Source organism: Castor canadensis, chromosome X (assembly GCF_047511655.1).
Source record: "Castor canadensis chromosome X, mCasCan1.hap1v2, whole genome shotgun sequence".
Taxonomy (NCBI): Eukaryota; Metazoa; Chordata; class Mammalia; order Rodentia; family Castoridae; genus Castor; species Castor canadensis.
Window position 1 is genome coordinate 75,360,905 of NC_133405.1, and position 66,214 is coordinate 75,427,118.

Sequence of the window (66,214 nt, forward strand, 5' to 3'; positions counted from 1 at the left end):
CTGAACACAATGCAATAAAACTAGAACTCAACAACAAAAGTAAAGATAAAAAACATGCAAACAGCTGGAAACTGAATAACTCATTGCTTAAGGAACAATGGGTCATTGATGAAATAAAAGAAGAAATTAAAAATTTCCTGGAAGACACTGAAAATTAAAACACAACCTACCAGAACCTATGGGACAGAACAAAAGCAGTCCTGAGAGGAAAGTTTATAGCCATGAGTGCATATATTAAAAAGACTGAAAGATTCCAAATCAATGACCTAATGATACATCTCAAACTCCTAGAAAAACAAGAACAAGAAAATCCAAAAACAAATAGAAGGAGAGAAATAATAAAAATAAGAGCTGAAATCAATGAAATAGAAACCAAAAAAACCATACAAAGAATTAATGAAACAAAAAGTTGGTTCATTGAAAAAATAAACAAGATCAACAGACCCCTGGCAAACCTGACTAAAATGAGGAGAGAAAAACACCCAAATTAGTAGAATCAGGAATGCAAAAGGGGAATTAACAACAAACACCATGGAAGGCCAGGAAATCATCAGAAACTACTTCAAGAACCTGTATTCAAAAAAATTTGAAAATCTTAAAGAAATGGACAGATTTCTAGATACATATGATCATCCAAAACTGAACCAAGAGGACAATAATCACCTGAATAGATCTGTAACACAAAATGAAATTGAAGCAGCAATCAAGAGTCTCCCCAAAAAGAAAAGTCCAGGACTTGATGGATTCTCTGCTAAATTCTATCAGAACTTTAAGAACTAATACCAACCCTCCTTAAATTGTTCCATGAAGTGGAAAGGGAAGGAAAACTGCCTAACACATTTTATGAAGCCAGTACTACCCTTATTCCAAAACCAGGCAAAGACACCTCCAAAAAGGAGGCTACATCACAGGAATGCAAGGGTGGTTCAACATATGAAAATCAATAAATGTAATAAACCACATTAACAGAAGCAAAGACAAAAACCACCTGATCATCTCAATAGATGCAGCAAAAGCCTTCGATAAGATCCAACACCATTTCATGATAAAAGCTCTAATAAAACTAGGACTAGAAGGAAAGTACCTCAACATTATAAAAGCTATATATAACAAACCTACAGCCAGCATTATACTTAATGGAGAAAAACTGAAACCATTCCCTCTAAAATTAGGAACCAGACAAGGATGCCCACTATCGCCACTCTATTCAACATAGTCCTGGAATTCCTAGCCAAAGCAATTAGGCAAGAAGAAGGAATAAAAGGAATACAAATAGGTAAAGAAACTGTCAAAATATCCCTATTTGCAGATGACATGATCCTATAACTTAAAGACCCAAAAAATTCTACTCAGAAGCTCTTAGACACCATCAATAGCTACAGCAAGGTACCAGGTTAAAAAATCAACATAGAAAAATCATTAGCATTTCTATACACTAATAATGAACAAACTGAAAAAGAATGTATGAAAACAATTCCATTTACAATAGCCTCAAAAAAAATCAAATACCTAGGTGTAACCCTAACAAAAGATGTGAAAGACCTCTACAAGGAAAACTATAAACTTCTGAAGAAAGAGATTGAGGAAGACTATAGAAAGTGGAGAGATCTCCCATGCTCATGGATTGATAGAAACAAAAGAGTAAAAATGTCTATACTCCCAAAAGTAATCTACATGTTTAATGCAATTCCCATCAAAATTCCAATTACATTCATTAAAGAGCTTGAAAAATCTACTGTTAAATTTATATGGAAACACAAGAGGCCACAAATAGCCAAGGCAATACTCAGTGAAAAGAACAATGCTGGAGGCATCACGATACCTGACTTCAAACTATATTACAAAGCAATAACAATAAAAACAGCATGGTATTGGCACAAAAACAGACATGAAGACCAGTGGAACAGAATAGAGGACCCACATATGAAGCCACTCAACTACAACCAACTTGTCTTTGAGAAAGGCACTAAAAATATACAATGGAGAAAAAGCAGCCTCTTCAACAAAAACTGCTGGGAAAACTGGTTAGCAGTCTGCAAAAAACTGAAATCAGATCCATGTATATCACCCTATACCAAGATTAACTCAAAATGGATCAAGGATCTTAATATCAGACACCAAACTCTAAAGTTGATACAGGAAAGAGTAGGAAATACTCTGGAGTTAGTAGGTATAGGTAAGAACTTTCTCAATGAAACCCCAGCAGCACAGCAACTAAGAGATAGCATAGATAAATGGGACCTCATAAAACTAAAAAGCTTCTGTTCATCAAAAGAAATGGTCTCTAAACTGAAGAGAACACCCTCAGATTGGGAGAAAATATTAGCCAGCTACACATCAGACAAAGGACTGATAACCAGAATATATAGGGAACTTAAAAAACTAAATTCTCCCAAAACTAATGAACCAATAAAGAAATAGGCAAGTGAACCAAACAGGACTTTCAAAAGAGGAAATTCAAATGGCCAAAAAACACATGAAAGAATGCTCACTATCTCTAGCAAAAAAGGAAATGCAAATTAAAACCACACTAAGATTCTACCTCACCCCTGTTCGAATAGCCATCATTAGCAACACCATCAACAACAGGTGTTGGCGAGGATGCGGGGGAAAAAGGAACCCTCTTACACTGTTGGTGGGAATGTAAACTAGTACAACCACTCTGGGAAAAAATTTGGAGGCTACTTAAAAAGCTAAACATTGATCTACCATTTGATCCAGCAATACCACTCTTGGGGATATACCCAAAAGACTGTGACACAGGTTACTCTAGAGGCACCTGCACACCCATGTTTATTGCAGCACTATTCACAACAGCCAAGTTATGGAAACAGCCAAGATGCCCCACTACTGATGAATGGATCAAGAAAATGTGGTATTTCTACACAATGGAATTTTATGCAGCCACGAAGAAGTACGAAATGTTATCATTTGCTGGTAAATGGATAGAATTGGAGAACATCATTCTGAGTGAGGTTAGCCTGGCCCAAAAGACCAAAAATTGTTGTTCTCCCTCATATGTGGACATTAGATCAAGGGCAAACACAACAAGGGGATTGAACTTTGATCACAAGATAAAAGCGAGAGCCCACAAGAGAGATATGAGGATGGGTAAGACACCTAAAAAATTAGCTAGCCTTTGTTGCCCTCAACGCAGAGAAACTAAAGCAGACAATTTAAAATCAACTGAGGCCAATAGAAGAAGGGGACCAGGAACTAGAGAAAAGGTTAGATCCAAAAGAATTAACCTAGAAGGTAACACACATGCATAGAAAATTAATGTGAGTCAACTTCCTGTATAGCTATCCTTATCTCAACTAGCAAAAACCTGTGTTCCCTCCTATTATTGCTTATACTCTCTCTACAACAAAATTAGAGATAAAGGCAAAATAGTTTCTGCCTGGTAGCAAGGGGGTGGGGGGAGAGGGAGGGGGTGGGGTGGGTTGTAAGGGAGGGGGTGGGGGCAGGGGGGAGAAATGACCCAAGCATTGTATACACGTATGAATAATAAATAAATAAATAAATAGAAACAGGACATGTTTACTAACTGAACCAAATATAAATCATATAATTAAAATAAAAACAAAATGCTGAAGTATACAAACTTTAAACCTATGCTTAATAATTGATGTTTTAGTATTTTAACCAATTTAGAAATGGCCTAGATATTTAATGAATATTATTTAACTTAGCAAAACTCTAAGGATTAGAGAGGGGTCCTTACAGTGAGCATATTATAAAATATTGTTTTCTAAAAATACATAAAATTCTTTATCTCATTCTTTATACCTACTCTATTTACTTTTTTTAGGTCAAACTTACATCTCCTTGATCTTAAACATCTAATGGAGATAAAAGTTGTATGTCTATATTGTTGCTGGAGGACTCAGACAGAGACTGAGATGGTACCCAAAACTTTCGGGAAGCAAGTTTATTAAGCAAGCCAGCAGTGACTCAGTGGACTTGAGTTCAAAGACTGAGCCCCAAGAACAAAGGGGACTTTCCTTATATACTATTTAGAGCAGGTTACAGAAATAGGAGGGCAAAGCTTTTCCCATACATATCACATGTCATTTCACTGGCCACTCCAACCTCTGAGGCGAGGTGACCCTTCTCTGGTCTCCAGGTAACATTCCCCAACTCTGGGTTTTTGTTTTGTTTCATTTTACTGTAGCACTCATTAATCTCCCTTTCCCCTCCCTGCCTTCCTGCCACAACATTGTATTTAATGCTGATAGACATATCTGTTTGAATTTCACCAATGTTTTTATTTACCAAAGATTACTAAAATCATGAGAACTTGAAAAATATACAGGTTAATTTTGTTTTTCTAAGAAGATTATTATATTGCTTAATTTGTTTATTATTTTTAGTTAAAATAAAGTTCTTATAAATCCATAGTAGAAAAAAATCACACACTTATAATCACACACATATAAATGCTCACAAGTACCTGAACAGAAGCAGATTTTATAGTTCTGCTTTGAAAATTGTGGCCACCTCTCAGGTCCTATAAGTCAAAATTAATGAGGGCTAAAATTTAAAAGATTTCTCCCTTTCAGGAAAATGAGACAGATTTCTGATAGGCTTTAAAAAAATCTATTCCCAAGCCAGGCACCAATGGCTCACACTTGTAATCCTAGCTACTTGGGAAACTGAGATCAGAAGTATTACAGTTCAAGTCCAGCCAGGGCAAAAAGTTCCCAAGACCTGATCTCAACCTGTAGCTGGGCACAGTAGCATGCACCTGTTATCCTAGCTAGGGTGGGAAGTAGAAAGTAGGAGGACTGTGGTCAGGGCAACCTGGGCAAAAAACGAGACCCTATCTCCAAAATAAGCAGACCAAAAAAGGGTTGGAGGCAAGGCTCAAGCGATAGAGTGCCTGCCTAGCAAGTACAAAGCCCTGCGTTCAAACCCCGCTACTTCCCCCAAAGACTCTTGTTTGAGAGTCTTGATACAGTAGGGTTAAGCATCAATAAAGTGACTCCTATGTCAATTAGGGCCTTGATAGCCTCATTCCTGATTATTAAACCTATCTCCCCTTAGAGAGTTTGTTATAAGTCTCAGGAAAACCACTGTATCCGGAGGAGTGGCTCCAGTGATAAAGCACCTGCCTAGCAAGCATGAGGCCCTGAGTTCAAACCCCAGTGCCATGAAAAACAAAACACTTAGAAAAATCACTGTAATTTCTTGTAGTGACCTGAGGGTCAGTATCAAGAGATGAAAAATGAGACTGTTAAAGCACTACTTTTACCATTGATGTATGTATGTGCTGTAACTTTATATAGTCCTTTTTTTAATGTCCAAATTGTTTGCAATAATAATAAATGCCTTGGGGAAAAGCTAAAGGAGTTTGAAATTTTTGGCTTAAGCGATAATTGTTTCATCTGAAAGCTCATGATCTAAGCAACCTGGATTTGAAAGTCCATAACTTTAGCAGATTTTTGTTGTTATTTTTTGCTTATTTGCTTTTTGTTTCTTTTCTTATTTCTTAATTCTGTTTCTTTTTTTTATTTTTATTTTTATTTTTGTTTTATCTTTTTGCTGTTTTGGGGTTTTTTTTCTTTTTTAACTTTTTGTTTTCTTTTGTTTTTCGTAGCTTTCTTTTAGATTTGTTTGACAGTACTGAAGTTTGAATTCAGAGCCTCATGCTTTCTAGGCAGGCATTCTACCATTTGAGCCATGCTCTCACCTCTTTTTTAGACACTTGAGCAAGAATAAATATTAAACGCATCCAGAAAAAATATCACCTTCAAAGGAGAAACAATGGGAACCAAAGACAATAGAATTGTATGTTTAATGTACTAAAACAGTTGATTAAGTAGGGAGTACTCAATATATAGTTTTGAGGTCTGTAATCTATTGAGAACGTGTTTTGATGTATGAAATTGAGAAGAAGAGGGCTGGTGGAGTGGCTCAAGTGGTAGAGTGCCTACCTAGCAAGAGTGAGGCCCTGAGTTCAAACCCCAGTACCATTAAAAAAAAATCAAGGTCTGAGAAGAAAATATGGTATATCTTTATGATTTGAGGACAAATAGATAGATTAATTAATATAAACCTAAAAGTCAGGCTGATAGGTTTTGGTGGTACTGGGGTTTGAAGTCAGAGCCTTGTGCTTGCCAGGTAGGGGATCTACCACTTGAGCCATGCCCTCAGCCATGAAATTGTCATAGATTTTGGTTAAAGAGATCAAATTGTCACTGGGCATGGTGGTGCACACCTGCAATCCCAGCACTTGGGAGGCTGAGGCAGGAAGATTAAAACTCAATTTGAAAAATATCTGCAAGGCCCTGCATTTGATCCCCAACACTGAACAGAAAGGAATATATCAGAACTATATACAGATGTCATGACTAAGGAATGGATTATAGTAACTAACTGAAAAGATTCTCTAAAAAATGATAAACTTGATACAAAAAGAATAAATGTTAAAGAAAAACATAAAGTCAACTACACTAAATTTTTAAATTCTGTTCAGGAGACACCAAAACATTGAAAAGATAGTTACAGATTTTGGGGGTGGGACAGGAGTTTGAACTCAGGGCTTCACACTTACAAATCAGGTGCTCTACCAATTGTGCCAAGCATCCAGTCCTAGTTATAGATTTAAAGAAAATAATTGTAATATATCTGTATGAAACCAGTAATGAATAGGTGTACACAAAAGTGAATAATTGAAAATCATCTTAAATTAAAATCAAGTAGAAAAATGGTAAATGATATGATGAACAGTTTATTAGTTTCTGATAGCTAGTGAAACCAAATCACCACAAAACTTGGCTTAAAATAAGTTAAATGGCCTGAAGCATGAATCCCTAAGTTCAAACTCCAGTACCACCAAAAAATGAAAAGAAAAACAAAAATTTTATCTGCTAATAATATGTATTGTCAAGGATTTAAGCAAGAACTATCATAGTGCTTAGAGTACTATACATTGATACATCCAGCTTAGAGAATAACAAAATATTTGGGAAAAGTGAGAATGTGTAAACTTTTTGCCCAGCAATTCTACACACACACACACACACACACACACACACACACATATTAGAGGTGTGCCAAATACATATTTCAACCATGAAACAGCTGAGTATTAAAAGTCAATATTTAGCCAAAATGAATGAACATTCCCATCATAAAATAAAATTTTGAGATCCTTATAAGATTTATGATTTCCAAATATTTTCTACTATTATGTGAATTGCCTTTTTACCTTCTTGATAATGTTATTTGCAACACAAAAGTTTTTAATTTTGATGCCGTCTAATTTATCTACTTTTCCTTTTGTGGTTTATACTTTTGGTATCACATCTCCAATAAACCATTGCCTAATCTAAGGTCTTTAAGATTTGTGCCTATTTCATTCTAGAGTTCTATTGTTTTGCTCTTATATTTATGTATTTGACCCATTAGGGTTTATTTTTTGTGTATATGTATATCTGTTCTTATGACATTACTACACTGACTTGAATATTTTTACTAAGTTTTGAAATAAAATATAAATCATTGCTGGACATAGTGGCTATTAGTTCTAGTAATAAATTTCAAAGCAAGGAGCCTAGGTTAAGAAATCCAGACAACTAAATCATGAACCATAATCCAGCTGGGTCTCTCTTAGCGAGTCAACTTTTTTCCTTTCTGGCTATTCACAAATTGTTCTGTTTGTCCTAGTGTTTATGTAGGTATAACAAGAAGTATGCACATAGCAAATACATTTTTTGTTTGGCTACCCAAGAGGAACTCGAGGGCTATCATGACTGTTCCATGACAACTCTACTTAACAAATTAGTTTTTATCAGTATAATAATAATAATTATTATTATTATAGGTCATGGATTTAAACTACCTTGTAGGGTTTCCAGAGCAAAAGTAGTGTCATGTATGACTTCTGCTAGAGTCAGAGACAAATTGGGAACCAATTTTACTGTATTATTCTCACTGAGGGAACTGCAGTTCACAAAGTTCACATGAAGAGGGACAGTTTTCCTTTCTGGAAGTTTTCCAAAATAACTTGTACTTGCCTCATTTAAAGGGGCTTCTGGATACCATTATCAAGAAAAACGTGATCTATTAGATGAAGGACAGTCATAAATTTCTGCAAGTCTCCAAATACTTAACATAAGTTAGTGTGCAGTAGACAGGTAGAAGCCTAATGTCCTGTATAAGTAGTATCCTAATAAAGCACAGATTGAATTGGGAGTAGAAGTACCATTTAGTGCAAAAGGAGTGAATGCTTTTAATTCTATGTTGCCTCAACATCCATTTGAAACGTAAGTTTAGCTTTCTCATGCCAGAGGCAAGGTTCATCACACTTGACACAGTTTCCAGCACTACACCACACCTAAATGACTCAAGCAAGGAGCAGCGATAATAACTTAGAAGCATCTCTCCCACCTAGAAGATGAGGCTTCAAAATTACCCACCTGTTACCCATGGACTTAAAGTGACTCACACCCTGTTCCCCAATACATACTGCTAGTTGCTTAGCTCTATTCTCTCTCACTGCCTGTGCTCCCTGACCACTGCAATGTCACTCTATAGGGACCCATGCAGGTGGATCCCCTGTCCTGATGCATTTTTAGTCCAGGCCTCTGGTGGCTGCTGAGAATAACAGCTACCAGCCAAGCTGATAAAGAAACTCTAAGAGTCTCCTTCAAAATATTCCCTCAAGAGGGGTCTCTTTGCAATGAAAATGTTCTAAAATTGATCTCATATCTTAAGGCACAAAGCAAGTCTCAACAAATATAAGAAAACTGAAATAACCTCCTGCATACAATCTGATCACAATGCAATAAAACTAGAACTCAACAACAAAAGCAGCAGCAGAAAATATGCAAACAATTGGAAGTTGAACAACACATTGCACAACTATCAGAGGGTCATAGAAGAAATAAGGAAGGTAATCAAAAACTTCCTGGAATTTAATGAAAATGAAAACACAACCTATCGAAACCTATGGGACACAGCAAAGGCAGTCCTAAAAGGAACATTTATAGCCATGAGTGCATATATTAAAAACAGAGAAAGATCTCAAATGACCTAATGCTGCATCTCAAAGTCATAAAAAAACAAGAACAAGCTAAACCCAACACAAGCAAAAGGAGATAAATAATAAAAATAAGGGCTAAAATCAATGAAATAGAGACCAAAACCATGCAAACAATCAATGAAACCAAAAGCTGGTTCTTTGAAAACATAAACAAGATTGACAAACCCCTGGCAAATCTGACTAAATGGAGCAGGAAAAAGACCCAAATTAATAAAGTCAGAAAAGAAAATGGGGAAACAACAATAAAAACCAAGGAAATCCAGGGAATCATCAGGGACTACACTAAAACCAATATTCAAATAAATTGGAAAATCTAGAAGAAATGAACAAATTTCTAGATACATATGTCATCCAAAATTGAACCAAGAGGATATTAATCACCTAAACAGATCTATAACACACAATGAAATTGAAGCAGCAATAATCTCCCAAAAAAATAAGAATCCATGACCTGATTGATTCTCCACTGAATTCTACCAGATCTTTAAAGAAGAACTAATACCAACTCTCCTTAAACTTTTCCAAGAAATAGAAAGGGGAGGAATGCTGCCTAACTCATTCTATGAAGCCAGTATTACACTCATCCTAAAACCCGGCAAGGACAAACAAAAAAAGGAGAACTACAGACCAATCTCCTAAATGAACATAGATGCAAAAATCCTCAATAAAATAATGGCAAACCAAATTCAGCAACACATCAGGAAGATCATACACCATGACCAAGTCGGCTTCATCCCAGGGATGCTGGGTTCAATACATGCAATCATTAAATGTAATACAGTATATTAACAGAAGCAAAGACAAAAAACATTGATGATCTCAATAGATGCAGAAAAGGCCTGTGATAAAATTGAACACCATTTTGTGATAAAATCTCTGATGAAATTAAGAATAGAAAGAATGTACCTCAACATAATAAAGGTTGTATATGACAAACATATAGCCAACATCAGACTTAATGGGAAAAAACTGAAAACAGTTCCTGTAAAGTCAGGAATGAGATAAAGGTGCATGCTCTCTCCACATAGACTACTGTTCAACATAGCCTTCAAATTCCTACCCAGAGCAATAAAACAGAAAGAAGAAATAAAAGGAATATGAATAGGTAAAGAAGTCAAACTATCCTTATTCACAGATGACATGATCTTATACCTAAAAGATCAACAAAAACTCCTAGACAACATAAACACCTTCAGCAAAGTAGCAGGATACAAAATCAACTTACAAAAATCAGTTTCCTTTCTATACAACAACAATGAACAGATTGAGAAAGAATATAGGAAAACAATTCCATTTACAATAGCCTCAAAAAAAGTCAAATACCTAGGAATAAACTTAAAAGATGTGAATGACCTCTACAAGGAAAACTACAAACCACTGAAGAAAGAAATCAAAGAAGATGACAAAAGATGGAAAGATCCCTCACGTTCATGGATTGGTAGAATCAAGATAGTAAAAATGGCTACACTCTCAAAAGCAATCTACATGTTCAACAATTCCTATCAAAATCCCAATGACATTCATCATGGAGATTGAAAAATCTACCCTAAAGTTCATTTGGAAACACAAAAGACCACGAATAGCCAAGGCAATACTGAACAAAAACAGCAATGCTGGAGGTATCACAATACTCAACTTCAAACTCTAATACAGAGCCACAGCAATAAAAACAGCATGGTACTGACACAAAAAACAGATAGGAAGACCACTGTAACAGAATAGAAAACCCAGATATAAATCCACATGACTACGCCTACCTAATTTTTGACAAAGTCACCAAAAACATGTGATGGAGAAAAGACAACCTCTTCAACAATTGTTACTGCGAAAAGTGGGTATCTGCCTGCAGAAAACTGAAACTAGATCCATGTTTACCACCCTGTAAAACTATTAACTCAAAGTGGATTGAAGACCTTAATATAATACCTGAAACCTTGAAGCTAGTACAGGAAATAGCAGGGAATACACTGGAAGCAATGGGCATAGGCAAGGACTTCTTCAGTAGAACTCAAGAGGCTCACAGCTAAGAGAAAGGATGGACAAATGGAACTATATGAAATTAAAAAGTTTCTGCACAACAAAATAAATGGTCTCTAAATTGAAGAGGCCATCCACAGAATGGGAGAAAATCTTTGCCAGCTATACATCAGACAAGGGAATGATAACCAAAATATACAGGGAGCTCAAAAACCTAAACTCCCCAAAAATCAATGACCCAATGAAGAAATGGGCAACTGAACTAAACAGAGCCTTTTCAAAGGAAGAAGTCCAAATGGCTAAAAACACATGAAAAAATGCTCACCATCCCTAGCCATAAAGGAAATGCAAATCAAATCCACACTAAGATCCCACCTCACTCCTTGTAGAACAGCTACCATCAAGAACGCAAATGACAATAAATGTTGGTGAGGATGCAGGGAAAAAGGAACCCCCATACACTGGTGGGAATGTGAGCTAGTACAACCACTATGGAAAATAGTATGGAGGCTCCTTAAAAAAACTAAGAATAGCTCTGCCATATGATCAAGCAATACCACTCCTAGGAATATACCCAAAGGAATGTGAATCAGCTTACAACAAAAGCACCTGCACACCCATGTTTATTGCAGCACTATTCACAATAGCAAAGCTATGGAAGCAGCCAAGATGCCCACTACTGAAGAACTGATTTACTCTGCCATGAAGAAGAATGAAATCTTATCATTTGCAGGTAAATGGATGGAACTAGAGGACATCATTCTGAGTGAGGTCAGCCAAGCTCAGAAGACCAAAAATCGTATGTTCTCCCTCATATGCGGACTTTAGATCTAGGGCAAATACAGCAATGTGCTTGGACTTGGATCACATGACAAGGGGAGAGCACATTTGGGTGATATAGAAATAGGCAGAAAACCCATAACATGAAAGCGTTTGATGTCCCCACTCCAGAGGAGCTAATATAGAAACCTTAAAGCAACAGAGGTTATCATGAGAAGGGGATCAGTAACCAGGGTAAAGATCAGTTAGAGATGAATCAACATGGGTCATAACACATGTACACGAAAGCAATGCTAGGAATATTTCTGTATAGCTATCCTCAACTCAACTAGCAAAATGCTTTGTCTTCCTTATTAGGCTTGTCTCTTTTCTTCAAAAAAACTAGTGATAAAGGCAGAACAGGACCTGCCTGAAACTGAGGGGGGCAGGGGAGAGAAATGACCCAAACAATGTATGTACATGTGAATAAAAGAATAAAAATAAATTAATTAAAAAAAGAAAATGTGGTATTTATAAACAATGGAATTTTATTCAGTCACAAAGAATGAAATTTTGTCATTCCCAGGTAAATGGTTGGAACTGGAGAACATCATCTTAAGTGAAGTTAGCCAGACTCAGAGGGCCAAAACCCAAAAGTTCTCTCTTATATGTGGAATATAGACCCAACACAAATGCAGCAATATTATGAAACACTGGTCACACTAAGGGGAGGTCATGCATGGGAAGGGTAGGGAAATTAAGAACTTCATTCTCTATATAAGAATGAATATAGAAATCTTAAACAGACTGAAAGTACCATAAAAAAGGGCCTAAGGTAGAATGAAGAAAATTAGAGATAAACCAAATGGGGTTATAATATATACATGGAAATACCACAAGGAAACTCCCTTTGTAGCTACCTTTACCTCAAACAAGCTAAAGTGTCATGGTTTTCATTTTATCTTTTCTCCTTTTTTCTTCAACAAAATCAGAGAACAGGAGAGTGGAACAAGTCCTACCCAGGGGTGAGAACTGGCACTAGTGGGAGGTGGGAGGGGGGAGGTTTTTGGGAAAGGGGGTAGGACAGTGAATACAGTGCAAAAATGTGTACACATACATGTAAATGCAAAACTGATACCAGTTAAAACTGCTCCAGGAATCAGTGGGGGGGGAGATAAAGGAGAACTGTAGAGGAGGTAAATTCATGTATGATATATTTGATGCATTATAAGAACCCATGTAAATGCCACAATGTACCCCCACCCAGCACAACAATAAAGAAAAAAAATAAAACATGCACAGAAAAATAGTAAAAATAAATGAATAAACAAGTAAATAAATAAATAAAATTGATGGTCTAATGGCTACACAATTCTGTGACCAGATTAAAAATCAGGTAAAATTACTAAAATTTCTATATCTAGCCTAATAACCAATACCCCTCCTAATTCCCACTGTTTATAGATATTATCACCAAGGGGTTTTCTATATATTATGTATACACTTGGTCTGGCATTGAACCTTTGAATTTGTTATTGCTAAGTTACACCTCCAGGCCAGGGACAGAAATAGCACATCAACCTAGCTAACAACCAAGTCAGTCACAACACAAAAATTAATCAATGGAAAGTAAACAGGCAATTAAAACCACCAACTAGCCTATCAAGAACATAGTTATACAGCATCAAGTGGAGCAATGGGAAGAAGAAGAAGGGATGGAAATCACTCTCCTCAAAAAAATAATTCAATAGAGGATTCAGAGAGAAATGAAGAAAATGGATACCCAATTCCTGACCCCAACAAAACAATGATAAATATCACTAAGAAACCCAGTGACAGCCACCAAAAAAAAAAAACCCTCAAAGAGGAAATCTTCAAAGAAATAACTGAGAAATTCATGGAGAAGATACTAGACATGGTTAACCAGAATGTACAAGATGCACTCAAGAAATTTCATGACTCCAAGAATAAAGAACATGAGAAGATACAGAAACAAATAAATGAACTCAGAGTGGACTTCAATAAACACCACAGTGAAACAAAGGACACTATAAAAAAGAGATATGTGAATTAAAGATGACAACACAAATATTAAAGTATAGTAGAACAGAGATATGGAAAACCTCAGAGAAAAGAATCAAGCAGAAATCCTCTAAATAAAAAGTCCCTTTAGTCAAACATAAAACACAGGGGAAGGCCACTCCAGCACACTAGACCAAGTGGAAGACAGATACTCAGAGCTCAAAGATAAAATAGAAATTAAAGAAAAAAACTGAAGGAATCTTAGTCAAACAACTCAAGAGCTGTGAAAGGAATATGCAAGAACTCAGTGACTCCATCAAAAGACCAAACCTGAGAATCATGGGCTTTGAAGAAGGAGAAGAGGTGCAAGCCAAAGGTATAAAGGGATATGTAATATATTCAATAAAATAATAACAGAAAATTTCCCAAATCTTGAGAAAGTTTTGTCCATTCAGATACAGGAAGCCTCCAGGACACCAAACAGACTTGACCAAAATAAAACCTCCTCATGGCATTTTATTATTAAAACAACAAGCACAGACAAAGAATACTGAAGGCTGTAAGAGAGAAAAAACAAATAAATTATGAAGGTAAATCCATCAAAACAATAGCAGATTTCTCAACAGAAACCTTAAAAGCAAGAAAGGTATGGAGGGAGGTATTTTGGGCACTGAGTGAAAATAATCTCATCCCTAGGATACTCTACCCAGCAAAACTATCATACAAAATTGACAGAGCAATAAAAATCTTCCACAATAAACAGAAACTAAAACAATGTATGACCACCAAGCCACCATTATAGAACATTCTCCAAGAAATTCTGCACACAGAAGATGAAAGCAAACAAAACCATGAGAGGATGGGAAGTATCAAACCACAGGAGAAGAAAAGACAAGGAATCAGAGAGTAGCACTGATTCAGCTACACACAATCAAACCCTTAAACAACAAAAACAACTAAATGGCAGGAATCACCACACACCTATCAATATTAACACTGAATGTCAATGGACTCAATTCCCCCATCAAAAGACACCTTTTGGCAAACTGGATTGAAAAGAAATATCTGACAATCTGTTGTTTACAAGAGATTCATCTCATTGACAGAAATAAACACTGGCATAGGGTGAAAGGCTGGAAGATTTACCAAGCCAATGGCCCCCCAAAACAGGCAGGAGTAGCAATACTTATATCAGACAAGTTGACTTCAAACTTACATTGGTCAAACGAGACAAAGAAGAATACTTCATGCTAATAAAAGCGGCAAAACATCAAAAGGAAATAACAATTATCAACCTATATGCATCCAATGTCAGTGTACCCAATTTCATCAAACATACACTAAAGGACTTAAAAGCACATATAGATTGCAATACAGTGATAGTGAGAGACTTTAATAGGTCATCCAAACACAAAATCAACAAAGAAATCCTAGAACTAAATGACACCATAAATCAAATGAACCTAACTGATATCTACAGAATATTTCATCCAACAACACAATATGCATTCTTCTCAGCAGCCCATGGAACTTTCTCCAAAATTAATCATACCTTAGGGCACAAAGCAAGCCTCAGCAAATGTAAGAAAATAGAAATAACCTCCTGCATTCTATCTGATCACAATGCATTAAAACTGGAACTCAACAAGAAAAACAACAGCAGAAAATATGCAAATAATTGAAGCCTGAATAACACATTGCTCAATGATCAGTGGGTCATACAAGAAATGGGAGGAAATCAAGTCTCCTGGAAGTTAATGAAAATGGAAACACCACTTACCAGAACCTATGGGATACATGAAAGGCAATCCTGAGAGGAAAGTTTATAGCCATGAGTCCATATTTTAAAAGGACAGAAAGATCTTAAATAAATGACCTAATGCTACATCTCAAAGTCCTAGAAAAACAAGAACAAGCTAAACCCAAAACAAGCAGGAGAGAAACAATAAAAATAAGGGCCAAAATCAATGAAATAGAGATTTTTAAAAATACAAAAAAAATCAACAAAACAAAAAGCTGATTTGTTGAAAAAATAACCAAGATTGACAAACCCCTGGCAAGTCTGACTAAAATTAGGAAGGAAAAGACCCAAATCAGTAAAATCAGAAACACAAAATGGGAGATAACAACAAACACCAAGGAAATCCTGGGAATCATCAGGGACTACTTTGAGAACCTATATTCCAATAAATTTGAAAATCTTGAAGAAATGGACAAATTTCTAGATACTTATGACCCTTCAAAACCAAACCAAGAGGATATTAATTACCTAAACAGATCTATAACATGCAATGAAATTGAAGCAGCAATAGAGTCTCCCCAAAAAAGAAAAGTCCAGGACCTGATGGATTCTCTGCTGAATCCTATCAGACCTTTAAAGAAGAACTAATACCAACCCTCCTTAAACTTTTCCACAAAATAGAAAGGGAAGGAACACTGCCTAACTCATTCTATGAAGCCAGTATTACACTCATCTCAAAACCAGGCAAGGACACATTAAAAAGAACTATAGGCCAATCTCCTTAATGAACATTGATGCAAATATCCTCAATAAAATAATGGCACACCAAATCCAACAACATATCAGAAAGATCATTCACCATGATCAAGTCAGCTTCATCCCAGGAATGCAGGGATGGTTCAACATTCACAAATCAATAAATGAATTACAGCACATTAATAAAAGCAAAGGCAAAAACCATTTGATCATCTCAATCGATGCAGAAAAAGCCTTTGATAAGAGTCAACATCACTTCGTGACAAAAGCTCTAAGAAAACTGGGAATAGAAGTACCCCAACATTATAAAGGCTATCTATTACAAACCTATAGCCAACATCAGACTTAATGTAGAAAAACTGAAACCATTTTCCCTAAAATCAGGAACAAGACAAAGGTGCCCACTACCCCCAATCCTATTCAACATAGTCCTGGAATTCCTAGCCAGAGCAATAAGGCAAGAAGGAAAAATAAAAGGAATACAAATTGGTAAAGAAACTGTCAAAGTATCCCTATTTGCAGACAACATGATCCTATACCTCAAAGACCCAAAAAACTCTATCCAAAAACTCCTAGACACCATCAACAGCTTCGGCAAGGTGGCGGGATACAAAATCAACTTACAAAAATCATTAGCTTTTCTATACACCAACAATGAGCAAATTGAGAAAGAATATAGGAAAACAATTCCATTTACAATAGCCTCAGAAATCAAATACCTAGGAGTAAACTTAACAAAGGATGTGAATGACCTCTACAAGGAGAACTACAAACCACTGAAGAAAGAGATTGAGGAAGACTACAGAACATGGAAAGATCTCCTGTGCTCATGGATTGGCAGAATCAACATAGTAAAAATGGCTATACTACCAAAAGTAATCTACATGTTTAATGCAATTCCCATCAAAATCCCAATGACTTTCATCACAGAGATTGAAAAATCTACCCTAAAGTTCATTTGGAAACACAAAAGACCTCAAATAGCCAAGGCAGTACTCAGCAAAAAGAGCAATGCTGGAGATATCACAATACCTGACTTCAAACTATATTACAAAGCAATAGCAATAAAAACAGCATGGTACTGGCACAAAAACAGACATGAACCAGTGGAACAGAATAGAGGACCCAGATTTGAATCCACACTGCTACACCCACCTTATTTTTGACAAAGGCGCCAAAAACATACGATGGAGAAAAAACAGCCTTTTCAACAAATGTTGCTGGGAAAGTGGCTATCCGCCTGCAGAAAACTGAAACTAGATCCATGTTTATCACCATGTACTAGTAGCAACTCATAGTGGAATAAGGACCTTAATATCAGACCCAAAACTCTGAAGCTAGTACAGGAAAGAGCAGGGAATACTCTGGAAGCAATAGATACAGGCAAAGAATTCCTCAGTAGAACTCCAGTAGTCCAACAACTAAGAGAAAGGTAATCTTAAACTGGCAGAGGCCACTATAGTAAGGGTACTAGGAATTAGTGAAGAAGTCTGGTAGAGATGAACCAGTGTGGGTTGTAATACACAAGTGCACGGAAGCAATGCTGGAATCTCTCTGTATAGCTATCTTTATCTCAAACTAGCAAAAACGATATGTCTTTCTTATCATCTCTTATGTTTTCTCTTCAACAAAATTGGTGAAGAAGAGGGCAGAACAGGTTCTGCCCAGAAGCGGTGGGGGGGAGGGGGGAGGTGGCACAATGTATGCACATGTGAGTAAATGTAAACACGATAAAAATTTTTTAAAAGGTGAAATGTATGGGATGTGAGTTATATCTCAATACAGTGTTATTTAAAATAAGTTACTTCTGGAGATATTAATATGAAATAGATGAATAGATATCATTTTTAGAAATTTTAAGCAGAATGCAGATCAGTGATAGGGTGACCACCCAATCTGATTTTCCCTGGACTGTCTTGGCTTTAGCACTGAAAATCCCAAATCCCACATCTTTTCTACATAAAAATTCCCAAGTTTGGGTGACTGGTTCAGACACTTGGGGTAAAAACAGTGGGTATATAATATGTATATTATATGTACATATATATATATATGTGATAGACTATATAGTATATTGAGGCTATGTAATATAATATATATATTCTGAAAGCATAGATTATCTGCTTTCCATGTAAATGTCACTGTGTTTTGCCCACATCATTGATGGCATCAGTGTTGAATTACTCCAAGTGACATGACTTAAGTATACAAATTTAGTATTAGAATCATGCATGTTAATATGCCATTTTCACCTCGGCCTGCAGATGAACTGTTGTGCTGTGATTCAAGACAATGACAGTTTAATTTTCAACTTTGTGGGCTGGGAGTGTGGCAGAAGTGATAAGTGCTTACCTAGCAAGCATGAGGCCGAGTTCAATCCTCAATACCAGAGAGGGGAAGAAGTGAATATGTAATCTTTTCTAAGAGTTCAAATAATTAACATGAGAACAGTTACAATACCAGCACCGGCACTACCCAAACATTACCACAAATGGTTAAACAATGTATTACTAGGGTGATAGATGGAAGCATTACCAATTAGCTGATGGCTCTTTTGCTATATTCAGACAGAAATCGCAAATAGGCAAAGTGCAGCACCCTTCGAGCCAGTAACTCCCAAGTAAGGGTGCTGGGACCCCCTGCTCTTAGTGTTACGGGTCTGGGCTGTAAGTGCCAGTGGCGAAGCACTTAGCAGCTAGCATTATACTTCTGAGCTTAGGGTGTCAGGATCCTCGGTTCTTCTCAGCAGCAGGAGCTCGTAACTCAATGGCTTTCTGGAACTCTCCTAGCAGCCAGGGCTTGCAGCTCTTCCATAATCTCAGCATTCCCACAGCCTCTTGCCTTCTTCAGTCTCCACAGACTCAACATTCTGTGCTCCCAGACACTCTCTGGAACATATCCACCTCCTTCTAGATGCTGCTGGACATGCCTGGGGGCTGGTAGCCCCAGGAGTTGTCTGCCCTTCTTGTTAACAGCTTGGCCTGCTCTACCTACCCATGATAAAGACCACAAGTAGGCAACAAAACACTCCATGAGGTTTTATTGGGGCCTAGACTGAAGCACCAGGAGACAGGTGCACAGGAAGGAGGTCTCCAGACTGCTCTGAGGAGTGTGTGAGGAGTGCTGTTTATATAGCCAATTATGCTCATGAACAACCTCCTGTCTGTTAGCCACAAATGTTTGCTTAGTCACACAACCCACACAGGTGTACGAGGCCTGGCTGCCCCAGCTGTCATGAGTTGTGGAGGTCCCCAACAAGACTAAGTAAAACTACAGGGACATCCAGAGAGGCTGTGGGCAGTGTCACCTGGAGCACCGGTAGGCAAGGTCATCTAAGGGTCAAGTTGTCATGGCCAAAGAGAAGTCTCCCAGAACCATTGCATGGTGTCTGGAATGACTGGGACTGAAGCAAAGTCTCCCAAAGCAAAGCCAGAGCCCCAGCAGTGACCATGACAGCTGCAGCAGTTTCCGTGCAGCTCCGGGGATAGGCAGCTGGATCAGTGTCTCCTCCAGGTGTCTGAAGCTAGATCAGAGTCTCCCTGAACAGGTGCAAGGTGCCTCAGCTGTTACAATGACTACTCAAGCAACCACCAAAGAAGCACCTGTTTGACTTGGCCTGAGTAAAAATGGCAAGGTTGAAGTTTCGGTTGCCACCAACTTAATCAATCATCAATAGTGCCAGTAATACTGTTCACAGCCCTGCCAGACCTAGGAATCCCAGAGACAAGAATTGAGCAATTCCCATCAGTCTCCATTTCTTCCCAACTGGGGCAGTCACCAGGTTCCACTCCTGGGATGTCGCTCCTGCTGCAGGATACAGAGAAGAGTCTGACAACTGTCAACCAAGCAGCTGAACTGGTGCCTGACAGCTTCTGTCATTTAAAGGGAAAAAAATTAAGAAGTGCTTACAATAAAGATCTAACTTGAAATTAACATTCTTCTTTGAGGAATTTATTTAATAATGCTTAACCCCTAGCCAAATATCCTTAGGGAAGACTGGGTCCTCCTGATCTGTCTCAGAAGGATACGTACAATTGGAATAGGAAGGTAAATAACCAAAATTGAAGATATTGCATTGTATTTAGACAAGAATATGGGATTGAGCATGGTAGAAAGGGATGTGGAAGGCCAGATGCAGGGGCTCACACCTATAATCCCAACTACTAGGAAGGTGGAAATCAAAAGGATCGAGGTTCCAGGCCAGCCCAGGCAAAAAGTTAGCAAGACCCCACGCCCATCTTAACAAATAAGCCAGGCATGGTGGTACAGCCTTGTTATCCCAGCTATGTCAGAGGCATAGGTAGGAGGACCATGGTCAGAGGATGGCCATGGGCAAAAATGTGAAACCCTACCCAAAAAATAACTAAAACCAAAAGGACTGGGGGCATCATAGCACAAGGGTAGAGTGCTCACCTAGCAAGCACAACACCCTGAGTTTAAATGCCAGTACAGAAAAAAAAATGGGCTATGTGGAAAAGCACATAAGGTGATCGAATCTCACAATCAAGTTTCTCTTCTCCCAGTAAGACACCCAATATTCAGTTGAAACAGTTATCTGTTGTGGTAACAGATGTGGTACTGTGTACCTGTAATCCCAGCACTCGGAAGGTTGAAACAGAAGAATCATGAGTTTGAGACCAGCCTGGGCTACATAGCAAGTTACTGTCTCAAGCCAAAAAGGAAGGGAGGAAGGCAGAGAAGGGAAGAAAAAATAGCAGCTATTGAATTGGCTTGAGAATTCCACAAACACACATTATTGTAAATTCCCTTGACTGCTCTATGAAACTAAGTTACTTTTCCTGATTCAGAAGGAGCAACTAAAATGTTCTTACCAACTGTCCACAAGTTTATCAAGTGATGCATCAAATCATGACCACAACAACATGTTCACTCTAGTTCTTAAGAAGTGGACTTGAAAAACAGAATTTCAAACATTTTGTTTATTTGGTGGGGCTGGGGTTTGATCTCAGGCCTTCCCACTTACAAAGTAGGCTCTCTACTGCTTGAGCCACACCTGTAGTCCATTTTGTTCTGGTAATTTTGGAGATGGAGGGGGTCTCAAGAACTATTTGCCTGAGCTAGCCTTGAACCTTGATCCTCCCGATCTCAACCTCCCAATGACAGGTGTGAGCCACAGGTACCCAGCATCAAACTTAGTGCTTGGATTCTGTGAAAGTGTTAATAAGACCCCAGAAAATATAAAACAAAATATTGTTGCTATTTTGTCCAAATATAAACTAGAATTTGCTCATTTATGTTCATCTTCAAGCAGAGCAAAAATATATATTGTAATATTTTTCATTCTGTCTATAAACTTTGTACCCAAGAAAATTAAAAGATGTTTACTAGTTAAATATACTGTATGTCTATACTGTATGTCTTATATACAATTTTGCTAGAGTGATGTGATTTTCTTACCTAGTAAAAGCTTTTGGTCACTTTCCAGTGTCCTTACAATGTGCAGAAGCACTTGAGATGCTTAATTTATGAAATGGAATAACCAATCTCCTTAAGACATGTGTCTGCAAAGTGGCTATCATTGTAACTGGCCATAGAAAAGATGTTAAAATGTTGGCCTGCTGGAAATTAATATTTTTAAAAATAGGACAAGAAAAATGTCCTATAATTAAGAAATACAGGGCTGGGGGCATGGTTTCAAGTGATAGAGTGCTCCCTACCATGCACAAGGTCCATTGTTCACACTCTAGTACGATGGGGGAGGGGAGATCTAACTTGGAAATATTTGGAAATACCCTGTGGATGAGAATGGAGAAAAAGATATGCTAAAACACAGATTTATATTTTGTTTCTTCAAAAGTGCTTGATGCTTGATGGTCTTGGAAGAGTCAACAGGGAGGCTAGAAAAGTATTAACTGAGCCTAAATTGTTTGATGGTATGTGTAGGTTGTGATAAACACTCATACCAGAAAGAAAAAAAGGGCTGGGGTTGTAGCTAAGTGATAGAGTGTGTATAACAAGCACAAACCCCTGAATTCAAACTGCAGAATTCCGAAAAAAGAAAGGGAAGGAAAGAAGGGAGGGAGGAAGGAAGGAAGGAAGGAATGAACGAACGAATGAACGAACGAACGAACGAACGAACGAACGAAGGAAAAGAAAGAGAAAAACTGGTTTTGGAAATAAGACTACTTCAAAAATCAAAAAAAAAAAAAGGTCATCAAAAAAAGCCACAGAGTTAAATGGCAGACTCACTTCTTTACAGTAATCCCTCCTGATTTGCAGTTTTTGCTTTCCATAATTTCGGTTACCTTCAGTCCAAAATTAAGTGGAAAATTCCAGAAATAAACAATTGATAAGTTTTCGATTGCAAGCCATTCTGAGTAATGCGATTAAAATCTTGTGCTCTCCTCCCATGACTCATCCCATTGTGCAGTTCATCCCGGCTGCTTGTGCCTCCCACCCATTAGTCACTTAGCGTTCATCCAGGTTTGATCAGATTGACTGTTTAGTGTCACAGTGCTTGTGTTCAAGTAACCATTGTTTTATTAATAATGGCCCCAAAGCACAAGTTTAGTGATTCTGGCAATTTGGATATGCCAAAGAGAAGCATAAAGTGCTTCCTTTAAATGAAAAGCTAAAAGTATAGTAAACATAGATATGTATGTATAGGAAAAAGCATAGTGCATACATATATATTTATGTGGCATATATTATATATATATATATATGCTTCAGTACTATTCTCAGTTTCAGGCATCCACTGGGGGTTTTAGAATGTGTCCCCCACAGATAAAGGGGGATTACTGTACTAAACTTTTTAACTTATTTGGAATCCAGCTTCAGTTTCACAAGTTCAAATTATCTCTGTGCTCTAAAACCTACATACATCCAGTGCACTTTGGAGTGTTAAATGAGGGATGTTTTGGTCCTAAGCATTCTGATGATGAAAGGGCCTAATGGGCAGACAAACAAGTAATGTATCAAGACAAACCTCTAGCACTGAAAGAATGAAAATTTTAGGGAACTAAAATTTTCCAAGTCTAAAAATGGGCTGTGAATAGTAAGTAAAATCTAAGTATTCCATATTCAAACACAGTTTTGAAAGGATATTTATCTTGATGTTATCACACTGGAGTAGCATCAAGAAATCGGTCTAACCTGGGCTTGATAACAGCAGAGATGTATATCAAAGTGAATATTACATTTCACTGTATTGTTTTACCACTATATAAAAGGAGGTGGAGGAAGGAGGATCCTGGGTTCAGGGTCAACCTGGGCTACATAGCAAGGGAAGGAAAGAAAGAAGGAGGGGAAGGAGGGAGAGAGGGAGGGAAAGAGAAAAAAAAAGAGAAGAATGTCCACAAATTGCAGGCAATTCATAGAAATATTGCTGGAAAAGAAACAAAATTATAATGTCCTATTACACCATGGGAACAAAGAAAAATGTCATTTTTATTTTTGTTAACTTTAGATAAATGATGGCTGTTTGTCTTATTGTATTTATATTCCTCCTTTTTAAAAGTCTTACATTTATGTATGTTAAGAACACACAGTAGCCAGGTGCCAGTGATTCAGGACTGTAATCCTAGCTGCTTGGGATACCAAGATCTGGAGAATTGCAGTTTGAGACCAGCTGAGGCAAATAGTTCTCAAAACCCCCCATCTCCAAAATAACCGGATCAGCTGGTGCAGTAGCTCAAGCAGTAGAGTGTCTGCTTTGCAAGCATGATAGCCCTGAGTTCAAACCTCAGTCACATAAAAAAAAATCATGTATAAAAATGGAAAAATGAGACCTGTTGAAACTATTTCAAGAATGGGGGAAGGCGGAATAAAGGAGAATGATAGAGTGGGTGAATTTAATGATGATACATTGTGAGAACTTTTGTAAATGTCACAATGTAACCCCAGTACAACAATAATGTAATAAAAGGACAAATAATTTTCAAAAAATATTTTTAAAAAGCCTTTTTAAACTTAAAACGTTTATCCCAGCCATAAAAAAAAATCAAAAACACACAATTAGGGGCTGGAGGCACACCTCGAGTGGTAGAGTGCCTGCCTCTAAGCCCTGAGTTCAAACTGCCAGAAAAAAAACAACACACAATTTGGCTCACAAAATAATTAAATTGTTGACAAAAACAAAGTTATGCAAAATATTGGGGTTTTTTACACATGTTAAGTTAGTCCTACTAATTACCATCCATTGCCATTGTTAACCAGTCCTACCATTTAGAAAGCATACATTTAACAGAAAAGTAAATACTACAAAAAATAAGTTCTAATTAAGACTTATTTTCAACTAATAACACAGGTGTGCAATTACTTCTTGCATAAGTTTTTCCACCCAGTACAGCTTTGTCCCGAGGTACCTCACTAAAGAGTGATCCCTTTAAGAGTATAGTACAGTACATTGGAAGAACACATAAAGAAGCTACTATTTATAAATTGCACAGACAAAAAAAAAAAGCCCTGATAAACAGCGATGCTTTATGTGATTACCAAGTGAGTGGCTGGAACGGTTGAAGAGTTTTTTTCCTTTTTTATACACTGCACACATGCTACCTATTTAAAAGTGGGTAATCATGGGGCGGGGGAAAGAGGGAGAGAGGGGATGAACCAATCCGGAGTACATTGTATGCATATATGGAACTGTCACAATGAAACCCCCTTACAATTATTAGATACTAATAAAAATGTTTTTTAAAAAATATGAGAAATGAGAACCAGAAGTGGTATAAATGGGAAGTAAGGAATGAAAATGGGTTCAGGAGATGTAAAGAAAGTAGAATGGTAAAATTTACTCGGCTTCAGGAAAAGTGTAATCCGCATAATCTCAAACCACTCTCGTGTTCGTGCACCTAATCAATGTTTAATAAATATTTGTGAGATGAATACAAATGAATTCTGTAAAATTAATTTTAAAATGATTAATTAAAAATAGCGGGTAGTCATTATTAGTTTAAACGTAAGATCAGCCGTGGGGAAAGTCACTCATAAAATAGGTGCTCCATACTGTAGATCTCGGGGAAACTCACCAAATTCAAGATGGCTGCGTGGTGGTCAGTAGATTCTGACAAGCCGAATCAGGTGAACAGCTCCCCAAAAGAGAAGGGCCCACTAAGCACAGGACATTAGTATGAAGGTGTGGGTGTGGGTGTGAGGGGAGCTATTGGAGCGTTTTAAAGAAAATCATGTATATATACTTTTTACTTCTAGCTAAAAAATCCGTCTGTTTGGGGAACTCCAGGAGGCCATATTGGGGGCTTGTTTCCGTAATCTTGTTGAGTAAGGTTATTTGGATTGGATTTGTTAGCACCGTAGCAGTGGAGGGAGCTGAATAGACCCAGAAATGCGTGGTGTAAATTTGGGAGGTCGCCCTGAAAGGACTTGCTTCTAAATTACGTGCGGATTGTGAGGGAAAAAGGTGACATGGCTGACTTCCATTTCTGGCCGGGGTGACCATGGTTCCTTCTTCAGACATGGAGGACTAAAGGCAGTTCTCTGGCAGATTTTAACTCAGAGATGGTTCACTGATTTTGGGGGGGGGGGGGCTGTTGTTTGTTTGCTTGTTTAAGTAAGTAGGGCTGGATGAACAGTTGTCAACAGAGTCACTCGAGTTCTGAGGACGATGGGTGGGCAATGTGGGGGGCAAGGAAGCGCTGTGTGGGGGCTCAGCGAGGGCAGAGCTGCTCTGACCAAATGAGTGGCGGGGGCGGGGGTCGTTCAGCAGGATTGTGGCAGAGGGTGAAACAGTTTCACCTCCCATCCATGCGGGAAAAGGCACACATGGCAGGGCTTCGAATATGACAAGAGCTGCCCAGTCTTCCAGAGCAAAGTCCTTGGTGTGCAGACAGTGCTTTAGTATTTCTGGGTAGGGGCGCCAGATGTAGCAAATTAACACCCATTAAGCCCATGTCAATGTGAACGGCCAAGTAGCCACGTCTGTGCAATATTGGGGATATAGTATACCAGAAATGTATCCGTTGTTAATGTGACATTTAAGTGTAACTGGGGAATCAGTGGGCAGAGGCGCAGGGCCTCTTCAGGAAAATTCTGGGGTGTTAACAAGGGCTTTGGGGAGGGACCCCAGCAAAGATGAGGGCAGCCATTCGGTGTCCTCCGCAGGGGAACAACTTTAGGACGAGTTTCGCGACTTTTCTGGGTCATTTACCCCCGGCAGGGTTCCTGCAAGCAGCCGGCTCCGGAGCGGCCAGAGCATGACCCCGCCTTCCGCCCGCAGGGGCGGAGCCTGAGCGAGGAGTCCGCGAGCTGCTTGCTCTCCACGGATGACGACAGCCAGGAGAATATGGAGTCGGGCAAGATGGCGCCTCCCAAGAACGCTCCGAGAGATGCCTTGGTAAGTGCGAAAGATGCCAGGTGGGGCACGATGCCCGGCGCGACCAGGGACCTGCGAGAGAGGCCCAGACTGAGGGTCTGAGGGGAACTCGCGCTCCATTATCGGCCCAGCACACACAGCCTGGAGGAGAGGACGAGGGGGGTTCGCCCTGGCTCCCGGGGTGCTCTCCCGGAGCCCCTCCGGAGGGTGGTGGTCCCACCGAGTGCGCGCCGAACAAGCCCCCGGCTTTGTCTCCTGGGCATTGGGTCCCCTCCTCATCTCGCACCGTCCGTGAGCCCTGACTCTGCGTCCAGGGTTCTGATGCTAGCTAGCTTCCCCCACCGCCACATCCGAAAATGACAACCAGCTGGAGCCACCCCTACCTCTGCTGGGAGAGCCAACCCAGGCCTTTTTCCTTCTGTTTTTGCCCCCATCCCTGCCCCAAAAAAGTTTTCCGCATGAGCATGTGACGGATTTTGTGTGATCATTGACACTCCCTTGGGAGCACAGGAAGAAGCAGGAGTTTGGAGTGCAGAGACAAGAGGGATAGCTTCTGTCATACACATACCACCCTCTCTAGCCTTGATTTCCAATACCTACGTTAAAAATCTGGCATTTTTACTTGAATCCACAGGTGATGGCACAGATCCTGAAGGACATGGGAATCACAGAGTATGAACCAAGGGTTATAAATCAAATGTTGGAATTTGCTTTCCGTAAGTTAACACCAAAAACTTGCTGAACTTGTGAATTTGAAAAGAGCATTTATTGTAATATTTTCAGCAAAATCATATTAAGTTTTTAATGTAGCAATAACTAAAGCGCTAAAAAGGAGCTCAAGCTAGAGAACAGCAGTGTTTATATTGTAATACCTCTTTTAAATATATCATGTGAATAGGATAGGTAGCCATTAAAACCTAAATTCATAAACCTTCCAGAAATTAGAGGAACCTTTTAAGACAAAGATTATATCTATATAGATATATAGATATTAAACTTTTTCACATGTTTAAGAAAAAAAATTTTGTTCTTAAAGGATATGTTACTACAATTCTGGATGATGCAAAGATTTATTCAAGCCATGCTAAGAAACCTAATGTTGATGCAGATGACGTGAGACTGGCAATCCAGTGTCGTGCTGACCAGTCTTTTACCTCTCCGCCCCCGAGAGATGTGAGCAAACATTTATTTAAGTTATTTTAATTACAGTTTTTAAACTGTATTTCTAATAAGGATTTTTTTCTTTTAGTTTCTGCTGGATATTGCAAGGCAGAAAAATCAAACCCCTTTGCCACTGATTAAGCCATATGCAGGACCTAGACTACCACCTGATAGATACTGCTTAACAGCTCCAAATTATAGACTGAAGTCCTTAATTAAAAAGGTAAGAATTTTAGGGCTGGAGCCATGGCTTAAGTGGTAGAGCACCTGCCTAGTAAGTGCAAGGCCCTGAATTGAAACTCCAGTATGGCAAAAAAAAAAAAAGTTAAGAATTTTTAGTTAATTTTGTTTTACAAAGGATGATAGGAGATTTTGTACAAAAGCAAATTCTTGTACATACCACAGTACATTTAAGGTTAAGATAATTTACTAGATTTAATTTTAAGAACTAGAAGGATATTTAGTTTTCATCTAACACAGTTTATACTTTTCTCATCAGGAAACTGAGCCTGAACTCATTTATGGGGTTATTCGCAGAGCTAGAACTGATTCCTAAACCTGGGAACTCCAAATTTTTCAACTATACTATAGTGTTTTAGTGAGATTTGCTAACATAGCAAATGATATATCACCAGGAATTGGGCCTGTTTTCTGAAATATGACCTTAAGACACTATCGCCACTAAAAAAAGTTCTCCCCACATTGGGCTGTCTTTCTTTTCTGAAATTTTACTAGAAGACAGTTTTATTACTTTTTGAGCAAAGACAATAAATATTATAAATTACAAAGAAGTAAGCTGTTATCCCCATTCAAGTAACTCTACCTTAAATACTACACAGCATTAGATAGATAGATATGATCATATCTGTGTTTATATAGAAACATAAATGTATGTTTATGAAAACTCTACTTTAAATATTGGATTTAAAACACAGAGCAAAAGCAAGACATTATAGCCATGGATTATCCACTAATAATTAACATCAATTGTAATTTTCATTCTTGGTTAAGTTTGGGTATCTAATTTTAAAATTGAAATTAACTTCTTTTTAAATCTCCTAGGGACCTAACCAAGGAAGACTAGTTCCACGGTTAAGTGTTGGTGCTGTTAGTAGCAGACCTACCACTCCTACTATAGGTAAGTAAAATGTAGAAATGACTTTTCTGGCTGGTAAAGTGCCTCACCACTTGTTTTTTAACTATAACCCAAGCCAAAATGCGAGTTAGAAATTCCTGTATGTGTGTTGCCATTGATAATTTTATTCATTCTCTAGTAAAACTATAAACATACCTCTTAACCACATTTGAAAATGAGAAAGCCACAAGGACTGTCTGATCTCAAATGGGTATAAAATTTGGCATTACCTAACACTATTGTTGATACAAACTATGATAGCAGAAACAGGAATTTACTCTTAACTGTGTTGTTTCCATCTTCTGTACAAATGAAGTTAACAAACACATGGCAAAAGCCTACTTACAATCAAAATTTAAGGAAATTTCTCAATAAATTGGATACAGTTGAAAGAAGTTAAATATGTACAAAAAACAGTTGTTTTAATACTAGCCTTTTAAAAACATAGTATAGACACCAGCCTGGGAAACATGGAGACTCCATCTCAACAAAGAAAATAGTACTGATTGTCCTCTATCAGTCAGTGAGAGCCCTATCAAGCTGTGTCCTATACCCTTCTCTCTTTGTTTTGGCAGTACTGGAGTTTGAACTCAGGGCCTTACGCTTGCTATGCAGGTACTCTACCACTTGAGCCATTCTGCCAGCCCCTTTATCCTTTTTGATATATCTCCATCATATCATGCACATTTCTTGCTTTCTGACCAGTGTTAACAAGCCCATGTTATATTTTTCTCAGACTTAGAATCAACCACTTCTCCAAAGAACCCTGGTCCGTTTTGGTGGGGAATGGTATTTAGAAAACTGTATTTAATTATTTTTCATGTTCTTTAGATAAGGAAAACAAATAATTTAATTAGGTTTTCTGATTTTTTTTTCATATGTTCCTGCTGGCTTTCTTATCAAAAGTATTTTTCAGAAAAAAAACCTGTTCTCTTTCATTAGTATTAATTTCATGGTTCTCAGTGCTTATAACTTAAGTCTTGTAGCTGTCATATACCTCAAGTATAAGCAGCATCTGATTTTTTTTGAGATAGGTTCTCACTGTATAGGCCAGGCTGGCCTCAATTGCATGATCCTCCTGCCTTAGCTTCCCAAGTGCTTGGATTACAGGCATGTTGCCACCATGCCTGGCTAGCATTTTTTTTTTTTGAGATGTGAACCACCTCTTCATATACTCAGAATATAAATTTATATTTCAGCATTTTTGACAGTACTGGGGCCTGAGCCATGCCCTCAGCCCTTTTTTGCTTTAGTTATTTTTCAGATAGGATTTCATGTTTTTGCCCGGGCCAGCCTGGACCACAAACCTCCTATTTATGCCTCATGTATAGCTGGGATGACAAGCACACGCCACCATGCCCAATTTTATTGGCTGAAATAGGGGTCTTTTTTCCTGGGCTGGTCTCGAACCATGATCCATCCCTGCCTCCCAAGTAGCTGGGATTACAGATATGATCCACCACACTCCACCCGTTTTAGCATTTTAAAACCAGCTTAGTATGAGAATTAGGTGTACACCCCTTGTTAACTGTGTATGACCTTTGTGGACAGAAAGTTATACAACCTGTAATACTTTTTGATCATATGCTGCTTATCTGTAGAGTCACATTACTTAAATGAATACCAGTTTTGTTTGGGTGGTTTTTTTTTTTTGGGTGGGGGGGATGGAGGTCTCACTATGTTGCTCAGGCTGGTCTTGAACTTCTGGACTCAATGATCCTCCCACCTCTGCCTCCTGAATAGCTGGGACTATAGGTGTATACCACTGTGCATAATAATACCAATTTTTTAAACCCCTAGGCAGTGGTAATCAGTTACATGTGTTAGACAAGTTAGCCAATTTCAGTTATCATTTGATTTTTATTCCTAGTCACTTGTACATGCTTTAGAGATTTTAAAAATCTAGAATGTGAGGGTGCTACCAAAAATTGCCATTAAAGATGTGAATTTTAAACATAAAAAACTTAAAATTAGCTTTATGAACTTTAAGACCCAAAAATCTATTCTGTTCAATTTTAAAGTATAAACTACATACTTATTTAAATGTTTTAACAATTCCTTACATAGCCAAAAAAAATCTACCTACTGTGAATTTTTTATTTTTTTGGTGGTACTGGGGAATTGAACTCAGGGCCTCACACTTGCTAGGAAAGCACTCTACCATTTGAGCCATACCCCATCCCTGAATTTCATATTGCTTAATTTCCTTAACACATGGAAAAACTTGCCTAGGAATAAAGATTATATTACAGTAAGGTCTCACCTTCTGGTTTGGAAAAAAAAAGCACTGGAACCAGGTATCTGGGCCTCTTTCCACTTTCTTCCTGTCTGTAGAAATGATGGTGCTTGTTATAGTCTTTACCAATTCTGTCCCTGGTGGACTGCTGGTTCCAGAGCAGTGGGATGTATGAAAAGCCTACATCCCCAAGGGAAAAACTGGAAACACATTTCCATAAAATTTTTTTGAAAGGGCAGTGTCGGTATAGCTATCAAAATAGCTATACTTGCAAAATTCATTCATTAAGCAAACATTTATTGAATAGCAAGGCTTGTAAGGTAGTGAATGAGATCAGACACTAATAATAAGACTCCTATGACATTGTTAAGGGAATTTCTGAGGCAGAAGGCAAGACGCCTAAATGTGCAAATCAAGAAAGGTTTTATAAAACAGGATTGTTACTTTAGGTGTACTTTTGGCTAGGGGCTGGGAGTACAGCTCAATTATAGTGCTTGTATAGCATGTACAAGGCCCTGGGTCCATCCCCAGCAAGTAAATCTCCAGAAATAAACAAATAAGGGGTAGATATGAATGATAAGTGGTTTGGATTAGTTTATCCCTTTCTGCTAAAAATTTTCTGAACATTAGAAAAGGAGTAAGGTTTTCCTGACTGCCTGGGAACCTAACATTCAATTGTCTTCTTTTTGTTAGGTGCATGTTGTTTTAGCTTTGTGGGCATAGTAAACATCTAATTCTCAGCAAGTGAAAGACATTAAAAGTGACACCTAAGGTCACTTGAATCTTTATTCTAGTATTTCTCAAATTCATGGCTTCATTTAACTAAAATTCAGTGCTTACTACATACTGGATGGTTGAAGAGCTTCATATGGGTTATTTTGCTTAATTCTCAAAAGAATTTTATGAAATGGGTACAATTGTCCCCACTGTACAAATGACAAACTGAGGCACAAGATTAAATAACTTGCTCAAGGAAACCTAGTTAGCAGGTGATAGAGCCTAGATTCAAACTCAAACAAGTAGGCTCCAGAACCTACATTTTTTACTACTATACTGTACTGAATTTTTCTGGGGGAAGTGTTTGGGGTTTTTTGTGACCCCAGGGAAGGAACCCAAGGCCTCATGTATGCTAAGACAAGTGCTCTACCACTAACAATGCAGTTTTGTAGCATCTAAACAAGCTTATAAACTTTTTAAAACATTACTTTGCTCTTATTTTTAATGATGCTTTCTCACCTTAGACCTGTGTTTTGAATGTAGTTTCTGGTAAGCTAAGGGAGTATAAAATACAAATCTGTATAATCAGTCATGTAACTAACATAGTCTGTTAATTATAACTACAGCAACCCCACAAACAGTCTCTGTCCCAAATAAAGTTGCAACTCCAGTGTCAGTGACAAACCAAAGATTTACGGTGCAGATTCCGCCTTCTCAGTCCACACCTGTCAAACCAGGTAACATGATTGGTGGGCGGGGGGGGGGAGCAGAATTCACGAATAATTTGCAATCATAAAACAGTTTGTTTCTATGCCAAGAGTTAAATTGTTTTAATATAACAGGAAGTGGTAGTAATGCTGCAATTCAAGGTTCTTCATAGAGTGTCTGAGTCCTCTAAAATTGCATGAAATTTTATATATATGTAACATTGTCAGAGGGAAGGGAACAGCATTCAGTGTGCTCTTCAGATCCTCAAGTACAATTAATTAAAAAGTTAGGGCTCACAAACTATCTCAGGAAAAAGCACTTAAGGTAAAAGCTCAAGAAAATGATACAACTTAGTGGTGTGTGTGTGTGTGTGTGTGTGTGTGTGTGTGTGTGTAAAATCCAGAATATAAATGTAAATTCAAGTGAAATTCATACCTTTATTCACTTCATAGGAGAGAGATATGGTTGGAATAATACAAGAATTCTGGTATGGCATAGTTTATTCTAATGCATATGTTTAGATGTCACATCTTTTGAAAATGTTACCTGCATATGATAAATAATTTATATAAAATACTGGCTTATAAGAGAAGCATGACTCCTGGCCCTAACCATGTGCCTTTAGTATGTTCCATGATGCGGAAATACTAACTGAAATTTCAGGTAGTTAAAGTATAACAAAACTTTTTAACCTTGCTTAGATATATTTAGGTAGATCTAATCTTTATGTACACATAGATTAAAACATCAGTGTGCCCTATAAATATCATAAATATTTACCAATTAAAAATAATTTTAAAATATTTTCAGAATTTTAATTCTACTTTTAGTGAAATATAATTACCTGTGTTTCTTCTATTATACAGTTGTACTCCACACTATTGAAATTTCCCACAAATTAGTCAGCTTTGTTGTATACTTTTGACTATGAATCTGGGTGGATTCATAACCTGTGGGGGCCTTCTTCTATTTATAGTTCCTGTGACAACTGCAGTGCAAAATGTTCTGATTAATCCTTCAATGATTGGGCCCAAAAATATTCTTATTACCACCAACATGGTTTCATCACAGAACACAGCCAATGAATCAAACCCTCTGAAGAGAAAACATGAAGATGATGATGACAATGATACTATGTAAGAAATATAGTCTTAAGTCTAGATGCATTTAAAAAGTGTAGTTTTGAGCCCATATACTGTACTAGAACATTCTAGGTTTTCTTAAGTTTTGTCATAGAAAACTTAAATGTAGTTGCAGTATTTTTCACATTAGTTAAAATTTAATTTGTTTAAAGAGTACAAGTGGTTTTTTTTTATTATGCTTTCAAACACAAAATTTAAGTACTTACTTCTTAATAGTTTCATTAAGCTGAGTCCTACCAATGGCAGTTCTATTTGGGGAAAGTTTTCTGTTATGTATCACTGACAATAGCACCTAAGTTTCAGTTTCTACATCCTAGTCAGTGAGCTAATGTTACTTACATTTAAATTCTTATTTAAATTCTTTTGTAAGGTAAAATAGTTTTGTTGTCACTGACTTTTTTGACCAAATCTCTCAATTTAGGAAACATTTTTTGAAATAATGGCTTTAAAGAAGTTCTAAACCCATTTTGAATGTATTTGTTTCTTGGTCTTCCCAAACTTCTTACATCAACTCTTTCTAGATAACGTTTTTCTGTACCCTCCATAGTCGTAAATTTCTCCCTATTGCCCATAAGTTTTAAAGACCGTAACTGGAATCTTTAAAATACCATTTCTGATATACAGCTCAGCATCATTTTCATATTTTTAAAAAATACGCTGATGTTCTGTGGTTCACTGGAACCTGAAGGTTCAAGTTTCCATTTGCTCTTAATTTTTCACTCCATGCCACAGTACTGCCTTTCTTGCCTGTTAAGCTTTACTCTGCTTTTGACAGGTAGTTTGGGATCAGTTACATTCACTGTATGACAACTTGGTAACTCCAACATATTTCACATTTTTAAATTTATTTGAGATGCTATAGCTTAAAATCTGCCTTGGTAAGTAATTTACACTGGACCTAAACAGAACCACTGAAGAGCAAGTATTTTCTTACCACATGCTTGTATGCTTTGCTTACTACTGCTTGACCCCTCCTATTGCTATAAAATTCAGATCATGTTTTAGCTTGTTGATGAGGATGCAATACATAAAATGGAATCAAACCTGAAAGTAGACTCTTAATATTTCTCCTTCTTTGGTGATGCCAATAAGGAAAAAAAACTAGTGGCATGTGACTATGTTTAGGTGTACTTTTCATAGGTTTCCCAGTAATGTTGCTAAACACCTTCCCCTGTTTTCCATTTATACACATCTAAAAGTCTTATTAGGAATAAGATTGCAAAACTTTTGGTTTAAGTAAGTTCACATACTTGACATACTTAAGTATTTAAGTAGTTTTCTAAAAAAATCTTCGTAATTTAGAATTTGTAGCCAAGGATCCTCAAAACTTAAATCATAAGTTTCATCTTAAGATGGTGCTTGATGCATCTGAGAAACAGTCCAGTAACAGGACAGAAATGTCTCATTAGTTTGAATGTTCAGGAATGTTAGGGAAAGGTGATTTAAAATTTTATACAAACAGATCTGATGAATATCATAGGAGAAATGTGCATTATATAGCATGGATATCATTACTTGAATGTTCTCAGGGAGGCACCGTATCAGAAGGCCTAGGTTCTAATCCTGGCTCCATCATTTACCAGCTGTGTGACCTTACTTCACCTCTGAGCCTTGTTCTCCTCACTAGTGATAGGAAAATAACACCCTGCCTACCTCACAGGGATGTTGTGAGGGTTTAATTGGTATATGTGAAAGTTATTTCAAAATGGTAAAATGCTATATAAGGAATTAATGTATTTGTTTCAAGGTTATTAATAAAAGTGTAAGCTTATCAGTGTCTTTCACTTCTTGTTCAAGGAGGGTATATAAGGCATAGTATTCCTGAGGGCCAGAAAGCAATTAAGATCTAGCTGGGTGCTGGTGATTCATGCCTAAAATACTAGCTACTTGGGAGGCTGAGATCAGGAGCATAGCAGTTTGAGGCCAGCCCGGGGAAATGGTTTGAGACCTCATCTCCAAAAGCAAAAAAATGGACTAGAGGTGTGGCTCAAGCAGTAGAGCACCTACTTTGTAAGCATGAAGCCCTGAGTTTAAACCCCAAAAATCTGTTTAGTGAATGAATTGATCATACATCAGGGAATTGTTTGCTTTTATTTGGAACTGGCATGATTCACAGTAAAGCAAAATGAAAAAGAATATGTGTTTAAATTTTAAAAACAACATGCTGTCTTTGGTGGGAAATTGTACATATAATTGGGGTTACAGTCTGAGCATTAACAGTCAGTGGATAGTGTGCCCTTTCAAATAAGGACTGATTTATCTTGCAGAATTCCCTTCCCTAATTACTTCTAGATAAATCTAGCTTCAAGAATGAGTAAAAGCAGTTCTTACTCTCAACAAGTAGGAAATATTTATGATTTGGATATGAATAAAGTAATACAACCAGCAGGAAGGGAGGGTGGAAGATTGATGCACACCATGGTCTGAGGAATGCAAAGGGAAGAAAAATATGTGGTAGGCTACAAAATAACAATCAGAGCAGCAGGTATGGAACACTGTGTATAATATGCCACCATTTCTGATATATAAATACATACATACATGGATATGTTCTTTACATGCCTTAAGTAGTTTTAGGATGAAGAAAACTAGTCTTAAGGAAGGTTTGCCTCTGGGGAGGGAAATCAGACGAAGGTAACAAAAGTGTCATCTCACTGTGCATCCCTTTTTGATCACATGCAAACCCCTATGTTGGAGGGAAATTTAGGATGTGAAAAAGGAAAGCAGGAAACACAAGCTCACATATAGATTCAAATTTAATCAATAGTTTATTATTCTATATTAAATCAGGAAGCACATTCCTATATAGTTGATGTGCTCAGAAGTTATTCATTACCAACTACCTTCCTTGACTATGTTGTAAATTCCTTCATGACATAAATACTATTCCCTCCATTGTGTCCTAAGCACATAGTAGGCACTCAAATACTTGGCTGATCACCAAGCTGTTTAAAACATGTGGCGGGGGAGATCCTCAAAGTAGCAACAGAAAGTACTTAAACAGGTACAATCAGGGTCTGATGGATGATGTTGGCAATTATAGGCTAGGTACTGGGTGTACAGATTTTTATTGTACATTTTAATTTCTGTGTGTAATTGAAGTAACAAAGAAATATTGAGAAAAGGTAATACACAGAACAAAAAAAGTCATCAGTTTGCTAGTCCAGTTGTGATGTTAAATTGCTGCATCTACAGGTAGCATCTCTGGACCTCATCTGCAAAAAAGACTGACTGAACTAGAGGCTGGAGATGTGGGTCAAGCAGTAGAGCACCAGCTTTCAAAGGGCAAGGCCCTAATTTTTAACCTTGATCCCACCAAAGGGAAAAAAAAAAGATTGGACTTGAATTCCTGCTGCTCAAACTAGGGGCAAGGACTACTCTTAGAGGTGTGCAGAAACATGGTTCATTTTAAAACTAACTGCTAATGTGTGGAAGAGTATTAACTAAAATACAAATGAATTAACAAAAACTTGAACTTTCAAAATCTTCATTTAAAGCAACCACCAAAATTTTCTTTTGTTGGTCTCTCCAGAGTTAAAAAAAAATCCTAGTCTGGAGCATCATATCAGGAAGAAGGGCACAATGAAAAAGTATTAGCCTTTGGAGCCAAACCTAGCCTACAATCTCTCCTGTTACTAGCTCTGTGAGCCTGTCCAAGAGTTTTTAATTATCTCTTCATCAACAAAGGTATAATACATATCTTGCATATAAAAAACCCAGCACTGAATTTTTGGTGAAACATGGACTTTTTAAATTCTGTTTACCTGTGCTCTCTCCCAAATTCCATTAAAATGATAGGAAAGGCATAGGGAAAATTGTAATTATAATAGAATCAGAATACCATTAGACTCAACAGTGATAATGAAACAATGCTTTCAAGTCTGATAAACTGATATTTACTTTAAAATTCTATATACAGCCTGACCTCCATATGTAAGGGTTAAAAATACTAGACAAAAACTTGGATCTGAGTTGGATATATACATACTTTTGTATCATTATTCCCCAAACAACATAAAGTGTAACAGCAAAGTTATTTAAGAGATGATTTAAAAGGCTGCAGGAGGATGTACTAGATTAAATGCAAATAACTACCCCATTTTATACAAGGTACTTGAGCATTAACAGATTTTGGTACTTGAGGTGTGCCTGGAACCAATCCCCCACAAATTCAAAGGGGTAGCATTATAACAATGAAGTATAAGAACTCAATAAAGACATTTCAGACCTAGAAGGCCTTAAAGATCTTGCCTCCTGGGACATCTTTCTCAGGAAGTTGGTAAAAAGGAGTCTTCCATAAAAAAGAAAATAAACAAGAGGAAAAGTGATCACAGAAGGTAAAAGCAATTCCACAGAGGGTTACAGGAAATCCCAGAGCAACAACTGTACAGCAAATCTAGAAAGCAGCCAGTACAAACTGGGAAAGTACCAAGGACTTCAGGGATGCCTCCAGTAAAAACATACAGGCTTAGCAAGCACTGGGCTCAGAGTTCAAACTCTACTATCTCAAAAAAAAAAAAAAATCTAAACTGAGTACTGTTGTTTCATGCCTATAATCTCAGCTACCTGGGAGGCAGAAATTAGGAGGACAGTGGTTTGAGGCCAGTCTAGGCAAAGTTACAAGACTCCAACTCAAATCAACATGCATGCCTGTCATCCCAGCTACATGAGAAGGACTGCAGTCTGTGGCTGCCCCTGGCAAAAACGTGAGACTATACCTGAAAAATAACTAAAGCAAAAAGAGACTGGAAGTATGGCTCCAGTGGTAGAGTGCCTGCCTAGCAAGTATGAGACCAAAAAAAATTAATAGACTGTCTAATATGTTTGAATATATTGAAACACTGACATTCTGGCACATTCAGGAATGAATCAGTAACAGGTACATAGAAAATGATTTTTTAAAAAAATTACTAACTCCAGCCAGGCGCTGGTAGCTCACACCCATAATCCTAGCTACTCGGGAGGCAGAGATCAGGAGGATCACGGTTTGAAGTCAGCCCAGGCAAATAGTTCGCCAGATCCTATCTTGAAAATAAGCAACACTAAAAAGGGCTAGAGGCGTAGCTCAAGTGGTAGAGCTCTTGCCAGAAGGTGTAAAGCCCTGAGTTCAAGCCACATTACCGCCAAAAAGAAATTACTACCTCCAAATAAAAATTACACAAGTAAATATAGCATACCTCAGAGTTCAACTGTGAACAGTATTTATTTATAATCTTAATGTAAACTTTTGATTTAGTCTATAATTATAACAAAACTTACTGGAAGAATGTAGGAATTAGAAGTGTAGATTGTAGAAGTGTCAAATGTAGGAGTTAGAGGCTATTAAGAGTTAAATCTTCCATTAATAGATATGGTTTTTGAAAAAAAAAAAAAGAAGCTAACAGTATATTACTTAGAAACATAAAGGTAAGTAAATACCAGAAAAACAGTGGTCACCTTGGGGAATGTGAGGAATGAGCTGGAGCTTATTTGTTGTTTTGTTATAAGCCTTAATTTTTTAAAATTATGATGCCTAACTTAATAAAAAATTTAAAATAAAGCATTAGCACAATGTCTGCCTTCAATAAAGAATAAACATTTATCTAATCCCCCCAACACAGACACTGCTGCCACCCCATTCCTTACATTTAGAAATGTAGATATTTGATCCCTTTCTCAAGACTATTCTCAACCTTCCTAACAAAGTAGGACAGGAAAAAAATCTCAGTTTCAATGGACACTTTTATTGTTTGTTTAACATCATCAGCAACTCCCTATGACTGGAATTTCATCTTGTTTCAATGCTGAGTAGTGAACAGTGACAAAACTAATAGAAATAAGCTACATCAAAAAGAGAACTAAGCTAATACAGCTCACTTTAACAATCAAAATATAAATAGATGCACTCTAGAATGCACAGTGGTTTAGTCACTAAGACATTTAAATGGGACCTTGAAGAATGTAGGCAAATCCCAGGTGCAGTAAAGATGAGCTAAGATGCTGTGCAACTGTTTAAGGGTTCCTGGTGCTGCATCTCTTGGCCACTAGCTGAATCTTGACGTGGGGGAAAGGTTTTAGGTAATGCCAAGTGGAGATGCAGAAAACACTAAGTTGGCTTAGGGGCTGTGCACAGGAACCAAAAGGCAGGAAAATACTAAACACTGCTGAGCGCATCCACCCCAGGAAGGACTTTACCTGTTTTTGAGAGAGCACACACACATAAACAGCATTACTATAGGGCCCACTAAGCCAGATCTGCCCCATTCTCTCTTCCCAATACATTCTTTAGAATGTATGTCCAGGAGTTTGTGAACACCTGCATTTTGGGTCCCAGGTCAACTAGAACATGCTATATTTGAGAACAGTTCCTATGTACCCCTCCCCCACCTCAAATTTGGGGGATTTATTTGATGTTCTTCCATTTGTACTGCCCAGCTAATCATAATACTCCCTTCTAAGTCTCCACTCCATTTTACCCACTTCTCAGTGTGCAGTCCTCACCCTGCCTCCAAATAAGCTGAAAAACAGGAAAGAACCTCACCTTCCAGGAGCTCTAAACTGGCACCACCCCCAGTGCTCACATGGCTGACTTTATCCTCTGTATTCCATTTGGCACAGCATGTGGCAGTGTCTCCACCACCTATTGAATGAAGGCCAGGTAAAGAAAGAAAGGAGAGAAAAGGAAAAAAAAAAAAAAGAGGATTGACTCCACAACTATAAAGCAGTGTATACCTCAACCCAGAAAGTAGCTAATGAACTCCCAACTCCATCTCATCAAGAGGCTCTTCCACAAACTGTTCACCCATTTAAGCCCTCAAGATTTACCCAGAGCCAAGAAACCCAGAAAAAGCTAACCATCTCCCTTCTACCTTCCTCTGATTAGACTCTGCCAGGTCACATTAGTATTAGGTTTGTGCAGGACCCCTTACCTATGATGGTGATGCAGCCCCTGGAAGTGGCTTTCACCACCTCATCCATGAGGGCTTTGGTTCCCCGGGCAAAAGCTTCCCATTCAAATACCCCCACTGGTCCATTCCATACAATCTGCTTAGCCCGAGCGACAGCCTCAGCATACTTCTTGCTGCTCTCAGGACCACAGTCTAAGCCCTGAGGGAGAGAGTTAAAAGAGAAGCTAACAGAAACATTCCTTAGAAGAGCAAATACCACTTCCAGAATGCAAGGCTAAATATGAGAGTTTCTTCTAGAACCAAAAGGTACCCTTCAGTCTTTAAAATTTTAACCTGTTCATGCCCTTTGACTCCAAAATTCTACTTTAAGGAAGATTAAGTCCAAGAGAAAACCTCAAGATATTTTATAAACATTCTTTTTCCCTCTAGTAGGAATGGGTTTGAACTCAGGGCTATGTGCTTGCAAAGCAGGTGCTCTACCACTTGAGCCACACCTGCAGTCCATTTTGCTCTGGTTATTTTGGAGATGGGGGTCTCATTAACTATTTGCCAGGGCTGGCCTCAAACTGCGATCCTCCCGATCTTAGCCTCCCAAGTAGCTAGGATTACAGGTATGAGTCACCAGTGCCCAGCTTAGTAGACATTCTTAGCCACTATTATGTATGACAGCAAGAATTAGATCAGCAATTCTCAACATGGGTCAATTCTGCCTGTCCATAAGGGACATGTGGCAATGTCTACAGACATTTTGGTTGTCACAACGTGGGGGGTACACTACTGGCACCTAGTGGCCAGGAATGCTTAAAGCATCCTACAATGCAACAAGACCTCTCCACAACAAAACCTATCTGAGATGTCAACAGTGTTGAGATTGAGAAACACTGAACTAGATCAGCAGTTCTAAAACTTTGGCCTGCATCAGAATCACCAGTAGCCTTGTTCAAAAACAAATCATTGGACCCCACTCCTAGGGTTTCTGATTTAGTAGGTTTGGGGTTGTCCTCAAAAATTTGCATTTTTAGCAAGTTCCAAAAATAATGCCAAGAGCTGGTAGAGTGGCTCAAGTGGTACAGTGCCTGCCTAGCAAGCATGAGGCCCTGAGTCCAAACCCAATGCCGCCAAAAAAAGATGATGCCAATACTGTTGGTCTTGATATCATACTTTGAGAAACAATGAATTAAGTAATACCCAAATGCCTAAGAAAAGAAAAATGACTAAGAAAACTAGCATATCAATACGATACTATTTTATACAGCTATCAAAATATTATGTGGAGGCACATGCCTATATCCTAGCATTCAAGGCAGAGGCAGGAGGATCATAAATTCCAGGCCGGTCTGGGTTATACAGCAAAACCCTATCTAAATCAAGTGGCAAACACTATGGTTAACTATATTATTTTTTACTTGTAATTAGTATACTTCTACTATCATAATGTTTTCATATATAAGTTTTCTTACATAGGTTTCTAGGTAGCAATATAATCCAGAACAGCCTAAATTACTAAAGTACACAGCACTGTTTCCATCACATAGTTAAGTACTTAATAAACATTAAACAGTGAGAATGGGAGGATTGCAGTAAAAAGCAGCCCAGGGAAATAGTTCGCAAGACCCCATCTCCAAAATATCCAGAGCAAAAAAATGGACTGGAGGTGTGGCTCAAACAATAGAGTGCCCACTTTGCAAGTGCAAAGCCCTGAGTTCAAACTCCAGTCCCACAAAAAAAAAAAAAAGAGAAAACATCAAACAGATGAAGAGACAAAAAGCAGTTTTGCCCCTACTTCAAGTAATAAAAACAGCAGCAATCTGATAGCACTGTTTTCCCTGCCATGGGTTCTCCCACAAAGAGTGCCTCACTGCAACACTTGAGGTCCTCTCTGACAGATAGTTTCTGTCGACATTACTTATATAAAATGTGGAGGCAACCACTGGGCAATCTAGTTTTCTTTATTTCTATCCCTGTGCACCCCATTTATTTCTATCCTTAAGCTAGTTTTTGGAGGGGCGGCAGGTATTTCAAGATCTCAGAAGCTAGGTTGGGAAATACAGTCAACTGTAAAAGCTGAGCTTTAAACTCAGTTTTAAAATGTATATTGAAAGCAGCGGGAAAGGTCTTTTCTAAAAAAGAAAATCTTTCAAAATTGATTTTCTGTATGACTGTTCTGTAAAGACTCTGGGGTTTTTCATTTTTTTGAAGTAGACACAATCTGTTTGTGGGAATTTTTTTTCCAAAACATTACCCAAAAAACCTATTTATTTACATGCAAATCAACTTCTTTGATAAAAAGTTAAAAAAAATGTTTGTGGAGGGCTGGGGGTCTAGGTCAGTAGTAGAGTACCTCCTAGCATGTGCAAGGCACTGGGCTGAATTCCTACCACCACAAAAAAAAATGCCTGTTGGTTGGTCACGTGAATGAATGAATGATACCAAAACGTTTCTGTTCACTCACACTATAACTACCCAAGTGACTCACCATCCAGCCAGCAGGTATGCCAGAGGCCACAGTGGCTTGGCCAGTCTTGGCATTTTCATCAAACTTATCAGCAGTGACAAAGTCAACAGGCAAGGTAATCTTCACACCATTCTTCTCAGCTTTGGACATAAGATCTTTGACAATCTTGGCTCCCTCTTCATCAAACAGAGATGTGCCAATCTACACAGGAGGACCAAAAAGATGAAGATGAGCCTGTGTACTAAGAACACAAATGATTCACAAAGCAGACAAGAACCAGACACAAAACAATAAAAAGAATAATGCAAAGACAAAAGAAAAACAACTTCCCAAAACAAATGAAAATGAGTTTTTATAGTTGTCAGAAACTGGTTTTCTTTTTTAATTTTATCTAACCTGCTATTACCATGGAAAGCTATTTCACATCCACTTGGTATTGGTTTCCTACCTCCATGTTGTTGAGCACCTTGAGGAAAGTAAAAGCCATTCCACCACCAATAATCATCTCATTGACTTTGTCCAGCATATTATTGATCAGCTGGATCTTGTCTGCAACTTTAGCTCTAGAAGGGAAGACCACCAAAAGAACCATGGGTTAGGGAAGAGATAATACATAGTTTGAGTTTTTATATTAAGGCAGGGAACAAAGAAATGTCTCAAAGTGACAAAGTACTGACTCACTTTGTCCTATGTTTCTCCAACCCAAAAGGCAATTCATTTTGAACAAAACCTACTGCTGGGCTGGAGGTGCAACTTAAAGTCGTAGAGTGTGTAGACCCCAGGTTTGATTCTCAGCACCACAAAAAGGAAAAAGAAAACCTATTTTTTTTGGGGGGGGCAGGGAGCGGTACTGGTGTTTGAACTCAGGGCCTCATGCTTGCTAGGCAGGCGCTCTACCACTTAAGCCACTCAACCACCCTTGAAAACCTATTCTCATGTAAAGGAACTATGGGTTACAACTAGGTCTACTTTCCAACCCCCCACCAAATTCATAGGGTCATTTCCAATTGTGTTTAAGCAAAATTACTAATTTTGAGATCCCTGAACGTACTCAGAGCTGTTCTAATCCTAGAGCAAGGATAAAACTACACTGAACGTATAAATATGTGGCTGAACAAAAATAGATTTTCCTAATCTAACTCACACCCCACGGTGAGTTGCTAGGACATTTGCTTTATGGCATTTTTCTGTTGAGCCACTCTTACTGGTTCAATGGTTCAACACTCTTACTGGGCACCTACTTTGTGTCAAGCACTATCATAGGTCTTTGAGAAACATCAGTGGGCAAAACAAAGATCCCTACCCTTTTGGATCTTATTTTCTAGTAAAGTGAAATAAGATAATACGCATGCCCCTTTCACCTTCCTGGACAGGACAAAACAGATCCAAACTAATGAGTAACAAAGTAATAGCTTGCTTCCCATAAACATAAATGTAAATCCCATTTATATGGCTAAATCACCTTGGGTCTGTTTCCCTTTTCATTCAATAAGCAAGAAGAAAAAATAAATAAGAAATAAACGAGATGATATCTATCCTATGAGAGATCGTATGCTAGGATTTATGATACAGAGGTACAAAAACAACAGTGATGTGGAGGAATGAATGGCAAGAGACTATTTATTTCCCTTCTAAATATTGGTCACTGCCAAGAGTAGGAACACATTATTTGCTTTACACGCATACATACATACACACACACACACAAATATGCACATACAGATGCTCCTCAACTGACAATGGGGTTACATCCCAATAAGCCCACTGTAAGTTAAAAATATTGTAAGGTGGAAATACATTTAACGCACCTAACCTATTTAGCAGTACAGTACACTTAGATATATGTTACTTATCCTCATAACCACAGCTGACTGGAATCTACAGCTTGCTGCCCCTATCGGCATCTCCAGAGAGTACTGTACTACATATTCCTAGCCCAGGAAAAGATCAAAATTTAAACTGTTTCTTCTGCATGTGTATCATTTTCATACCATAATAATTCAAATCATTACACTGAGAGAATACATAAAATAAAAGATAGAGGCTCATCCTCTTCTAAACTACGTGGGATAGTGTAAGCTCAAATGCCCATTTCTTTAACAAATCAATACAATGAAAGTAGTAAGAGAAGGCTACTACACAGTATAGGACACCAAACAAACAAATGCAATCCAAACAACCCAACTATAAAAAGACATTTGACATGATTAAGAACATTTTAATACAGACTAGGTGAGAACAGTAACAAAACTTAAATTTTGTTAGGTAAATATAGTTTTGTTAGGTAAATATATTTTTCCAACTTTGTAAATGTTTGTTTTCACAATTAAGTGTTTTTAATGAAATGCAAAATCTTCCCAGAAATTGTTGATGGCTTAGGGAGACTACACTGCAAGAATGGTGGCAAAAACCCTGCAAACCACTTCCCCAAAACAGCTACAAAAATAGCCCTCTATCTTATTTCACTGTCCAGTTTCAATTATTTGCAGTCAATCATAGTCCAAATATATTTAATGGAAAATTCCAGAAATAAAAAAATTTCAATATATTTTTCACTCATAAATTTCATTCATAAATTTCAATAAATTTTATTTTAGCATATTGTTATAATTGTCCTATCTTGCTATTGTTGTTAATCTCTCAATGAGTCTAATTTATAGGTTAAACCTAATATAGGCTTCCATGCTATCCTAGTTTTTCAAGTATCCGTTGGAGAATCTTATAACATTATCCCCTGAGGATACAGGATGACCACTGTATTTCAGGCTGAATTAAAACCATAACCATAACCATAAGCCAAAGATCAAAGTTTGATCTTTAGGACCTAGTAAACAAAAGGTTCAATGCTTCCAGGAAGTTACCTTTTTGCAAGAACAATATATAACTACCTGTATCCGCCTGAATTGTTTTTTAGGACCCTGAAACTTGACTCATGAAGCCTGGAGAGCATCAATGATACCTGGAATTGACAACTCCAAAGTCAATTTTCATCAGGGAACACTGAGTGTATTCTATCCCTCAGGGTGGTAAAAAAGCTGCTCATAGAAGGGTCATCACCTCTCTAACCATAAGAGGATATTACCTACACAGCTATGCCAAGTGACAGGAAGCTAGCTACCTTATCCAAGAAGTCCCATCCCCTGTCTCTACCTTATCACCTAAAATTTATCCTCATCTCAACCTGCAATTCTGAAATTTCTACATGCTGCCTTTTCCACAGGAGAAAATATGGAATAAATGAAATCTAAATGATATATTAAACACTAAGAGGAGATTTTCATAGTTATTCTCTACCCAGTTATATGGAAGAGCCTCCAAATTATAAAAGAGAGAAAGAGAGGGGAGAGGGGAGAGGGAGAGAAGGAGGGAGGGAGAAAGAAGGGAGGGAGGGAAGGATGAAGGGAGGAAGGGAAGGAGGAAGGAAAGGAAGTAAAGGAGGGAGGAAGGAAGGGGAGGAGGGAAGAAGGGAGGGAGGGAAGGTGGGAAAACACGCAAGTGCTTTTCGAAATTATGAGATTAGCACCTTTGACAGATTTTCCCCATTCTTCCCTCAGAACCATCTACTACCCTCTCCACCCAGTTCTGTCCCAGGAGGCTGACATGGCACCCTTGCCTTCTGGCTTCTAGTTGGGTTTCAGCCAACTGGTGGTGGGACGGGGTGCAGCAGCAGCAGACTGAAAGGAGATCACAGAATTACTTCCCTGGCTCCCTCCCTGCCAGATGATCATCCCTATGTCCCTTAACCAAAGACTACAATTCTGATCAGAAGGCCCTCCCACACACGACCCTCTCTAGAGTTCTCCCTTTGTCCCTTCAGACCTAGGGATTGTTATTGCTAGCCCCAAATTACTACAAAGTCTCTTCCAGTTTTCCCTAAACCCCATCCTTACCTCTGTAAATACTTTTCCTTTATTAAATTCTCCCCAGTTACTCAGTGTGATTGTGCTATCTGACAATAAACCAGCCAAGTTACGCCCTACTACCAGGCAAACACTACTTAAAAGCATAATCCAAAAGTATTCTTCATACCCGCCCAAGATGGCCAGGAAGGGTCGCTCTGGGCTCTCCAAAGCCTTGGCAAAATAGTTCAGCTCCTTCTTCATCAAAAAACCACCAGCCTTCTGTGGCAGACTGACTCCCACCATGGAGCTAGAAAGAAATCAAAAGCATTCAAATTCTAGTCAAACCCTATCATTTCTCCCAATCCTAGAAACCATTTCCTTATCACTAAAATGCTTTCACCACTTCTAAGACACCAGGATATCAGAGTTTTCATTCCTAAACAGCAATACAAACACTTTGGTAAAGAAAAGCAATGAACTTAGGTAGAATTTAAGATAATTAACAGTCTGCATCAGGTCAAGGGGCTGAATACAGTGAGTAATAAGCCAATTCATGAGAGTGTAAGGTTATGATCTCGTAACATTCCCACAGGGAGAAATCTCTACAAAATATCCAAAGTTAGGAAGAACAACTTCTTCCTGAAGTGCCATAAAAAGCTTTACAATTCCCAACCTCTTTTATTTTTATTTCCTCTCTGGATCAGGGCTACTCAACAAGAGCCTCAATAGTAGCTCAATTAGAGATAGAAGCTAAAAGGATCACAGTGCAATAAAGAAATCTCCAAAAGCAATCGAGAGCTTGGACTGCTCAAGTCACCAAGAATACTGCTCTCAGCTCAATATATGACAAGGCTCTTGGTACCTGTGGGCTCGGTGTGCAGTGCCAAAAGCATCATTGACATAGACATCCCCCAGCTTGGAAAGTGAAGCTCGGAAAGCTTCTACTTTGGCTGCCTCAGCTTTAACCTGCAGAGAAAAAAGGAAAAAATGGAAAAAACAACATGGGAAATGTTCATGGCTCCAAAAACAACTGTAAAAGCATTTCAGCCCACCAAGAGTCCTCTTGAATATCTCTGAAGACCCTGACTTGGTTGGACAGCATTTTTTCACAACTAGCAGCAAGATCTATCCTTTCTTTCAAATATTCCATGTTCTTTGGTCATTCTCTGCTCCCGCTCACCTTACCTTAAAGTTGTAAACCTAAAATTCCTGAACTATGGCTTAACTTCCAATCATTCCATTGGCTTCTCCTCAACCTGAAAGCCAAGTTTTTATCCTTCCCCCTCCTTATCCTGACTCATTTCCTCATTTGAACGTATTCTCCTTGTGAAAGTTAGTATTATAGTTGTCTCAAGCTGGTGACTTCCAAGGCTTTTCTGCAAAGAGAACAAGGCCCTCATGTGTATTTCTCATAAAAGCAACTAGGACAAAACTGGATGGAAAGGGTAAATTCAAACATAACAGAAATATACCTTAAAAACATTTTATATTAGTTTAAAAATAGGTATTTTATAGGCTTCTCTGCATCTGAGAGAACAAGAATTACACTCCTACAAAGACAAGAGTGGGAAAGCAGAAGTGAAACATAGGTATTTTGAGATGTTGGCTCACCATTCCAGAATTCCCCCAAAGGAGACAGAAAGTAGGATGGCAGGAAGAGCAAAATAAAGTCTAAAGTCTTTGGCAAGCGACTAAGCAAAGATACACAGGAAGCAAGCCAGATGAAGGACGGCATGGTGCACAAGAGTATACACCATAGAGCAGATGTTCATTTCAGTCACCACATCTGCTCCCCTTCTCCTCTATTTATCAAAAAGGTGAAAGAGACTGCCACAAAGAATGGGGTTGTCTTCTAATGATCCAAGGAATTAAAGAGATATAAGTGCTAAAAGCAAGAAATGTAGAACCCCCATAAGTTCTTTAGAATGGAAATTCATCTGCCACTGTTGACTGGAAGATGATATGTGTAGCAATAATTATACTACCCAAACATCAGGAGACCTGGGCCAGCTCTGACACTATTTCACTGAATAATCTTTGATTAGTTGCTGTCTGTCCTTGAAATTTCCCCACCAAAAAGGCACGATAATCACTAAGAATTCTTAAGGAAAATGGGGTGAGTTAAAAGCTATTCATGAAAAAGGTGCCATAGAAATAAATAATAATAGGCAGGGTACAGTGGCTCATGCCTGTAATCCCAGCTACTCAGGAGGTGAAGATTGGGAGGATCAAGGTTCAGGGCCAGCCCAACACTGCATCTCAACCAATGAACTGGGTGTGATGGTGCATGCCTGTTCATTCTGGCTACATGGGAGGTGTACATAGGAAGGATCGTGGTCCAGGCAGGCCTGGGGGGGAAAAAAAAACACAAGACCCTATTCAAAAAATAAATAAAGGAAAAAAAGCTGGGGGTGTGGCTCAAGGGGTAGAGGCCCTGAATTCAAACCCAAGTATCACAATAAATAAATAATAATGATCAGAACTCATTTCTGGGGGGTGTGTGTGTGTGTGTGTGTGTGTGTGTGTGTGTGTGTGTAGTGAGACTGGGATTTGAACTCAGGGCTCTGAGCGTGTGTGTGTGTGTGTGTGTGTGTGTGTGTGTGTGTGTGTGTGTAGTGAGACTGGGATTTGAACTCAGGGCTCTGAGCTCCCAATATATGCACTCAACCGTTTGAGCCATCCTCCAGTCCATTTTGCTCTGGTTATTTGAGATGGGGTGGGGGGGCATCTCATGAACTATTTGCCCAAGCTGGCCTCAAACTGCGATCCTCCCGATGTCAGCCTATGATTATAGGCATGAGCCACTGGTGCCCATCTCATTTCTCATTTTTGATCTGCCAACAACTAGACGGAAACAATGCTCATTCTGAAAGGTCAATATGGACATACTGGATAAAATAACTTTCTTAAGTCCTTGCTTTGCTTTTGTACCCAATTTAAACTTATGATTGGCTTCTGAAATTTCAGGTATGATAAGTCATTAGACACTAAATATGAAGTGAATTAACTAAAAAAGTCAGAGACTAGCATAGACAGTTCATGATTTCCGGAATAAAACATTTTGCCTCAATTTGTCAGTTGCCTCCTGCCATTTCAAACCTCTAGAGTTTGTGCATCTTCAGTTTCAGTTTAAAAGAGCACCAAATTTTAGGTCAGCATTTGACTCCTACTACTGTAGCAAGACCATGCCAAAGACAGGAAAAAGCAAGATCAGGGCCTGTGCTGCTAAGAAAAGAAACTGCTTTTGAAAGCAGGCACTACAGATGACCTTAAGAAATGTCAGATGTCGAAAGGGGACAGAGATACCAGCCTCAGACCATCTTGTTCTCACATTTTTCAAGGACCTTCAGCTTCTGTTCTACATAATTGGCAATGCTCAAACAGCCAGTTTTATCATTTAATAATTTAATTCTGGTTTTCAAGTCATGTAACATGTTTTGTGACAATGGCACAGCTGAGTAGATTCAACAGAGACCATATGCAGTTGCAACTGACTGCATGACCCACAAAACCTAAAATATTTTATTACCTGACCCTTTACAGAAAAAGTTTGCTTATCTACTGGACTGAACTATAAAGCCCAGCAACAGTACCACTAACTTTAGCCAAATGATTGCCTTTTTGAAACTTAAGTTTTCTTTTTTTAGAGACAGCTACTTTATGAAATGAGGATGTTAACTACACCTCCTTATCTTAAAGAGAGATTCAAAGAAAATGCTTTATATTTCTTAAGAAAATAATATCACCATGATCATAGTATTCACTGAATACTCTTATACTCCAATACTGCTCACATATTTTTCAAAGGTATTTAACACGTGAGCATGAGGAGGGCTTCTGGGATGATGGTAATATTCTACTCCTTGACCCACGTTGGTTAGACAAGTGTGTTTACTTTGTGACAATTCTTCAAGCTGGGCATTTTTACATGTATGTTATACTTCAACAGAAGGTGTCTAAGGGAAAATAATCATGAGTTTCCTCTAGACGTCAATCAGTCTCTTACAAATTCAGTCCCTCACACCCAATAATGTCAAAATCACAGATCATACCTTGTTCCCAGAAGCATCTTTTCCCTTTCCTTCTTCCTCCACATGAAAGCGGAGGTTCTCCAGCAGGATGACAGACCCAGCTGCTGGGCTGGCACAAGCTTTCTCTACTTCTGGGCCCACACAGTCCTTCAAGAACAGAACATCCCTATGGAGAACAAGACACAAAGACACTTGAGCAATCTGATAGTCAAGAACCAGTAACAGCATACCTGACCACCTCTCCTCCCACAGTGTCCACCAGCACCAGAGCCTGCCACTTACTTGCCCAGCAGGGATTTGAGTTCTACAGCAACTGGCTCTAAGGAGTACTTGTCAGGCATGGGGACACCATCAGGCCGACCCAAGTGGCTCATAAGCACAATTGACTTGGCTCCATTGTCCAAACAGAACTTGATGCTTGGAATGGCAGCCTTGATCCTGCAACCAAAAGAGAAAGCACACAGAGACGTTATTCCTAGGAATTAGTAGGAACCATTTTATTCAGGACTTGATACAACATAAAAGCCCATGTTCTTCTCTAAATCCTTCAAATCTACTGTTGGTAATTCAATGGCAGAACTCAGACTGGTGTCCAAAGAAGAATTAAACATGATGCCAAACCCTCCACCTAGGACTGTAGTCTTACCATGGATTTGTCCCTTATACAGAAAAACAGTTAGCACATCAAGCCTGAAGCTGCTGTCTATAGCAGCATGGGATGTTGGAACCCCATACATGGATTTCTCCAGATTTCTCCTGTGTCTTTTCCCCTTTCTGATCTTGTCACGTACCTTTCATTGTAATAAACTTTAGCCATAAGAACAGCTATAATGCCAAGTCTTGTGAGCCCTAGCAAATCACCGTGGGACACATGGATGATCCCGAGGACCCTTGAAACACCTCTCAAGTGACAATGAAAGATAAATAACATTCTCAAATCTTAAAGCCATCAAAGAAAATTTGGGGAAAATGAAAAATATATAGTAACTTTTCTGTACACGTTATAGCTCCTGTCAATTTTTATATAAAAAATTAATGCATTATATAGAACTTGGTTTCCATAATTCATCACATTTGTTACATTATAGTTTAATCAAAACATTGGGACTGGGATGTAGTGCAATGGTAGACTGCATGCTTTGCACATGCAAGGCCCTGGGTTCAATCCCTAGCAATAATAATAGTAATAATAGTAATAATAAATTCCCTTTAAACATTTGAAAATTGTTATAAACCTAACTTCCCATTTTTCCCAGGTTATAAAAAATTAAAATTAATAAAGAAAGGCATTTATTTATTCGGTAACATTTATTGAATGCTTCCTTTGTGCCACACACCATTTGAGGTTCTGAGAATACAACAGTTAGTTTAAAAAGTCTCTGGGGCTGAGGGTGTGGCTCAAGTGGTAGAGTGCCTACCTACCAAGCACAAGCCCCTGAGTTCAAACACCAGTGTCACCAAAAAGAAAATTCATTAAAAAAAAGTCTGATTTTAATGGGAGTGAAATTTTAATGAACAAAGAAATAACAAATGTGTGCATGTGCACACCTGTGTATTTATAATATATATAAGAGATACAGAGAAAGTAAAGCAAGGTAGGGGGACAAGGATGATTGGGAAACAATTGTGAAGGGGATTTAGATAGTTTGGCAGGGAAGTCTGATAAGGCAATATTTGAGCAGAGAATGGAATGACGAAAAAGCAGGTAACGTTTCTAACATCTCTTATGCTATCTGACAATTATAGAAACTCATACATATCAAATAAAGAAACCTGTAGGAAGTTTAAAGTTTACAAAACGAAACCAGTTAATTTTTATCAGTTCTATTATGTCTAATGCTTCATTCTGTTAATCAACCATGTGGGTTTCTGAAAATGGCGAGATGTAACCAGACATGTTTCTCTGTTTTTTATTCAGAAGAAACACACTGACAGGCAAACGTCTTTTCTGCAAGCTGAAGGATGAAAATTAACAGGGGACAGAACTGCCTTGAACAAAGATCTTCCCACTACAATATAGCAGTGATGTACCCAACAAAATGCCATGCTCAATGCAGGGACCAGTATCTGAAAATGTTCTCAGTCTAGACCTATGCTATCCAATATGGTAGCCATTAGCCATATGCGCCTATTTAGTATTAGGTAAGTGCCTAGTCAAAATTGAGATGTGCTATGTAAGTGTAAATACATGCTAGGTCTCAAAGACTTAGCACAAAAAGTGTCCCTTAATTTTTTTTTTTTTTTTTGGCAGTACCAGGGTTTGAACTTCATGCTTGCTAGGCAGGTGCTCTACCACTTGAGCCACTCCACCAGACCTTTTTGTGTTGGGTATTTTCAAGATAGAGTCTCACGAAGTATTTGCCCAGAGTCAGCTTTGAACTGTGATCCTCCTGATCTCTGCCTCAGTAGCTAGGATTACAGGCATGAGCCATCGATACCCGGCCCTTAATTCTTATACTGACTACATATTGAAATTATAGACTCACTGGATTAAATAAAATATGGCTCACATTATATTTGTATTAGACAACACAGGTCTAGAATACTGGAAAACACCTTTCTAGCTCAAACCACTCATTTAAAATTTATAATAAAAACTTTCTTTTATAATCTAATCAAAAGCAAAAGCAGTACTATCACTTAAAATTTCTGCTTTTGAAGCTAACAGCTATATTAAATGAAATGTTACTTTTTGAGCTCTTTTTCCTTCTCTTTTTCAGAAGCAAACTCAAGTCAAAATTCTCAAAAAGTGACTTTATCTGGGCCATCTAGAATTGGGTCTTATAAAACTATATGAAAGACTAATTACTAGTATGAAAAATCCTTCTCTTGGATAGTTCCTCATTTTGCAAGAGAAGTCAGTTAACCTTAAACTTTGATATTCCTTAAAAAGAAATAACTCTAAATTCTTCAAATTAAAAAGGGGGGGAGGGAATTACTTTCTCAGGATGATTTTTTTTTTGTTTTGGGGCATTTTTTTCTGCAGTACTGGGGTTGAACTCAGGGCCTCGCACCCAGTGCTCTACCACTTGAGCCACTTCACCAGCAACCCCCCCGACACACACACTTTTTTTGGCTTTTTGAGACAAGATCTCACTGTGTAGTCCAGGCTGACCTGGAATTTGCTATATAGACCAAGCTCAAACTCACCATACTCCTGCCTCAACATCCCAAGATCTAGGATTACAGGCATGTGCCACTATGCCCAGGTAGGATTTTTTTTTCAATTTACATTTTCTCATTAATTTAGAATGTATAAATGCCTATATTCTTATAAGAAACAGCAGATGATGGGTTGGTAGAAAGCCAAAATCATGTGGCTTAAGTTGCTATAATTCTACAATATGAAAGGAAAATTATCTTATCCTATATACTCATACCCAAATACCCCGTCCCTCTCTCCCCCTCCCCCTCGCTACTGGGGTTTAATCTCAGGGCCTCATGTTTGCTAAGCAGAAGCATTGCCATTTGAGCCACACCCCCCACCCAATACCCGTGTGTTTCTTAAAAGCAGCCCAGGTAAGCAGGGACCTTACCGCTGGTTGTTTGTTATCTGGTTGTTCTTCATAGGAACATTGAAATCCACTCTAAAAAAGAAGCAAAGTTTCAGAGTTATGATCAACTTACCATTTCCTCAATGATTAGATGAAGTACTTTTATTGAACCAGTTAAGTAAGATGCAAGTTCAAATATAATCAGTGGCATTAAAAGTCAAGATAATTAACCATGGGGAAAAGGTGGAAGCAAGGACTGGGAAAGGACACCAAAAGGGGTTTCTGAGTTCTGACAATGTTCAAATTCTTCTCCACGGAGTGATTATACAAATGTGCTCATTTTATGATAATTTTTGCTCTTATAATTTGTGCCCTTTTAGGTATGTATCTCATACTTTAAAAAGAAATTTGAAAAAGTAAAGCCTAACTTAAATCACAGGAACCAGCCCTAAAGACCTTGGAAGCTAAAGCTAGTTCCATCTATCTTACCTGGCATAATTAGTATCTGAATAGCAGCCCAAGGAGGTGAGGAATAATAAGGAACACATCTTTCAATCATTCTTTTGAGACTATTTATGGATCCTTCGATCTTTGTGAAACCAACATCACTCAAAAGAAAAAATTAATCAGAAAAATTAAACACATCAAGAGAATATCATTCTTTTGGAGAAAGTCTAGCACCTTAAGAGTAGGAAGAAACCCAGGAAGCTCATGCACTACCCTTCAGGCAACATATAAAATTATAAATAAGATAGCCTCTTTCAAAGAGCCTAAGAGAAGGTGAGACATGTGCCCCAGCCCATGTGACAAACAGGAAATTAGAAAAGAAGTGATCAACATGGCACAAGATAATAATGTACTACAGTCTTTCCTTCATACCTAACAAATTATTGCTTTACCATTTTTAAGAACAAATTCTTCTGAACTCCTATGTACCAGCTACTTTTAATATTTAAGTTTTGCCTGTCAAAATCACTTTAGGGTTTGTGGTTATTGTTGTTCTGAGACAGGGTCTTCTTGTTCTGTAGCCCGGGTTGTCCTCAAACTCACAATTCTCCTGCTCAGCTTCCTGAGTACTATTATAGATGTGCACCATCACACCCAGTCCAAGATCATTTTTAGTGATTTTTCTTGTATGTAGAATGGGAGTGAAGTATCTAGCTCATAGCTATTAAGAAAATTACATATGTTAGCAATATGTAAAATGCTAAGAATACTGGGCACACAGTAAGTGTCACAAAAGTGTTAGCTATTATTGTAAATGTTAATGCTTCTCCAGACTGTAATTTTGAGATTTAAAAGATAGATCAGCCATTCCTAAAAACAGCTAGCACCAACTCACTAAGGAACTACAGGGAAATGTGAACTAGTCAAAAAGACTGCTGCTGTCCTCATCACCAAACTCCATCATTTCCCTCTGCCTTTTCTCTCTATAGCTGAGTGAGGGCTGGCAGATGATTATAATATCCTACAGACCTAAGGAGAAGAACATTAATCTATACACCATAGGCCTGAACCCCAATCTACCTCACTGAAGAGCAGCCTTTCTAAAGGTGGACAGGGAAATAATTCTATATTAAAACATTTAAAGAATGTCTTCAAAATTAAAGGTACTATCCCACCGAACAAAGAAATACACTCTACTTGGTTTCAGTCCACTTGACTCTGATTCTAAGCATCTTCTTTAAATATCTTGAACCAGGCACTTGCCAGCCTTAAAGTGCATTCCAAAGAGGATCAAGTACCCCATTACCATGGGTCATTTTCCCCCATGCAGCCTCCCAGAAAGGTTCCCGGTCAAAGGGCTAATGGTAAGATGGTGAGAACAAGCCACACATTGCTGTGCTGCTCTCTACCTTAGAATCTTACAGAAACACATTTTGTGCAGAAGCACCCAAGAATCTGTCTCATCTATCCAAGTTGCCATGGCATCAGCTTACTGATGAAAATTGGGTTGGTATTGTCTCCTCATTGCCCTCTGGATTACCTCCCCTCATCATCTCCTACACTCAAAAGCTTTTTAGCTTTTCCTATGAGGACTCCAATACAGGAACTGCTCTTGCTTATGTATTCTACTTTCTCCATTTTTTATAAAATCTGCACCCTTTCATTTTCAACTTCCCTGAAACATTCATAAGCTTTGCCTCAGGAACGAATTAAGGTATCACTACACACACATCAGAATGGCCAAAATTAAAAATGACACCAACACATGTTGGTAAGGATGCAAAGAAACCAATCACATGTACTGCTAATAGGAATGCAAAATGGTGCTGTAGTACCATTTGTGGATCCACAAAAGGCTAAATATGAGTGTTAAGAGTGCTTGCCAAGCATGTACATGGTGCTGGATTCAACCACAGCATGGAAAAAAAATGGGGGGGAGGGGTGGTAAATATGACCCAGCAATTCCATTCCTAGATGTTTACCGAGTAGAAATCACAGCCTAGACTTGTACAAGAATGTTTATAGGAGCTTCATTTTTAACAGCCCCAAAACAGAAAGAACCCAAATGTCCTTCAATGGATGAATGGTTAAACTTTGATATACCATGGAAAACTACTCAGCAGTACAAAGGAATGTACTGTTGACACAACTTGGATAAATCCTGGATAAATGCTGAGTGAAAAAAGTCAATTTCAAAAAGTTACATACTATGTGAATTCATTTATCTAACATTTAGGAAATTGACAAAATTCTAGAAACAGCACAGATTAGTAATTACCAGGAGTTAAGAATGGGGGGTCATAACTATAAGGGGGGTAGCATGAGGAAGAGCTTAGTAGTGACCAAACCATTCTGTATCTTTTCTTTGGTGGGACTGGGGTTTGAATTCAGGTCTCTGGGCTCTACCACTTGCACCACAGCTCCAGTCTGTTTTGCTCTGAGTTTTTTGGAGATGGGGTCTTGCAAACTGTATGCCCAAGATGGCCTCAAATTGCAATCCTCTCAGTCTCAGCCTTCCAAATAGCTAGGATTATGGGTGTGAGCCACTGTACTGAAGATTGGACTAAGCAAGTGCTCTACCACTTGAGCCATGTCCCCAGTCCATTTTTACTTTTTAGTTATTTTTTTCATATGGGGTCCTGTGTTTTTTGTCTAGGCCAGCCTAGGACTATGATCCTCCTACATAGCTGGGATTACAGACAAACACCACCATGGCAGACTTGTTCAATGAGACTGGATCTTGCTTTTACACACAGCCCAAGCTGGCCCGGAACCATGATCCTTCTTATCTCTGTCTCTCAGATATCTTGATTGTGATGGTGGTGGTTATACAACTCTACACGTGTGCTAAAATTGCATAGAACAGTATATACTTTAAACCAATGTCAAATTCCTAGTTTTGACATTGCACTATAATTATGTAAGATGTATCCATGGTGGGAAACTGAACACAAGACATTTTTGTACAATCTTTGCAATGTTTTGTGAATCAATAATTATAATTTTTAATTAATTTTTTTTAAATTGATTTAGTTGGAATGTGAAGTCTTTAGGCCTTGAAATCTAAGGATTTCAGGCCCAATTCCATTAAAAACTCAAAGGAACCATGTCCATCACTGTTTCACTCTCTCTGACTGGAAAACTGGGGTATTATGGCCGTCTTTGAGTTTTTTCCTCTGCTCTTTATTTTTTCTCATTCCACTGCATTGGGGCTGTTGCTTAACAAGTTACAACAAGTTAGAGAAAACCAGTGAGATTTAAAAAACAGGAGGGAACAAGGAAAAGGGAAGTATTTTACAAGCAGAGGATGACTGGCAACCTATCAGCCAAAAGAAAGGAAATAACATCGCGAAAATAAGCAGGATTTTACTTTGAGTAAGTTTCAACTGGAGTCCTAAAATCCTGAGGTGGAACCTGGTAAGTAACCAGTCAGAGGTTTCTGGTTTGGAGGTTTCCCCACCAAATCAGTCAATTTCCCTTGGCAATTCAAACCACGGGACCAGACAAGTCAATAAACACCAGCATTCCCTTCTACCAGACCAACAGAGGTGGCAAATGAAGCAGCCACTACTCAGGCAGCCCCATTTCTGAAATACTGCCAGCAACCACCACATAAAGGCACTGAAACAAAAAGGAACTGGCTGCCTAGACACCTCTAAAAAGTAAAGCTACAATGTGCCTCTCTGTTGAAGAGACACATTAATAATCAGGGAACAAAGTAACTTCCTGTCCTCAGCCTATCCCCCTGTCCATATTACAGGGGGAAATTATCGATTGCAACCTTCAGCAGACAAAAGGTCTATTTCAACCTGCCCTTGGTCAACATGTCCAAGTATTTAGAGGATCTAATTGGTAGCCAAGGAGATCCAAATTCTAGTACTGGCTCTTCCATAAACTTGCTGGTTCAATAACCTTACAGAAGGTCATGTTCCATCAGCAAAATAAGACTAGTCAATCATTTCAAGGCTCAGGGTTAATCTGTGCTAAATGAAACTTTATTAGGTACGGAGGGAGAAAAAGATAAGCGCCTCCTCCAGTCCCACCCCCAACCACCAGCAGAGAGAGGAGATAAAGCCCAAGACTGCACTCAGAGGAATGTGACTAGTATGATGCCCCACTCCTTGTCCTTCAGCCAGTGCATGCATCTGGAAAGGTCAGCCTTGAGCACAGTGGAGAGGGGAGGAAATTTGAACCTAAGAGCCTGTCCTGTTTTTCACAGGGTCTATCCCCTTTCCTTAGGATGGTATGAGAGCCAGAAAGAGCCCTTATCTAATACTAGGATGGCTGGGATTCCTACCTTGTCCAGAATACTAAATCCTATCCCATTTGGGGAAATGTAGACATCAGGTGTTTCTCATGGACATAACCTATCGGGATGTCTTTCTCCACAGTGAGACAGAGAAGGCCACCTGACAATAAAACAAGAAGGGGAGAGCTACATGAATTTCTAGGATGCCCATAGTTCTCTAACTTGCAAATGCCCTTACATGTTTAAAGAAGCTGTAGAAGGAGATCACTGTGCCCGTTAATATCCAAAATATGTTTCACTTGAAAGAGACTAAATTGTGGAATGAAAGGGGCTGATCACACCACACACCTGCTTCTGAAAACAGTCAAGGCTGCAAGAGGCAATCAATGGAACTCCTTATGGCCCTTCAAAACTACTATCCTTTGGATCCTAGCAAGTTCTAGGAACAGTCAAGTCAATCAGTTATGCACCTAACCATCATCCTGCACTTTGCTCCTAGCATACACAAAAAAGATGTAAAGGTAAAAGTTACATCATATTAGTAATTCTGGCAGATAAGAGAGAAGCCACCTTAAATGACCAGAGAGCCACATAAGAAGAGTAAAAGACCCCCAATTGTATGGGGTGCCTTCCTCACTTCTAATATCCTGCTCCTCTAGCCACATGCGGGGGTGAGGCTGTACGACAGCAAGTCTGAGCAGCCACACCCTGCTCTACCATAAGCAGGCATGTGTCACAATCCTGATGCAAACCCTGTGGCCTGGCACGGTACAGCAAGCCTGTTACATAAGCTGTACAGAGCCTCATCCGGTGGGCCTCACCCTCCCACCCCCAATTCTTTCGAAGAGCTCCCACTCCTGAACATCCTCTGGGAATGGTATCCATTTGTACAGAGGCCTTTGAAATTTGGGTCGTTTCCCATTTGTCTGGGATGGTCTAAGGTCGGAAGGGGAAGGGAAATCAACCAAATGACCTTTCAAGGTCCCTTCCTTGGAACCTAGAGATTTGAAGAATAAACACTAGGTCCCACCTCTCCGGCGGGGACCTCGCGATGATATAGCTGCATTTCATAAATAGGAAAGAGGGGGAAAAAATTTTAAAAGAGAAAAAAGAAAGGCCCTGGCGATCTTAATTCTTTCAGTGGGACCCACTCCCAAAAGGTGACTAAGGCCGCTTTCTGGGCTGGGAGAAAAGCGGTTACAAATCATCAAACCCAGACACAGCTTCAGTCCCAACGGAGAGCTGCCTCGCCGGCAAGCTTAGGACCCCTGGGATCCAGCTGAAAGGTAAGAGCAACTTTGGGCAAACAGGCAAGGCAAGTCGGGCCGGCCGGAGAGGCTGCGGCAGAACCCCGAGGGCACGTGGATAAAAGTATACAATTACCTCATAACGACCCGCTTCCCCTTCACGTCCAGCTTGTCCAGAGTCAGCTTGTTAGAAAGCGACATTTTGCTAATACTGCGAGGGCGAGAGAGGCGGAGAGCTCACACAGCAGCGGGTACTTACGACCGACATGCACTACTGACGCATGCAGAATGCGGAGCACCGCGCGGGCCGGGAGCGCGCCCGCACCGCCCCCCAACGCCCCGCCTTCCGCCAGGCACCGCCCCTTCCCGGCCGTCGCTCTGGGCGCGCGAAGCCGAGCAGCCGCTATTGGCCGCAGCCCAAAGGGCAGGCGCGCTGCCATTGCTTCAAAGTGCTGTCCGTCTGCGAGGGGACTGGTGAGACGTGCGGCTTCCATTTGTCACGTCCTGCACGCTGTGAGCAGCAGGAACCTTCCTGACTGGGTGGAGCGGGAGGCCACGCCGTGGGGCCCGCAGGTGGGGCGGAAGGGAACTAGGTGGTGCCACAGCCGGACGTGGAGGGCGCGCGAGGCTGCATCCCTTCGCAAACCGGCTACTACTGCCTTTGGGAAAGCGCCCCACCCCCACCCCCTTGGAATTCCCAGCAGCCCTACCAGGAGCTTTGTAAATGCCACCTCCTTTTGGGAAACCTTGGCTACCTAAAATAGAATTCTGCTACATAAGGCCTTTACTTAATAATTAAGACCTCTCAGAAGTCGGAAAAAGCCCAGATCCTCCTCCCCCTTTTTATAATAAAAAGCGCAATAATTGTTCTGATTACATTATTAATGTAATGCAAAAACATACAGCGTCTTTCGTACATTAACTAATTTAGTGCTCACAGAATTTCAAAGAAGTTACTGTCATTTTCATTTTGCAATGAAGTAACTGATGGACAAAGAGGTTTAGTGATGTGCCTGGGGTTGCAGAGCTTGGATCTAGAGTCCACACATTTATATTATAGATGCTACTGCTAAGGAGCTAGGTAACTTGATGACCATGCTTACAGAGTTAGCTCAAATGAAATCATTTGAGTCAGAAACAAAATTTTCCTACCTATGGTATTCAAGGTCCACATAAAATACAGGAACATAGTAATTCATAATGCATTGAAATTAAGACACAAGTGTATCTGATGAAACACAAATTTAAAGTTATAATCATCCATTTCTTTCAATCCTGTCGCTGAATATTACAGGAAATCTCATTGGGAAATAATTCCTTGAAGCTACTTCCAAATGAGTCTACATTTGAGGCCCAGATGGACCTTCTGGCCTTCTGTAATCTATCATTTAACCTGGGTAGTGGATTCTTTTTGGATAAAATAGAATTGCAACAAAGGACATCAGCAAGGAAACAAAACAAGCATAGACTCTGACAGCCTGGACTTAGTGATTCTTTCCAGTTATTGAGCACTTATTGTTTACCAGTCAGAGTGACACTGGAGTTTTGGACCAACGACCCAAACTTCTGGGATTCCACATATCAGGTCCGGCCACTCACCCCTATACTCCAAATAAAAAGGCATGGTGAAGGACAGAAAGGAGATTTATTACATAGCCTGGGACACACCACGGGAAGAAGCAAAAGTAAGCATTCAGCCCATCTTCAGTCATCCTCAGGGTACAGATGTGAGCTTTAGGTTTAAATAGACAAAGAATTAGGGCAGTGGACAAAAGGTATGTATAAATATTCCCAGTTACAGCTGTGGCTTGGTTGGACATCATCTCAGTTCTGGTTCTCAGAGGGTTCTGGAGAAGTTGTTATCGCTGCCATCACTTGAAGGGATCAGTCTGGTTCCCAAGACTTGATTACTCCTGCTCCAAGGTACAGCTTTATCATTATAGGTAATTGCCCTCATTTGGAGGGGTGATCTGTCCTGCAAGGCTCTCCTGTTCCCTAAGGGTAGTTTCCATCCCTTGTCAAAAAGATGTTATCCTGTCCTTCCTTGATTCCAAGGTGGCTGCAGGAGACAATGGCTCAGAGCAAAGGACAACAGGTACAAAATGGAGACAGAGATGCCAGCCTTTTCTCCTGTTTTTAGTTCATTCATAGGCCCAAGTAAGGAGTCACTGCTTTTCAGCAAAAGCTGAGGGCTGAACACACATGACTCATTTACTCACAATAGCTTTATGAAGTAGGTACTCTATTTTACAAATGGGAACATTGAAGTTCATAAAGATGAGGAAGCTTTTTCCACCACAGAGCTGAAATAGTAGCAGAGATGCAAAAATGGGACAACACAAAAACCGGAAAATAGAGATGGAGAAGAGATGTCTAAAATTATGTTGGTGAAACAAGGTAAGCATGAATCAGATCCCTTGACCCTAATAATAGTGTTAAAGATACAATTTGTATCCTAAGAGAAATGGGAAGCAGTCACTGTTGCCTACCCAATAACCATTTCCTAACCAGCACCTTCCTTCCTAGCAGAAATCTGATTTGATAGGGTATTGGGCCAGTGACAAGTGCTCAAGAAAAACAGGCTTATCTCTCAGCACCAAGAGATGAATCACTATTGACCTAAACTAAGCATGGTAACCCCATCCCCCCCTTTGCCACTCATTGGTCTGGGAATGAGCATTGACCTAGTTTGGGTCAATGAGATAAAAGAAGTCTGTTGATGTGATCTGGGAAACACTGCTGTTTGATAAAACAGAGATTAGCTAGAAGAGAAAGGCCTTTGTTCTTTTTGCCGCTGGCCCCCCCATTCCTTTTTTGAGATGTTGTCCTATGAGAACATTATATTTTGAATTTTGATGATTTTAAAATATGTCAACTCTCCAGCATTGCAAAGAGAGAGAGACTAATTCTGCTCCCCTTGAATGTGGGCTGTACAAAGTGACTTGCTTCTTATTAATAGAATGTCATGAGGCTAGGGTGTAGCTTAGTAGTAGAGTGCTTGCCTAGCATGCATAAGACCTTGGATTCTATCCCCAACATCACAAAAAAAAAAGATCAAGCCAAAAAGATGTGTATTTCTTTTCTCTCTCTCTCTCTTTCTCTCTTTCTCTCTCTCACACACACACAGACATGTACACACACACACACACACACACACACACACACACACACATCTTTTACTCTGGGGAAGCCAGCTGCCATGTCATGGGGACACTCAAACAGCTTTATAGAGCACATGGTAAAGAACTGAGGCATCCTGTCAACAGCCAGTGAGAAACTGAGATCTCCTGCCAGAAGCTATGTGAATGAGCCATCTTAGAAGTGGACTCTCCAGCCCCAGTTAAGCTTTCAGATGTCTGCAGCCCTGGCCAACATGCTAACTGTAATCTCATGAAACACATTGAGCCAGAGCTACCCAGCTTGGCTACAGCCAAATTTCTGACCCACAGAAAGTGTGAAATAAATGTTTGTTGTTTCAAGGTACCAAATATTGAGGTGTTTTGTTACTCAGCAATAGATAATAGAGTTCCAGCAATGATTTTGCCTCCATGAATAAATAGTCAGTCCAGGTGCAATGGCTCAAGCCTTTAATCCTAGAAAATTAGGAGGCAGAGATCAGGAAGATCATGGCTCAAAGCCAGCTTGGGCGAAATATTCATGAGACCCATCTCAACCAAGGACTGGGCACAGTGACATGTGTCTGTTATCCCAGCTGAAGTGGAGAAGCACAAATAGGAGGATTGCAGTCTAGGCTTGGCTGGGAAAAAAGCAAAACCCTATCTCAAAAATAACCAACACAAAAAGGGCTGGGGCATGACTCAAGTGGTAGAACACCTGCCTAGCAAGCATGAGATCCTGAGCTCAACCCCCAGTACTGCCACAAAAAAGAATAAATAATCACTCAAAAATTGAGAATAGCAGAATAAAACTATTGAACAAACCTGAATCCTTGATAACATCAGTGACCTGCTGAATTAACCATGTCACTGTCCTACCATCCAATTTCTTGTCATGACATAAACAAACTATAATATGTTTCACCAAGTATACTGTTGCATGCAGCAGAAAACATCTTGCTATACTATCGAAGGGAAATTTCTTTAAGCAAGAATGGTATGATCAAGTTTACATTTTTAAAAAATTCATTCTTTTTTTTAAGATGGGATCTTGTAACCCAAACTGGCCTAGAACTCACTATGTAACCCAGTATGGATTCAAACTCACAATCCTCCTGCCTCAGCCTCCTGAGTCCTGAGATTACAGATGTGAAACATCATACCTAGCTACAAATTCACTCTGGGTGGAGTCCCAATTTTGCTAATCTTGGACTAGATTATTTGGGACTAATCCTCCCACTGAGAAATAGTAGAAAAACTGGACAAAATTTAAAAGCATCTGTTTTCTATATTGGAGAACTAACAAGGACGGTGAAGAAAAGAATAAAATGATTTGGATTTTTAATACCACTCTCCCAGTAGCAAGGGTGGTCAAATACCTACAGTACGGGATTTTTCCTAAACTGACTTGGCAGGATTTTTGGTAAAACTGGGCTCTTCAGTGACAAGGATGAAATCCTAAGGTCAGTTCTAACCATGCAAAGAACATAGAAGAGCCAGACTAAACTTGCGGCCAAAGGAGAGAGTCTGTCAGTTGTAGTTGCAGTTATCTGAAGACTTGACTTCCAAGGCTGTTGGAAAGAGATCTCTGTTTCTTACCAGGTAACAGTGATCCTCTCCATCAAGTTGTTTGAGTATCCTTGTGAAATGACAACTGGATTTCCCGGAATAAATTATCCAAATGACTGAACAAGAAGGAAGCTGCAATACTCTTTATGACTTGTTCTCAGAAGTCACACACCATCATTTCAACCATATTCTATTCATTTCAAGTGGATCACTAAGACCAGTCTACCTCTGAGGGGAGAGTTATTGGGTTTTACCTCTTGAGTGCTGTGGTTACCACCACACCTGGCTGGTTGGCAACTTTTTATAATAGTATAGGCTATTTCTGTAGAATCTCCCTCAGTTTAATTTGTCTGATCCATCTTATGATCCAATGACCTTATTCCAGCTTTGCATTTGGGATGGAAATATTTGTAAGTAATATTCTCAGTGCAATCATATTAGGAAACACAGGATGTTGGTTGATATGTTATCGGTGATGTTAACTTTGATCATTTGGTTAAGTCAGTCTCTGACAAGTTTCACTATCGTAAGATTATGCTTTTTCCCTTAGACTGTAATCAGTAAGTAATTTGTAAAAAGACACTGTGAGTCTGTGTAAATATCCTGCCCTTCCCTAGTTTCTGTATCTTGATTGTGGTAGAAGTTTCATGAGTCTGTATATGTGTTAAAGCTCATAAAACTATGAGCTATCAACTAAATCTGTCAACTAAATACATTAAGGGGGATAGCTCTACAGGCTAGTATTACATGACTTGAAACTTGTCTGCCAGCTGGATTCACCCCAAGAGCCATGAGGTTGTAACCTCTGCTCTTTAGTTCATAGAGCCCATATTAAAATACTGTGTCTCTAAATAATCTGTAGAGTTAGAAGTCAGGATAGTGGTTTCCTTTGAGGAAGAGGGGAGGGTATTGACTGACAACCCATATAAGGGCTTCTAGGGTACTGGTAATTTCCTATTTCTTAATCTGGGTGGTCTTGGGACCACCCCAGGACCAAGGGGTTTCTCAGGATGCAAGATTTTCAGGGCTACCACACAGTACTGGAGAAACTGAAGCAGTTATATGGGTGTGCTCATTTTGTGAAAACTCATTGAGCTGTATATTTATGATGCGTGCACTTCTCTGTACTCATAAACTACTGTGCCTTGAACTGGGTACATTTGAGGTCTGGTTATCAGAG

The 66,214-nt window shown here is 38.9% G+C and overlaps 2 protein-coding genes across 2 annotated transcripts; one reads left to right on the plus strand and one right to left on the minus strand.

The window, feature by feature from the left end:
- Nucleotides 1-26,470: 26,470 nt before the first annotated feature.
- Nucleotides 26,471-35,468, plus strand: Taf9b (TATA-box binding protein associated factor 9b). Its single transcript, XM_020168234.2, has 7 exons — nucleotides 26,471-26,619; nucleotides 27,233-27,314; nucleotides 27,635-27,771; nucleotides 27,848-27,982; nucleotides 28,822-28,897; nucleotides 32,474-32,584; nucleotides 33,532-35,468. Exons 1-7 carry the CDS (start codon nucleotides 26,569-26,571, stop codon nucleotides 33,693-33,695), a joined length of 756 nt encoding a protein of 251 aa, XP_020023823.1. The 5' UTR covers nucleotides 26,471-26,568; the 3' UTR covers nucleotides 33,696-35,468.
- Nucleotides 35,469-39,400: 3,932 nt separating this feature from the next.
- LOC109689392 (phosphoglycerate kinase 1) lies at nucleotides 39,401-60,653 on the minus strand. The gene is made up of 11 exons (XM_074063660.1): nucleotides 60,486-60,653; nucleotides 54,449-54,499; nucleotides 51,195-51,350; nucleotides 50,934-51,078; nucleotides 47,744-47,847; nucleotides 47,069-47,188; nucleotides 43,488-43,602; nucleotides 43,061-43,240; nucleotides 40,606-40,783; nucleotides 40,218-40,316; nucleotides 39,401-39,871 (listed from the first exon to the last, which is right to left on the minus strand). The coding sequence occupies exons 1-11, from the start codon at nucleotides 60,548-60,550 to the stop codon at nucleotides 39,831-39,833; spliced, it is 1,254 nt and encodes a 417-aa protein (XP_073919761.1). The 5' UTR covers nucleotides 60,551-60,653; the 3' UTR covers nucleotides 39,401-39,830.
- Between the last annotated feature and the right edge of the window lie 5,561 nt (nucleotides 60,654-66,214).

Coding starts and splice junctions, on each gene's coding strand:
- LOC109689392 (XM_074063660.1), bottom strand. CDS start 60,550: ATGTCGCTTTCTAACAAGCTGACTCTGGACAAGCTGGACGTGAAGGGG. Junction 51,079..51,194: donor CTCAAATCCCTGCTGGGCAA/GTAAGTGGCAGG, acceptor TGTTCTCCATAG/GGATGTTCTGTTCTTGAAGG. Junction 40,784..43,060: donor GCATACCTGCTGGCTGGATG/GTGAGTCACTTG, acceptor TCTCTCCCTCAG/GGCTTAGACTGTGGTCCTGA.
- Taf9b (XM_020168234.2), top strand. CDS start 26,569: ATGGAGTCGGGCAAGATGGCGCCTCCCAAGAACGCTCCGAGAGATGCC. Junction 26,620..27,232: donor ACGCTCCGAGAGATGCCTTG/GTAAGTGCGAAA, acceptor TTGAATCCACAG/GTGATGGCACAGATCCTGAA. Junction 27,983..28,821: donor TGAAGTCCTTAATTAAAAAG/GTAAGAATTTTA, acceptor TAAATCTCCTAG/GGACCTAACCAAGGAAGACT.